Consider the following 72,089-nt stretch of genomic DNA (forward strand, 5'->3'; position numbering starts at 1 on the left):
CATACGGATATTTCTAACCGATAATTCACAGCTTAAGCCAATGCTTATGCTGGTGCTAATGGGGATCTTAATAAAGAAAGAAATGGAAGCTGGCTATGTGATTACTTGGAAGGTGGGGGGCATAAAAATGAAATCTAATTCAATCTCATTTAAATAATATTAAATCACTTCTTGTTTTTCACTCGTCTTCATTCAGCCATTGAATGACAAAAAACTTATTTGTCTCCACACAAATGTATCCATAATTGTTAGATGACTTACCAGGTATTCCAATAAAAAACACATGCAAGGTGTTTATTCAGTTACAAGTGAGACGATGAAATACAATCCATGAAGTTCAGTTTGAGTAACAGATACAAGTTTACAGAGGTCAAAACTCTTGGAAGTTACCGTGGCATATGACAATGTCTTCTTGGATGATATTGAATTGTGTTGCAGCAAAAATTGTCTAAATATAAGAACTAGTCCAACAATGCTGGTTCAAACACTAACAGTCGATATGAACAGGAATATGTTCATGGGCTGTAATCTCTTCTCCAATAATACAAGTTGGCAAACTCAAAGGCAGTAGACTCATTAATGCATTTACTGTAATAATGCAAATGCTTACACCAAGAGCTGAGATTGAACAAGCTGTGGAGTGAGAAAGTTTAGTCCTAAGTGCATCCAGCAGTTGGTGTAAATTCAAAAAACTGGAATAGTCAAAAGGCCCGTACATTATGTCTGTTATATAGGAAACAGGTAAGACATGGAATATAATGGAATATAATATATATATAAAATATAATATGATATATCAAAAACAACAAAAGTACAGAAATTTAGCACTAATATTGAATGACACTTGAATTTACCTGTAGCATGAGAGAAATATTATGCTGCAACACTGCATAATTACACATGGTGGTGCTACAACACAAAGCTACTGCAGTGCCTGTAATATTTACACTAGCTCAGACAGATTACACCATAATAAGTACTGTAAATTAATGGTTATAGTGCCAAAGACATGATTTCAGAAACCTTTCCAGACAAGCTCCTGGTGAAGATAATCCAGATCAGGTGCAGGTGGAGGGTGAAGGAGGTGGTTGAGTGGAGAGTCTTGGTGTGTCTGCAGGGACTGTGTAGAAGGACAGAGAAGCAGTAGAGCAGTCCAGATACACTGATGATACTCTGTCAGATCCAGAGGAACACACCAGGGTCATGGTGGACCTGGCTTTGTGTCTGACAGTGGAGCTGTTCTAAGATGAGTTCAGACTGCAGCACTGAGAGTCATCTCCACTTCTTCTTATTCCCCTGTCAGTCATTGCTGGATGAAGCTCTCCTTTCCACTCTACCTCCCAGTAACATAGTCCAGTCAGAGCCTCTCTTCACACAAGTTGCTGCTGCTGCTTCAAACTCTCTGGATCATGAGAATACAGCTGATCCTCTCTCAACACATACTCCTGGATGTACACTCACTCTCTTGCAAAGATCGTCACCATCTGATGAGAGGAGAAACCACAGAAGTCATAAATCAGTGTTCAGTGAGGAGCACTTCATCAACTGTCAGTCAGTGATGCAGCACATCCAGTATAAAGAGCAGCAGGGACTTAAGTCCTGTTCAGACAAGAAGTGAAACAGCTGTGTGGCATAGCCAGCTTCCTTTCAGCTCTCATGTTAACGTGTTGGAGTGAACACACTGAGCTCCAAGCTCACAGACCTGCAGAGACTTTGGCATCAAGTCTGTTTACTCTGCAGATTTCACTTAAGTACACAGAGGAAATAAACTGCTGAGAGTCATGAACACACCATCACTGCAGAAACAGAGACATTCACTCAGTTCACTGATGGATTTACTGTTGATACATGTGAACTGTTATAAAAGTTTAAAAGCTTCAGAGCCTCTGTGGGATTTGAAGATCTTTCCTACTATGAAATCATCACATAATGATCAGCCAGAGCTCTCATCTAAACACCTGCTGTGATTTGTGGACTTCAGCAGAGGGTCTGGTCTGTATAAAGACCACATGGTTACTAAACTTAATGATGGTTCTGTGAAATCAGAGCCAGTGATTTGCAGGCTCCAGTCAGACTGATCTTAGAGCTTTGACAAAGATGAACTGATCAATTCTTCAGTGTTGAAATCAGAGAATAAACAATTTCAGATCAGATTTGATGGTACAACATTTTGATGAATGAGGACCAATGTCTCTTTACATCTTGCAAAGCTGTCAGCTGTAATCCAGATTTATTTCCTGCATACATAAGCAGAACAACATTAATATTCACATAAACTCAGATCAGATTTAATGGTACAACATTTTGATGAATGAGAACCACTGTCTCTATACACCTTATACAAGCACAGATTATCCAGTGGGCTGATTGGGCCGGTGCCCAGGGGCCTCTGACCTCTAGGGGGCCTCTAAACTTCCACCAACTGTGGCCTCATCCTGGCTTTGCTTTTTCTTTTTTTGAAAATCAAATAAATTGATTGTGTGTGTGTTGAAATACAAATCAATCAATGCAGAGTTACTTTATTTGCAAATAAGAAAAATATTATGATTCGTTTGCTGACTGTGTCAGGTCAGGTCAGGTCAGCTGGTGACCATGGGAATTGACACAAAAGACACTTCAAACATCATGGACAACAAACATTGGAGCATGCTTTTCATAAAATAAAATTCATTGATTTAACTGCATGGCTAAATGACAACAACATAAAGGCGTGTGTCCATAAAGGGTCTTTCTCTGGCAGAAAAGTGATGGCAGGGTGCTGGGGAGCACTGGGATGACATGCTTGTGTAGTAAGAGATTTTTCTCTCACCCCACAAGCGTGTCAAGTTCATCCTAGCATCCAGCGTTCATCCCTAAGGTTACTGTTTCAAAATCAAACAATGCATTTATTATTATCAGCCTACTCACATAATAAGATCTGCCTGTCTGTTTATATCCTGTTTAAGCCTTAAAAGCTGAGTAAATCCATAGACATAGGTAGGCTATTTTATGGTATAGTATTTTATTAACTTAGTATGTTTTTCTGTATTCGTTCTGTAGTCGTTAAACTCTGTGTTGCAGGCTTGTGTGTTGAGTGTATATTACCATTTTACTAACCTATAACTGCATCTTTTAACATTTCATCAAGATCAACATAGTGATTATTGTATTTGACCTATATGTACTGTTTATTGCTGCTCCACATGTCTGCATTTATCAAAAGATGGTTGTGGTCACTATTGCTGGCTGTGTTTTGTTGCTTCATGTTGCTTGTATATGCCATTGAGCTACACTGTATGATAATGCGCTGATATTGTTCCTGCTGACCCAGGAAAGTATTGTTGCAGTCATGTGTTGTAAATCCTGTATGATAGAAGATATCTACTGGTGTTGATATTGTCCTTCAGATTGTGATCATAGGCTGTAGCCTGTCAGTGTAAATCCTGTATAAACTACAGGTGTTTCCAACAGATAGTAGCCTATGTTGAAAAACTATAATTGAAAACCTGGACTGCACATGTGTGGAGCAGTGGGGCGGTCTCCAAGATTTTGTGCCCAGGGGCCTCTGCATTCTTAATCTGTGCCTGATCTTGTAAGGCTGTCAGCTGTAGCCCAGCTTTATTTCTTGCAGACATGAACATGACAACAATAATCTTTTTCACAGCACTTCAAACATATGATCCCAACAAGCATGTGGCTGATCTGATTGGTTGACTGTTCTCTCTTTCTCTGTCTTTCTGTCACCATTCTCTTCTCAGCTTCTTTGAAGAAAGCAGTCACGGTTGGAGCTTCACAAGGAAATACTGGATCTTTGCTTTGATACTAACTGTGTTTAAAACAATACTGCTGAAACCAGCATGGACTGACTTTAGCTCTCTACTGACCTCAGAGTCTCCAGTCTAAAGTGTGGACTCTCCTTAAGGTCAGATAGTAGCTTCATGTCTGAATCCTGCAGGTTGTTTCCACTCAGTTCCAGCTCTCTCTGATGGGAGGGGTTAGACTTCAGAGCTGAGGCCAGAGAAGCACAGCTGACCACTGACAAACTGCAGTGACTCAGTCTGAAAAAAAAAGATGATGTTGATATTAATCCATTCATAATCCAATCAGATGGATCAAACAACAGAAAACAACAAAAAGCAATAACAATAATAGGACAAATGATAGATGATTGCAGAAAAGCAAGTTTATAAAAATGACATTTTAATAGCAATTTAAAAAATGTTGCAAGATGAATTTCAACAGGAAAACTATTCCAGAGTTTTGGGGCCCTGAAGGAAAAAGCACAGTCTTTAGTTTTAAGTCTAGATGGGGGGACTGTTTGCAGACTTTTTTTGTGAGACCTGAGGTTGCGTGGAGGTAAATAGGGGCACAAAACCTCACAAATGTATGCTGGAACTAGACTATATAGTGCTTTAAAATTAATGAGTAAAACCTTAGAATCAATCCTGAATCCTTAATTGAAAGCCACTGCAAAGAGGCTTAAATGAGGGTTTGTGTTCTCTTTTCTTTTAGCCATTTAATAGTCTGGCAGCAGCATTCTGTGTAACTTGAAGACGTGTGCTTTATTGTTCAGACAGGTAAAGACTGAATTACAATTATCCTTGAGAAAATGCATGAATAACTTTCTCCAAGTCAGAGAAAGATAGAAATGATCAGATTTTTGAAATTGATAAAAACAGGACTGAACTATCTTACTGACATGATAATTTAGTTAAATGGGAATGGGAAGATAACTGCTAAATTTCTGGCACTAGGCGTAACAGAGGGGACATGTTAACAAATATATCACTAAAATCTGATGTGTTTATTGATCCAAACAAGATTATTTTGTATTTTTCTTCATTGAGTTGGAGGACATTATTAGACATCCAACATTTGATTTCCATTAGACAGTTCTTTAAGGAAGTCAGACTGCTGAAGGATCCTGGTTTTACAGACTCATAAAGTTGTGTCATCAGCATAACAATGGAAAGAAATCTTATGATTGTGTATTAATCTGCTGAGTGGAAGCATGAAGATACAGAATAGAAAGGGACCTTGGACAGGGCCTTGAGGTACTCTGTAGTTCATAGGGACAGTATATGATGTGAAGTTACCAAGACTAACTGTCAACTGTCTGCTTGAGAAGTAAGAGATGAACTGCTCAAGAGTAATGTCTGCAATTCCTACAATGTCTCTAAGACAGTAAATTAAGATACTATGATCTACTGTATCAAATACAGAACTTAAATCAAGTAAAATCAGGGCTGACCCTTTATCAGCAGCAAAGAGGAGATCATCGGTCACCCTAAGAGCAATGTTGCTTTTTTTCTCGAAAACCAGATTGGAACATGGAACTGGAAAAATATTATGTTGACTCATGTGGGCAGTTAATTGTTTATATGCAATATTTTCTAAGATCTTTGACAGAAGTGGAAGTTTGGAGACTGGTCTATGATTGTTGAGTACATAAGCATCTTAACTGTTTTTAAAAGAGGTTCCACAAGAGTATTATTGAAAAAAAGATGGTACACAGCCAGTGGCTAGTGAGCTGTTGATAATGGAGAGAACAATTGGACAAATATTTGGTAGGACCTCTTTGAAGGAGTCTGGATGGGATAGCATCTAAATGACATAAGGAGCATTTAAACTCTCAGATAGTCTCCAGCAACATCTGGAGAAAGATCAACCCAAAAGAGGGGAATGAGACTGTAGGTTGGTGGGTAACATTTAAGTTACAAATCTGTAGTATAATCTGACTTCTGATATTTTCAATTCTAGCTTTAAAAAATTGTTGAAAAGTTCTCACATGCCTCTGATGAATGTTCAAGGGATTAATTATTTTTTAGAACCATTGACAACATGTTCAATAGTTCTGAAAAATACTCTGGGATTATGGTGGCTTTCAGCGATAATATTGGAAAAAGTTTTTTCATGCTGTTCTGATGGCAGAGTTGTAATTGTCTGCTGTTTCCACTTATGTTCCATTGCCCTTTATTCTCTTTATATTTTGCAAGTTTAATCATTCAACTAGAGTGAATTAAACTGATCTATTAAACTCTCAGTGGAAGTATCTGTTTTTGCACAATTGTTCAAATTCCCAAATAAACATGGCTGAGGTCGAGGAGTTTATTACATGCTGTGTGAGTGACTCCATCATTGTTATTGTGGATCATCACTATGTCAGCCTTCTACAGACATCATCCAAATGTCACCACAACATTCAGACATATTCATGTCAACAAAAATACCATATTCATACTTTAAACACCTGCACTGATCTCTTTGTGTCCATCTGTGTGTGTGTGTGTGTCCTAAAGGATCAAGATCAGTAAACAAAACTATTCACAAACCTAAAAAATATATTTCTCCTTCAGCCAGTAAACTTGATTAATTTAAAACAAATATTAGTTGAGAGAATCTTCTGTATGATGTGACTCCTTAACAAAAAATATAAACATTAATTCAAAAACTCACTTTAAGAATGAGTCATCCTTTATAACTGCCAGCTATATTTTGAACAATAAAAAAATGAAAATATGAAAAAAGAAAAAGTTACTTTATGGATGTATGTTATGTCTGCACATAAATTAAGTTAGATTGTTAAACATTAAGATCAACAATAGTAACAAAAAGTCAGTGAACTGACCTCAGAGTCTCCAGTCTACAGTGTGAACTCTCCAGAAAATCACACAGCAGCATCACTCCTGAATCCTGCAAGTTGTTTTGGTTCATCTTCAGCTCTCTCACATGGGAGGGGTTGGATTTCAGAGCTGATGCCAGAGAAGCACAACTGATCTCTGACAAATAGCAGCAATTCAATCTGAATAAAGAGTAAATGATGTAGATAAAAATTCATTTATAATCCAATCAGTAGTGTTTAGGTTTTAAATGTGTAGTTCAACATTACTGTGTCTCCATCAATGAGTTTTTATTATTGTTATTATTATTTGTTATTGTGGATCATCATAATGTCAGCCTTCTACAGACATCATCCAAATGTCACCACAACATTCAGAGATCTTCAAAACTGATTCATAATAAAATACTAACGTGTGTTCTGAAGGATCAATATCAGTAAACAAACATTATTCATTAAATCGCATTATAATTCATGTAAACCAAAAAATATTTCTCCTTCAGCAAGTAAACAGAAATTAGTTGAGAGGATCTTCTGTATACAGATGTGACCCTTTTCCAACGAGACTTGGTCAAAACCTAGTATATGGTTGGACTGTGGATGAAAAGCTAGAGGGCTTTCAATTTGAAATGACAGATACTCGAAGTGGCAACACATTGCGACCAGGACTAGGACCTTTCTCAATACACCAAGTAAATTGTCAGCTATTCAATCAGTAATGTAGCCATAATACAAACCCAAACTGTTATGTGACTTAATAAAATAAAACAAAGTTTAATATAGACTGATCTGTTCATTTTAATACATTTATATTTTACTGAAATGCGGTGATATCTGTACATATAGAGCCCCATAGGCAGCACTGTTGTTTTGTCCAGTAAAAACATGAAGCTCAACTTTACCTTCAGACAAACTAGTGTGGCAGCTACAATTGCTGTATTTTATCAGTGAGACCAACATTGATATTCTAAAAGTAATTATATCATATATCAAAATGCTACAGAGACATTAGAGCCAGCAGAAATTAACAAAGAGCTGCACAGATCAGTTCATCAGATCATGTCCACCCCAGGATGATGATGGACATTGATTGGTTGATCAACTTAGGAGTCGGGCTGCTAGCAGCTGAGATGACCAGCCAGTTTCACCTGATAGATGGCTCCTCACAAATGTGCTCCTGATATTCCCAAATAGGCATTATTTGGATAAAGTGACCACATATTGGAAATCTAAAAGGTTATTTTCTTGCCTGAAAAAATACTGAAACCTAATAAAGTTACATATTAACAGTCCTACAGCAAAAATTACAACAGCTTTTGGATTGGCTCAAAATCTCCGCCATCACTGCCAATTGGTGCAAAATGCATTCTGGGATACTTGGCTGCCCCAAGCAGCCTTCAGCCAACCAATGGTATGTCTTCCTCACTCAGTCAGTGAGTCAGTGAGTGACTTGGGGACAGACATTCAGGGCTGGCCCCGCTTTTGTGGTCCAGCCAAAAATTGTAAACATTGATTTATTTTAACAACTAACCATTTCTACAGTTTCATTAAGAATCAGACATAGTTTATAACTACAGACTAAACTTTGTACATTAAAAAATATTTAAATATGGAATAACAACTAATTTCATGGAAGTATGTTATGTATGTACTGTGTGAACTGACCCCAGGGTCCCCAGTCTACAATGTGGACTCTCCAGAAAATCACACAGCAGCTTCACTCCCGAATCCTGCAGCTTGTTGTCACTCAGCTGCAGCTCTGTCAGATGGGAGGGGTTGGATGCCAGAGCTGTGACCAGAGAAGCACAGCTGATCTCTGACAAACTGCAGTACCTCAATCTGAATAAAGAATAAATGATGTAGATAAAAAACAATTTATAATCCAATCAGGGGTGTTCAGGTTTGAAATGCTTAGTTCAACATTACTATGTCCTCATCAATGAGCTTTTCATTAAAATGAGAAGAGTAACTTTGTCATTGTGTTATTGTGGATAATCATTGTCATAACCTCTATATGCTATGTCCAATGGAGTAAATTAATCTATTCCATGTTCTTCAGTCCAATAGTGCCACCTAGTGATGCAGAGTGAAAATGCAGTTTTAGTATAGAGTTAAGTTTCACTTTTGCTTTATTAGGGGAGCATGTGGCTGGTGCTGCAGGTTACTCACATTTTCTGTGGTCCATGGTAGAAAATTTTCTTCTGTATGTTGAAGCTACTGAAGGCCATATCCGTAAATTGATATCTTAAAAGTCTTTATTCATCTATTGTGATTATGGAACATAAATATTGTTCTTTTTGTACATTATTAGAATTGCTCTTTTCTCAGTTAGCATGAAGCAAATCTGTTAGCTTAGCTTCCAGTCTGTGGCCTATGTAACCTAAATGAAAAAAATACATGCTGTTTTATGGCGTCTATACGCACTTACTCTGATTCCAATATTTCTGTGAAGATAATTTTGGTTATGAGATGATGTATGTTTTAAACGCCTTTATTCATGGAAATTTTTGTATTGATTTGTGTTTCAGTTTCACAGTGAAGTGAAGTCTCTCAGTAAAACAATGCAACCCCCTCGGTCTAAGACTTTCTGGGCATATTTGATTGTTTGGGTAGCTGATTAAACTGCCTCAACCACAGAGATGCAGGCCACCATAATCATAACATCAGCCTTCTACAGACATCATCCAAATGTCACCACAATGTTCAGACACCTATTCATGTCAACATTGATTTATAAAAAATACTAAATTCATACTTTAAACACCTGTATTGATCTTGCTGTGTTCTCATGTGTTTGTATGTGTTCTGAAGGATCAATATCAATGATCAGACATTATTCATTAAATCACATTAAAGAATATAATAAAGAAATATTTCTCCTTCAGCACTAAACTTGATAAACTTGAAACAGATATTAGTTGAGAGTATCTTTGGTAAACAGATGTGACTCTTTACCAAAAATTATAAACGTTAATTTACTTTAACAACTAACAGTGAACATTCTCTACAGTTCCTTTAAGAAACAGTCTTCTTTTATAACTCCAGACTAAACTTTGCAAAGTAATATATATATATATATATATGGAAAAATTAATAATGACTTACTGGATGTAAGTTATGTATTTACATAAACTAGGTTCATTTGTTAAACATTAAAATAAACAATAGTAACAGACAGTCAGTGAACTGACCCCAGAGTCTCCAGTCTACAGTGTGGATTCTCCAGAAAATCACACAGCAGCTTCACTCCTGAATCCTGAAGCTCGTTGTTGTTCATATACAGCTCTCTCAGATGGAAGGGGTTGGACTTCAGAGCTGATGCCAGAGAAGCACAACTGATCTCTGACAAATTGCAGTAATTCAATCTGAATAAAGAGTTAATGATGTAGATAAAAATCCATTTATATTCCAATCAGTAGTGTTTAGGTTTTAAATGGGTAGTTCAACATCACTATGCCCCAATCAATGAGCTTTTCCCTAAAATGAGTAGAGTAACTTTGCCACTGTGTTATTGCTGATTATCATAATGTCAATCTTTTACAGACATCATCCAAATGTATCCATCCACAACATTAAAACACCTATCCATGTCAACACAGATTCATAAAAATACTTTTGACACTTGCATTGATCTCTCCCTTTCTGTCCCTTTGTGTGTGTGTGTGTTCTGAAGGATCAATATGAATGCTCAGCCAATATTCACTAAACACATTAAAGAATATAGAAATATGTATCTTTCCACAAGTTAACTTGATCAATTTAAAACATATTAGTTGAGAGGATCTTCTGTGTACAGATATGACTCAACCAAAAATTATAAACATTTATTTAACAGTGGACATTTTCTACAATCTTCTTTAAGAATCAGTCATCTTTTCTAACTACAGACTAAACTTTGTACAGTTAAAAAAATTGAATATAGAAAAATAATTAACTTTGTGGATGTGAGTTATGTATGTACATAAATTATGTTCAGTTGTTAAACATTACGATCAACAATAGTAACAGAGTCAGTGGACTGACCTCAGAGTCCTCAGTCTACAGTGTGGACTCTCCAGAAAGTCACACAATTGCTTCACTCCTGAATCCTGCAGCTTGTTATCACTCAGCTGCAGATCTTTCAGATGGGAGGGGTTGGACTTCAGAGCTGAAGCACAGCTGATCTCTGACAAACTGCAGCGCCACAATCTGAATAAAGAATGAATGATGTAGATAAAAATCCATTTATAATCCAATCAGATGTGTTCAGCTTTTAAATGTGTAGTTCAACATTACCATGTCATCATCAACCAGTGTTTACATTCACTGTAGTAACTTGCTTACTGTAAATCCTTGAGTACATGCAGCAGGTCAATAATCACATTTCTGTCCTAAGCCTGACCTTATTCTAGAGGTGTGGCTCACTGATTTGAACTGTATTGGTGAGAAGAGAACAGAGCTTTTCCTCACAACGGGAAAGTGTCTGAATTTAACAAATATTTAAATGTTCATGCTGGAAAACAACTTATTTAGACATCTACAGGCTGCTTTGTGTTAGTTTCAGTTTTATTTGGACTTTAGATGGATTTATTTTAAATACAAGGATGCATCACTTTGTGTAATGTTCTCTGCTTCCATCCAGCTGCTCTGTTACTTTCTCTGTCTGCAGTCTATTGTTCTGCACATGCTCACATGTAAAAAGCTGATATATGAGAGAGAGTTCTGCAGGAGAAATCTACCTGTGGAAACCATGTTTCTCTAATCCTCAACCCCGATTACAGAAACCAGGTTTCCTGTTTGTTGTTGTGTACATAAAACTCCATTTATAATTCAATCAGACGTGTTCAGGTTTTAAATTTGTAGTTCAACATTACTATGTCCTCATCAATAAGCTTTTCCCTAAAATGAGTAGAGTGATTTTGTCATGATGTTGTTGTGGATCATCATAATGTCAGCCTTCAACAGACATCATCCGAATGACATCACAAAATTCAGACACATATTCATGTCAACACTGAGTCAAAATTGATATCTCTGTGTTCCTCTGTGTGTGTGTGAGTTCTGAAGGATCAATACCAATGATCAGACGTTATTCATCAAAACACATTAAAATTAACATAACCCAAAAAATATTTGATCTCCTTCAAGATCTTGAAGGAGATCATATTGATCTTGATCAATTTGAAACAGATATTAGTTGAGATGATCTTCTGTGCACAGATGTGACTCTATCAAAAATTATAAATATTAATTTAATTTAATGACTAAAATTGTCTAGAGTTTCTTTAAGATTCAGTGATCCTTTATAACTTCAGACTAAATTTTGTACTGTAAAAAAAAGAAATACAGAAAACAGAAATATAACTTCATGGATGCAAGCTATGTATGTACATAAATTAGGTTTATTTGTTAAACATTAAGATCATGAAGAAGCTGGTGGCACCCGTGTTAGCAGTGGCTGCATTGGTTCATGATAAAAACACCAATAATGAATTTGTTAGTGTCCAGAGTTGCGCGGAGAGACTGATTTACAACCGTCAAAGTATGTTGTTACTGCATACGGTCAGCGAAACACAAACTCTTGACCCAAACACCATGGATTTACTAAAAGGCTTGCTACGTTCAGCGGGAGAGGCCTGCACAGCACCAGCACCTACCACCAGCGCTACCTGCTTTCGAAGGAAGCAGAGGCAGTGTATGCATAATCAGAAGCAGGGCACCCATGGCGGAGCTAGCGCCAAGGTAAAAGCTAACCTATGCCAAACACCGCTACCATTGATACTGCTGGCCTCCGCTCATTGGAAAATAAACTGGACTATCTCAGGTTGGACCTAACAACAAAACAGGAGGTGAGAGACTGCTGTGCCCTGATTTTCACTGAGACCTGGCTGAATGACTCAGTCACAGAGGATGCCATTACCATGGAGGGGCTAACTACTTTCCATGCAGACAGGAGTGTGGCTCTCAGTGGCAAAACCCGTGGTGGGGGTGTGTGCATTTACATCAATAACAGATGGTGCAGGAACGCGTACAGGATCTATTTACCCTGTTCCCCGGACATTGAGCTTCTGACAGTTAAGTGCCATCCCTTTTATCTTCCAAGGGAGTTCTCTGTCATAGTCATAACTGCTGTTTACATACCTCTGTATGCAGACACAAAGGCAGCTTTGAATATCCTCTACAGCCCCATAAATGATCAGCAAACCACTCACCCTTACACCTGGGACACACTGGATGCGTGAACTTCAGCAGTGCGTGTGCGTCGCTGAACTGCTGCATCTCGCACGCTTGCAGCGTCCACACAAGAAGCGTGTTGAAAGGTGAGGGTCTGGCTGGAGGGAGCCATGTCAGCACTACAGGACTGTTTTGACTGTACTGACTGGTCTGTCTTCAGAGAGGCTACCACAAAAGATCAGATCACAGATGTCAGTGAGTACCCTGAGGCTGTCTCAGGCTACATTCAAAAATGTATGGGCAAATCAGAAATCATGGATGACCACTGAGGTTCAAGCCCAGCTGAAAGCAAGAAATTCAGCTTTTAAATCTGGTGATGCAACTGCCCTTAAGTCTGCGAGAACCAATCTGAATAAGGCCATCAGAATGGCAAAAAGAGCCCACAGACAAAAGATCCAGAGTCACTTTCAAGACCATAGAGACACTAAGAGACTGTGGCAGGGTATCCAATCTGTTACAGATTACAGGTCTGCCCCCCGGGACTGTGATGACAGCACTGACTTCCTAAACCACCTAAACAATTATTTTGGCAGGTTTGAAGCACTTAACGATACACCAGCAATGGAAGCCACTCCACACCACAATGACCAGGTGCTACATCTGGACCCAGCTGATGTCCAATGGACCCTGAGGAAGATCAACCAATGGAAAGCTGCAGGTCCTAACATGATACCATGGTGCGTGCTCAAGGGGTGTGCGGATCAGCTGACTCATGTCCTAACAGACATAATTAACATCTCCCTGAGTCAAGCCACCATACCATCATGCTTCAAACGCTCAGCCCAATCCCAGTTCCCAAAAAACCCAGTTACTAGTCTAAATGACTATCGACCGGGAGCACTCACTCCCATAATAATGAAGTGTTTTGAAAGACTAGTCAAGGATCACATCACATCTGTCCTTTCCCCCTCACTTTACCCACTTCAATTTGCCTACCACCCAAATCGTTCCACTGAGGATGCTATATCCACTGCACTTCATCTGAGCCTGGAACACCTAGGGAAAAAGAACACACATGTATGGATGTTGTTTGTCAATTTTAGCTCGGCATTCAATACCATAATCCCCCAGCATCTGGTGAACAAACTGGGCCCACTTGGGCTAAACAATCCACTGTGCAACTGGATCTTGGACTTTCTCTCAGACAGGCCTCAATTTGTACGAGCAGGTAACAACACTTCATCCACCATCTCACTGAGCACTGGATCTCCGCAGAGATGTGTCCTGAGCCCCTTACTGTTCACCCTGATGACCCAAAGGTGAAACTCTTTGTAGACTGGTACAGGAACAACCTTGTACTGAACGCTGAAAAAACCAAGGAGATGGTGATTGACTTCAGGAGGAAACAGCCCATGCATACTCCAATCGTCATCAATGGAACTGCTGTGGAGACTGTACAGAACACTAAGTTCCTGGGGGTTCATGTGGCCAATAACATGTCCTGGTCCCTGCACACCTCCTCTCTGGTGAAAATGGCTCACCAGTGTCTACATTTCCTGTGGAGGCTGAAGAGGGCTCATCTCAATCCATCCATCTTCACCACCTTCTACAGGGGCACCATTGAGAGTGTTTTGACCAGCAGTATCTATCTCTCTCTGGCATGAGAACTCTAACACCTCAGACAGAAAGACCCTGAGGAGAGTGGTGAGGACAGCAGAAAGGACTATTGGGGTCACACTGCCACCTATGGAGGATCTGGCCCAAAAACGCCTACTGGCTAAAGCAACCAGCATCCTGAGAGACTCCACTCACCCCTGCAACAGACTGTTCTTCCTCTTGCCTTCAGGCAGGAGGTACAGCAGCCTGTGTAGCAGCACTGTCAGGTTTAGTAAAAGCTTCTACTCAGCTGTTATCAGACTGCTCAACAAAATAACACACCGCTGACTGTGCTTTTGTGTTTTTTAGTCTTTTTCTCTCATCCGCAGCCTGGCAGCTACTATGCAAATATGCAATATTATTTATTTATGTATGTGCGATATAATATACAATCATATGTGCAACAACTCTCCCCCTTTTTTCATGTTTACATTCCTTACACCTCACACCTGTGCAATGTCCAGAAATTATTTATTATTCAGTTATGTTTTTTATTTTTTGGGGGTGGGGGGGGGTTAGATATATTTATTTATAGAGCTCTCTTTTTATATACTGTTTTTCTTTTTATTTATCTGTGTTTTTAATGTTTTTAATGGTACAATGCTCGTAATTTTGTTCTGCTTTGCATCACTGATGTTTTGCTGAATGACAATAAAAGGATCTTGAATCTTAAATCTTGAATCAACAATAGTAACAGTTAGTGAACTGACCCCAGAGTCTCCAGTCTACAGTCTGGACTCTCCAGAAAATCACACAGCAGGCTCACTCCTGAATCCTGCAGCTTGTTGCAGTTCAGCTCCAGCTCTCTTAGATGGGAGGGGTTGGACTTCAGAGCTGAGGCCAGAGAAGCACAGCTGATCTCTGACAGACCGCAGTCCCTCAGTCTGAATAAAGATTAAATGATGTAGATAAAAATCAATTTATAATCTAATCAGATGTGTTCAGGTTTTAAATGTGGAGCTTCTCTCTAAAATGAATGACTTTGTCATTGTGTTATTGCTGATCATCATAATGCCAGTCTTCTACAGACATCATGCAAATGTCACCACAACATTCAGACACATATTCATGTCAACATTGATTCATAAAATGCTGCTGAACTCAGCTAAGTCTGTAATTAGTGAGGATCAATATGAAATCTGACGTTAGACTAAAAACCTGTTCATTATTTATTACATGACCTCCTTCTTTCTGTATTTGGTAGTTTAGTAAGTATGTGCACTTAAAACACATGATTGGTGGCAGTAATCATTTTTCCTGTCCACACTTACTGTGAAGAGGTCTCTTCCTTACACAGCTACATTCTGTGGGAAATGAGTTCATAGGTTCAGCTGAAGCTTATATGAGGCTTTGACAGTGGTAGACACCCACTTGATTTGTCTAATTCAAAGTTACAGATTATTTAGTACAAAATTACCACTTTGACTTTGTTGAAGCCACATATTAGTTTAAACTGGAAATCATTTTTACACAAAACAAGATTGTGGATTTTGAATTCCTGAAAAAAAAATTTAATTCTACAGATTTGTGCTCAGGCAAATCCCAAAAATATATGAACCAAACATTTGAAACTTCAGTGAATGATTTGAATTGAATGTATTGAAAAAAAATCAACAAAGCTACTGCCAGTGAACTAACCTCAGAGTCTCCAGTTTACAGTGTGCATTCTTCAGTCCAGCACACAGCGCCATCACTGCTGAAACCTGCAGTCTGTTGAGACTGAGGTCCAGCTCTCTCAGATAGGAGTTGGACTTTAGAGCTGAGGCTACAATTTCACAGTGAGACTCTGAGATTCCACAGTTAGAAAGTCTGTCATGACACACATATTACAACATATGTTATGATGAAAGAGGACAATATATTAACTTAATGGATTTGATGATTAAGTTTAACAGTTTGACATTCCCTATCATGAATAACATTTGCTCTTAACATCAGTTGTTCAGCTAATCTTTTTAAAACATTTTCTGGGACACTTTGTTCCTTTAGTGGAAAGCAACAGCTGAGAGATAACAGGAACAATAAAGAGAGGAAGTGAATGACCTGCAACAAAAGTCTGCCGCTGGAATCAAACCTCAGACTTTGTGGTTATATGTCATGCATCTTTCAGCTGAAATACACAAGGCACAGACGTGGCATGTCACGTAGGCGAGGCAGAGTGGAATTTTCTACCTGCTACACCAACTCCGTCTCCGTCACTGCATGGATGTTGAATTTTGCCAAGTGATAATGCAGTTGGTTACACAGGGTTTGGAAGTGTAGGCTATATTAACTGGTACTGAATTAATTAGATCATTTTAACTACAAGATCATGAATACACATTTGCATTGCATTGCCTCTGGTACAATGAGGTATTCATTCTAACCACTTTTAAACAGTTTGTACTAATTTTTTACAGAGTTCTATGCAGTTTTTCCTGTTGGAGGACAGTGTAGCCACTTGTAGAGAAAAAAAAATAGACTGGCCATGTAAAAATAGAGATGAGTCACGCAACACCCCCATGGGTATGCATGGCTTCTGTGGTCAGTGTAGCAGCTTCAGGTGATTATAATGATGCTCTGATGTGGCCATGCTGTGGCAGATGTGTCATGCCATGTCCGTGCCTGGTCTATTTTGGCTGTTAACCAGTCACTTACCAGAGCACTCCTAGTTTAGCTAATTATATCTTACTGTGCTTGAATTAAACAATGACTCTTATCACTCTCTCTCATACCTGCAGACTTTTAATCTTTGTTTTGCTTTAATCTTGCAGATGAAGGGAGAAAAAATTGAGTTACATTGAGGCTTCCATAATGTGCACATTTGGTAAGTGTGATCTGATTCGATGTCTGTATCCAGTTAGCATGATGCCATCCTGATTAGAAAACCATTTTCACTGTTCACTGTTTTAATTTGACTCCAGGATATTTTTACTTAGATCAATTCAATGAACAGCTACAGTTTAGAAAAATCACCTCTCTTTGCTAGCGACCTGCTGCTGTCAGGTAAACATCTATAATCAGGAAAACTTAGTGACTGTTGACATACACAAATCAAAAAAATGGCTTGTCAATATTAGAACTGTACATAATTAAAAATAATGTAATTAAATATTTATATGTGGATGACAGATGACTACATGATGTTTAGTTGTCAACATTCTCTTCTGACAATCTGAAAAACTGATTCAGATCTCTTTAAACAGTCTGAATTCTACTATTCTGCTCTTTTATATTTATCAGACCTCTGTGCATTTTCTTCTACTACTTTTCTCTACACTAACGAAAAAAAAACACCAGAGAGTTTCTTTCTGTGACGAACAGAATGTAAGAAAGACTTAAAACAAGACCATGTAATTCGACTTCCCTTTTTAAAATAAAAGGAATGAGAATGAGAAATAAAAGGCACCATTGCTTGGTTCAACACACTCAGGTTTTTAATGGTATTTCATTTGTTTCAAAACCCGCACACATAAAAACCAGATGTGTGCATATGATATAAGCACATATAAATAAATTTAAAAAAAATATTGCCCTTTTTCTATTTTCATAAGAAAAATAAATGTTTCACACAAATGGGTTTAAACAGCATTATGGCTTTTTCCACAATGGCTAACACTTTTTTTCAAGTGCAAGTGGTGAAAAATGGAGAATCAGCCACTACATATCATTATTTATGTTTCTTATGCAACTGCCCATCTTTGTCTGTGTCAGTGATCAAACCAAACAGCCAATCAAAGGTCATGGTCAGTATTCTAAGTGAACAATCAAAGGAGTGGACTGTTTATTCCATCCCCATCTCCAAAGTGTTGAAAGTCAACTTGACAAGCGAACGTGTGTTGAGCAGTTGCAAGTGCATAGGGAGGGTCGAGCTCACAGTTGCCACAGCCCCGTGCTCACAGGACCACATTTGTGCATGTGGAGCAGAAATGCTGTCTTGTGAGGATGGTTTTTCCATTCAGGGATACTGTTCTGGGTGCTCATATCACGTGTATGCACCTGTTTTTTATGTGTGTGGGTTTTGAAACTAATTAAGTGCCATTCGTTTTGTCTTGTATGACCAGTAGCTTACGGAGGCTAATGTTGGTTAATGTTAGCAAACTTCAGATATTGTTGTTTAACTGATATTACTGAATCCGTTTGCTGATTAGCTAATCCTTCATGCTCGCTATTAAATGGTTCAGAAGTAATTAAGAAAAAAGTGATTAAAGCAATTTTCTCTGTCTCCAAAAATCGCCTTTGGAAAATGATACACATCTTATTTTAAACTCTTAATCATAGTGGTAAAAAACAGCCTGTCTTATTATATATTATTTGCAGAACCTAGTCATGTAATAACTTAACTGCATTCACTTATGAATGTAAAATACTGATATATGTTGTGATAAAATGCTGCTGTGATTAAACCTCAACCACAACCTCTAAAGTCCTTCATTTCTTTTACCAGGTTTGAGTGATGCCTCCATCACCCAATAGAAGATAAATAGAAGAAAAAATGGTAAAATCCAATAATTAATAAAAATAAATAGAATAACTATGTCCATTAACTTAATCGCTATAAAAACAACCACTTGAAAAATCAACATTATTTGTACTCACAGCATTTGAAACAGCTCAAGAACATCTATGCCTACATAAAACTAACATAGTATTTCAGCTATAAACAAGTAGAGCACTATTTTAGCAATAATAAGAATTTTTATATTTGATTTATATTTGAAGAATTAAACTACTTATCTAAACTGATTTATAATGTTAATCACATCTGGACTTACCGAGCCTTTCTGCAGTTCCTCACAGCTAGGATGAGTCTCTGTCTTCCCTCAAGCGATGCCTTAAATTTCCTCAGGTCCAACTCTTCTAGAACCTTCTCTGACATCTGCAGCATGGAGGCCAGAGCTGAGCAGTGGATCTCAGAGAGTTTCTTTGATTTGCTCTCTGACTTCAGAAACTCTTGGATCTCCTGATGTACTGAGCAGTCGTTCATCTCTGTCAGACAGTGGAAGATGTTGATGCTTCTGTCAGGAGAGATTTTGGTCTTCTTCTTTTTCAGCTTGTTGATGGTTCTCTTGATGATTCCTGGACTGTTCTCTTTCCAACCCAGCAGGCCTCCTAAGAGACTCTGGTTGGACTCCATAGAGAGGCCATGAAGGAAGCGAACAAACAAGTCAAGATGGCCACTTTCACTTCTGAGAGATTTATCCATGGCTCCCATCAGGAAGACATCCAGGGATAAGTCACTGTGTTTTTTTCCCAGGAAGTCCACCAGTACCTCTGTGTTGCTGTTGGTGTAACAATTGTACATATAGACTGCAGCCAGAAACTCCTGAACGCTCAAATGAAGAAAGCTGTAGACTGTTTTTTTGAAAATCACATTCTCTCTTTTGAAGATCTTTGTACAAAATCCTGACAACACCGATGCCTCTGTGAGACCACATTGCTCGAAGTCTTTTTGGCAGAACATGTTTTCTTTCTCCAGTTGCTCAAACGCCAGCCTCCCCAGCTTCAGCAGAACTTCCCTGTCAGCCTCCATCAGCTTCTGTGGAGTCATCTCGTGTCCCTCATCATAGCTGTGCATCTTCCTCTTTGTCTGAACCAGCAAGAAGACAGAGTACAGGTCAGTAACGGTCTTGGGCATCTCTCCTCTCTGGTCTGTGGTCAACATGTCCTCCAGAACTCTAGCAATGATCCAGCAGAAGACTGGGATGTGACACATGATTTGGAGGCTCTTGGATGTCTTGATTTGTGAGATGATTCTACTTGACAGCTCTTTATCACTGAATCTCCTCCTAAAGTATTCGTCCTTCTCAGTGTCAGTGAAGCCTTGTACTTCTGTTACCCTGTCCACATATCTCATAGGGATCTGATTGGCTGCTTCGGGTCGGGAAGTTATCCAGATGAGAGCCAAAGGAAGCAGATTCCCCTCAATGAGGTTTGTCAACAGCACACTGACTGATGACTTCTGTGTGACATCAGACACAACCTTCCTGTTCTTGAAATCCAATGAAAGTCTGCTTTCATCCAGGCCATCAAAGATGAACAAAACTTTACAGTCAGCGAGCTTCTCTGCTGTGACCTTCTGTAATGTTGGATGGAAATCATGGATCAGCATTAGAAGACTGTACTGCTCATCTTTGATCAAGTTCAGCTCCCTGAACGAGAGCAGGATCACCAGACTGATATCTTGGTTTTCCAAGCCCTCTGCCCAGTCCAGAGTGAACTTCTGCACTGAGAAGGTTTTTCCAACGCCAGTGATGCCGTTTGTCAGAACGACTTTGATGATGCATTTCTGTTGGTCAGGTAAGACTTCAAAGATGTCGTGGCATTTGATTGGAGTGTCAGGGAGGGTCTCCATCTTGGAAGCTGTCTCAGACTGCCTCACCTCATGTTGGGTATTAACCTCTTTACTCTTTCCCTCTGTGATGTAGAGCTCAGTGTAGACACTGTTGAGGAAGGTTTCATTTCCTGCTTCATCAGCTCCTTCAGTCACATGTTGACATCTCCTCCTCAGACTGAACTTATATACATCTAAAACCTCCTGCAGATCAATTTCTGCTGAAAGAGATGAAAAATATATTTGAACATCTATTAATGTGTTTACGTACTTGTGCTTACGTAATTGGGTTACTCAGAGAAACCAGGTTAATGGGGAATGTGTTAATATGCAGAGTACTGGTTACTAAAATCTGTGTGTATAAGCAACAAATCAGTGATCAGATTTCTCCTCTACACTGACTTTATTTCTGAAGCATGCCAGATAGATGTACCTAAAATACATCTTTTTGCTTTCATAAATACAACCCCTGAGAATTCTGTAACATTATCTGAAGGCTGCATGACAATCCAAATCCAGAAGTGGATCTTTGATTCATTATTAGAGCAATAAGGTGGTAAACGAAACATCAATATTTAATGGGCAGTCTGGCCTGAATTGAACAGGAGAAAATGGGTTGTTCTGTTTCCCCTTTACCACCACAAGTCTAAAGCTGAACAAATGCTGTGGAAAAGGACAGATTCTTTGAATGTTTATTTACATTCTCTCTGTTTCTGTCTCAGCACATCATGCTATGGACCAGTGTTAAAGAAAGGTATTTAAATATGCTAATTTCTAGATAAGTCACACACTCTATTGCTTTAAAATGTAATTTCTTTCTGAACTTGAATAAAATTACTGTCTAAACTGTGTTTCACAATGCAAACGTACACAGTGTCTGTATAAAGTAAAAATGTGCTGCGGTTATCCATGGACCCAGAGAATTTGAGTGCTTTTTTCTAGTGCCACAATCAGGTGAAAGATTAGACTAATATACAACATATTATGTAATATTATATTTCCCTGAAATTTGCTGAACACATTCATGATCACCAGATCATGAACACCTTTGATTTTCATCTAAAGCCACCCTCAGGACAAACCTTACATGTTTAGCTCCATTGCTGGTAAGACTCTAAGAACAGATAAACTATTAGAGTGTTTGTTCGCCTTGTGGCTGTAATGAACTCTGCAGCCTGTAGGGGACACTAAAAGGAGTCTTATCGTAACCCTCCTATGAAGTCAAAATGGCATTACAATGCATTATGTTCATAAAAGAACACAGAAAGAACATGAAAGAAAACGCATATATGTATCTTTAAAGACCTTTGCCTTGTTTAGAAGTCGTTCTTACCGTAATTACACTACTTTAGGCGCAACGAAATTCAGACAGCAGCAGTACTGCAGTCAGGATTTTGAAGTATCTTGTTAATTCAGAAACATTTATTTTTTTCATGAAAACTTTTCTCAGAATTCTGAGATAATTATCGTGTTAATTCAGAAAAACAGGGCAATTGTTTTTCTCAACTGAATGCATTACGTTTCTGTACATTAAAGAACATGTTTGAACAAAAAAATGTACCCCAAGACTAAAGTTAAAGTGGATTTACGAAGTGTCCATTAAGTTTGTTTTTATTCCATTACTTCACTCACTGCAGTGGAACAAACTGCCTTGTTTTGCACAAACTGTCAGCACAACAACATTTTACATTATCACTCCATGTCTTTGGACATTTGAACACAAGGCGAAAATCCAAACTCAACGCAGAAATTACTGAGATTCAAACTGAAGACCTTCTTGCAGTGAGGCAACACATCATCTTTCCCAAAATTCAAAATAGATAAGTGCAAAGCAGAAGAAAATACAAGCAAATTCTAAAAATGTTGTTATATTTTCCCAGAGTGCAAGATGATGTCTTCAAATGTCACGTTTTGTCTGACCAACAGACCAAAACACCAAAATATTGATCTCACGATGATATATAACAGAGAAAAACAAGAAATGGTTCTCTCCAAAAGTACCAAAATCCACCTACCAGCACCTCTAAAGCTTAGCGATTAACATGTTATGTCATTTCTTTAATGTGGACAAAAACTGTGTAAAAACAACGATCTCCCACTATATGGGGAGTTTTAAGATTTTATGTTAAGATAAGCTAAGCTAACTGGCTGCTGGCTGTAGCTTTATGTTTACTGTACAGACATAAGAGACATATATATCAGAACATCTAATTCTCTGTCAGACAGCAAATAAGCATATATTACAAAATGTCAAACCTTTGCTTTAAAGATTTTGTGCTCACATTGGTTCCTAATACACAGTGCAAATGAATGTTTGAAATCTCCAAGACCAGCTTGACACTGACATTGGGGCTTTGACAAAGATGGACACCTGATACTTTTTAAGGCTGTGTTCAGACCTTCAGACATTAGCTCTTTATTAAAAAACACAGCCTTGTCATTCATGAATGGAGGCAATCTGGCAACACAGTGAGCTCCAGAAACACAACGCAGGCTAGTCCAGCAAAAAAGTTGAACCTAGCTCAACTTTTGCTGCAATGAAACGTGACGTTATCCAGGTAGAGGTTGTGTTGACAAATCACATACAGTACATGCAAACACACATTCCTGGTGGATTCCTTTGTAACGTGAATGCTGTATCTAAATGTGATGAAAGTCAGGGGAAATAAAAAGGACTCACTTTGGGGCTGCAGAGCACCACCAATGTCTGCAGTGATGTGGTTTGATACTTTGAAAAGAAGAAAAACATCAGAAGAGCCCAAATCCAATTTACATTTACTCACTCCATTTATATATTTACCTTTGGCATCTTGGGACGTTGCGATATTTATTTTGCCAATGTTAGAGTTGAAGATGGAAGGAGCGATGACAATGCCTCCACTCTGACTGGAGATGCTGGGAGAGTAACGCTGAACTACAGCTTGACTAGAGGGAACTGAAAGTCCACAAAGTTACAAAAACACAGTAAATGAAAAAATGAGTTACAAAATCAAGACATTTCTGGGGATTTTTAAGTAACTTATTTGTGAACTGAACCATCAGACCTTTTATTTGTAGTATTTTAACTGAACTCTTCCTTTGTACCTTTGCACTCTTAATGATTATGATTCTGAGTCCAATTCCCTGCCAATGGGACATCATCCAGCAAGAAGCTGTGCTGACAAATCACATACATGCAAACACACATTCCTGGTCCGATTCCTTTGTAACGTGAATGTCGTATTTAAATGCTTTACCTCGCTATTGTCACAACAAAATATAAAATAGTTTCTACAATCATAACTTTCTAAGATGTAAATCCTGTCTGAATATTACAAACCACTGTGCAGCATTTTGGCATCTGATAAACCTTCATATGCATGATTGGACAACGCAGCCACCTGTGTTGTTTTAACTCAGGGCTGTTTTCACTCTGCTGGTGCTTGGTCAGAAACAGACTTCAAAGGGATCCACAGACACAATCTCAACTAGTTGTATATTTCACGTCACAATCGCACTTTGAACTAGTCATAGTCCCAACACTCACATCCTTCATGTCTGTCAGGTATAGCACTGTTTTGTCTGTCCTCCATCCTGTAGGAATAAATACAAACACAGTAGTTACCTGGACTGTCTTTTGAAGAAGGTTCAAATAATCAGACTCTATCTCTTCACCAAAGATAAATCTGGTGATTCCACACAACCACCAAGCTGTTAATCATCATCTGGATTTTCCAATCCAGCTATGATTTAATTTACGAATAATCTGGATTTGAGTATGAATGTGCTTTTGTGTCTTTATTATGCAATCAAACAGAATTGGTTTGGTTAATCAAAAAGTAGATTTAAGAGCAAAACTATCAACACTGCAATCAAAAAATGTTTTATTACAAATAAAATAAATTTAATGTGATTAAAATACAAATCAAAAACTTTTGTAAATCCAAAAGCTTTGTTTGCATATCCAAAAGTTTTGCTTGCTGTTTAGCTGAATCTCGTGAGCGGCACCTTCACTGAAATATGTAAGACATCAGGTAGTACAGGTAGTTAACAAGAGAGAGAGTTTTGAAGTCCATGGAGAAGACAGAGAATCAATGCACAGGTATGTTTACACATAATTTCTATCTTACTAATAGCAAGAATGTTATGTTTGAGCTGGTGTATGTAGATTGCTTTTGTTTATTGATCTTTGATGTTGTAAGGGTTTAAAAAATACATATTATTATGTCAGCCTGTAGCTGCTAGCTTAGCTCAATAATCTAGTCACTAACTCATCATGGGGACTGCCCATTGGTCCAAAGGCACGAAACCCCAGTAGTTCAAAACATGTCCCATTGGACCAAAAGCCCATAGTCCGCATGCCTGCCTATTGATTTTCTGTCCTCTCCACTTCTGCTGTGTCTTCTCCATGGATTCTCTTCTTCATGGAAACTCCCTCTCTCATTTACTAACTGTGGATGTTGCCAAGCTGTCACTCTGATTGAGACTGGCTAATAGAGACATGTCTTACATCTTTCAGCGTCTGTCTACGAGATTCATCTCAATGGCAAGCAAAACTTTTGGATTTGAAAACAAAACATTTGGATTTGCATTTTAATCACAAATGTATTTTACTTGCAGTAAAACATTTTTTGATTGCAAACCTATTCTGTTTGGTTGCAAAATAAAGACACAAAAGTACCTCCCTACTTGTGGTGTGTGTGTGTGTGTGTGTGTGTGTGTGTGTGTGTGTGTGTGTGTGTGTGTGTGTGTGTGTGTGTGTGTCAATGTGTGTACCAGGTATTGCTCCATGCATTATAATAATGGAGAAAAACTGTAAGCAGCATAAGATGGAAATAAAAAGTATCTCAAATTGTAGATAAGAACAATACTCATCTTATACCTACTTTTGACTTCACACCATCTATCAGGGTATGTAGTCTGACTGACTTAAGGCCTTCATCCTTTCAAGTGATATTGTACTTTTACAGCATTTTCACAAAAATGTTCAAATACCAAGTAACAAAAACAAGTACACACTATGAATGGTAAAAGGCAGTCAGTTCAGGTGGTGTCATGTTACTCTTCTGGATGTCCTCACACTCTGTATGTATAGGCTGTGATGTTTAAGTATATCAAACTGAGTATAAATATACTGTTGCAATAATGTCCAGTAATCTGATGTTTTTGTTTAGTAGCTATCTATGAAAAGTTACTCTTTTGGTCTAATAAAAACAATAATGAAGACTTGAGGCCTGCAGAAATGTAACTGTTTTGTGTCAGTCATTGACAGAGTAAACTGATTACCAGTAACCAAATTAACCTGATTAACCCTGAAACATCCACATGTAAATTCACATGTGAATTTCGACACGGTGCCCCTACACAAGACTGCTAATGCCAAGCCCATCTTAAGGCCTTCATCGCTGCAGGTGATATTGTACATTTATGGCATTTTCACATACAAATGTTGAAATACCAAATAACAAAAAACAAGTACACACTATGAATATGGGGTCATGTACTTCTGTGCACCAGTCAGGATTGAGCAGCATTTGAATCAACATGTGATGACTAATTCACCTAAAAAAATGTATTGCAGTTAAAGTGTAAAGTAGGAGAAAATGGTGTCTCAAAATTTCCCTCAAGTAGAGGAAAGTAAACATAACTATTAAGTAAATCACCTCCAGTTTAATAAGTACACATGGTTTTCATTCACACACAAAGAAAGAAAGAAGAGTTTCCCCTCAACTCAATGAAACATATAAACCATCTCCTTTGTCATCATGTCACCTTGCAGATAACAGAATCTGAACTGCAATATTTCCAAAAACGATTTGCACTCTTAAGCTATTCTTTCCCTGCTCACACAGACAGACAACCTTAAATTACTGTCTGTACAGAATGATGATAAAAATAAATATCTGCAAAAATTTTGAAAATAGTTTCTCAGACATGAAAGAAATAATCATGTCAGATGTAAACATTTTCAAAAACAGAGTTGAACTTACTCTACGTATTCCTGTCTTATCTTCCGTCCATCAGTGCAGCAGCTCTCTCATGTTGTGACGATGTCTAAAAAAGATATTATTCATCTGTGTGGAAAGAACTGCTTTAGTTAGAACGCCACCTATTATTATTCAACCCTGATTCCTCTACTTCATCGGTCCCTGTTACATTAGGACGACCCGAGGCTAAGCTCTGCCTTATAAGCCCTGTGTGTGTGTGCAGGCTGCTGTTTCCTCATAACTTCACTGATCAAAGATGATCGTGAATGTTTCCTTGTATCAAAGTATGCAGTCTGGCTGGTCTGATGGCACTTCCAGAGAAATCAGAGTTCACTGTAAGTCTACCATGGCTTGACATTTACTGTAAATCCACCATGTACAGTGAAGTAGAAGGCAGGCAATGTTCCAGTCCTGACACTGATGCTGATAGTAAGTTATTTCTCTTTGAGCTCTTTGTCACACCAGAGAAGATCAATAAACTCAGCACATTTAGTCTGTGATTTTCATGATTGTATGAACAGTTTTCAGAACTCAATACCTTTTAGAGCATTTTCTGTTCTGCAAATAAGAAACACAGTTCAGGTGTTTGTGTCAAGCCTTTTGTTTCTAACAATGCATCAAAACAATGGAAAAAACTGTGAGCAGCATAAAATGGAAGGAAAAAGAATCTCAAGTGTAGTCTGACCGGTCTGATGGTAAAAGGCAGTCAGTTCAGATGGTGTCATGTTACTCTTCTGGATGTCCTCACACTCTGTATGTATAGGCTGTGATGTTTAAGTATATCAAACTGAGTATAAATATACTGTTGCAATAATGTCCAATAATCTGATGTTTTTGTTTAGTAGCTATCTATGAAAAGTTACTCTTTTGGTCTAATAAAAACAATAATGAAGACTTGAGGCCTGCAGAAATGTAACTGTTTTGTGTCAGTCATTGACAGAGTAACCTGATTACCAGTAACCAAATTAACCTGATTAACCCTGAAACATCCACATGTAAATTCACATGTGAATTTCGACACGGTGCCCCTACACAAGACTGCTAATGCCAAGCCCATCTTAAGGCCTTCATCGCTGCAGGTGATATTGTACTTTTATGGCATTTTCACATACAAATGTTGAAATACCAAATAACAAAAAACAAGTACACACTATGAATATGGGGTCATGTACTTCTGTGCACCAGTCAGGATTGAGCAGCATTTGAATCAACATGTGATGACTAATTCACCTAAAAAAATGTATTGCAGTTAAAGTGTAAAGTAGGAGAAAATGGTGTCTCAAAATTTCCCTCAAGTAGAGGAAAGTAAACATAACTATTAAGTAAATCACCTCCAGTTTAATAAGTACACATGGTTTTCATTCACACACAAAGAAAGAAAGAAGAGTTTCCCCTCAACTCAATGAAACATATAAACCATCTCCTTTGTCATCATGTCACCTTGCAGATAAAAGAATCTGAACTGCAATATTTCCAAAAATGATTTGCACTCTTAAGCTATTCTTTCCCTGCTCACACAGACAGACAACCTTAAATTACTGTCTGTACAGAATGATGATAAAAATAAATATCTGCAAAAATTTTGAAAATAGTTTCTCAGACATGAAAGAAATAATCATGTCAGATGTAAACATTTTCAAAAACAGAGTTGAACTTACTCTACGTATTCCTGTCTTATCTTCCGTCCATCAGTGCAGCAGCTCTCTCACGTTGTGACAATGTCTAAAAAAGATATTATTCATCTGTGTGGGAAGAACTGCTTCAGTTAGGCTGCTGTTTCCTCATAACTTCACTGATCAAAGATGATCGTGAATGTTTCCTTGTATCAAAGTATGCAGTCTGGCTGGTCTGATGGCACTTCCAGAGAAATCAGAGTTCACTGTAAGTCTACCATGGCTTGACATTTACTGTAAATCCACCATGTACAGTGAAGTAGAAGGCAGGCAATGTTCCAGTCCTAAAACTGATGATGATAGTAAGTTGTTTCTCTTTGAGCTCTTTGTCACACCAGAGAAGATCAATAAACTCAGCACATTTAGTCTGTGATTTTCATGATTGTATGAACAGTTTTCAGAACTCAATACCTTTTAGAGCATTTTCTGTTCTGCAAATAAGAAACAAAGTTTAGGTGTTTGTGTCAAGCCTTTTGTTTCTAACAATGCATCAAAACAATGGAAAAGTGCAGCAGCTCTCTCATGTTGTGACGATGTCTAAAAAAGATATTATTCATCTGTGTGGGAAGAACTGCTTCAGTTAGAACTCCACCTATTATTATTCAACCCTGATTCCTCTACTTCATCAGTCCCTGTTACAGTAGGACGACCCGAGGCTAAGCTCTGCTTTATCAGCCCTGTGTGTGTGCAGGCTGCTGTTTCCTCATAACTTCACTGATCAAAGATGATCGTGAATGTTTCCTTGTATCAAAGTATGCAGTCTGGCTGGTCTGATGGCACTTCCAGAGAAATCAGAGTTCACTGTGAGTCTACCATGGCTTGACATTTACCATAAATCCAACATGTACAGTGGAGTAGGAAGCAGGCAATGCTCAAGTCCTGACTACTGATGCTGATAGTAAGTTATTTCTCTCTTTGTCACACCAGAGAAGATCAATAAACTCAGCACGTTCAGTCTGTGATTTTGATGATTGTATGAACAGTTTTCAGAATTCAACACCTTTTGGAGCATTTTCTGTTTTGTAAATACGAAGCACAGTTCAGGTGTTTGTGTCAAGCCTTTTGTTTCCAACAATGCATCAAAACAATGGAAAAAACTGAGCAGCATAAAATGGAAGGAAAAAGTATCTCAAATTGTACTTAATAACAACACTTGAGTAAATGTACTTCCACTGCTGCTACACTTTCACACAGTCTATCAGAGTATGCAGACTGACTGGTCTGATGGTAAAAGGCAGTCAGTTCCGATGGTGTCATGTGACTCTTCAGGATGCACTTACACTCTGTATGTATAGGTTGTGATGTTTTCGTATATCAAACCAAGTATAAATATACTCCTGCAATGTTTCAGCCGATACCGATAACTGATAATTACCTGCTTTTCATGGCCGATACCGATAAGATAACCAAGAAGTTCACATTTTTGTATTTTAAAAAGTCTATAACCTGTAGTTTATGCACAGCTGAAAGTAAAAAAGATGTAGATTGTACTAAGTATGATCAAGAAAGACAATATTTGAAGGAAGAACTTAGGAAGACTGAGTTCAAGAGCTCAGCATTATAACTTTAATGAACCTACCAAGTGGGTTGAGCAGTAGAGTTTTCTTTGAGTTTATTAGACAGACAGGAGAAATGGCTAGAGTTTTTCCAAACAGAGTGGTACATCCTGTCAGCCGATGTGTTTCCTAGCTGTGCAGCCAAATACAGTAGCTCCTCCACGGACTGTTTCACCCTGACTCTCCTGGTGCTTCCTCCGCAGGCTCCACTTCACTCAGCTGCTTGGGAGACCTGCTGCTTCTTCCCACTTCGACCTGAATAACAAAGCGGGTGTTGGTGCTCTGGTTGGATCCACACAGAAAACCGGGGCTAGCTGGGAGGCTAACTGGCATTGCTTCCCTCTGGCCATGCTGTGGCTAATGCTCTGCTAGCTGTGTTTACAGCTGTGTTGACCACGGAATCAGCAGAAAATCAAGAGATTCTTTTTATTTCATATCTTTCAGCCCTGTAGCTAACAGCTAGCTAAAGCTAGTGAGAGCAGTAACTTTAGTTAGCTATAAACCAACTTAGCTGATGGCTAACTAAACCAAGATCTCTCACGAAGTGTAGTTTTTTGTTTAGTTAGCTTACGGCTATAATGAAGTGTGACAAACACCTGGCTGTGTATTGTCTTTATGGCTCTAAAGTTCAGTTATCACAAAAAATAGCTGGTTTGCAGCCAAGCATTAAGAAATGTTAGCTAACGTGATGCTAACGGTTATTGCAGCTCACTAGCTCGTCATAAATCGTCCGGAATTTATCCAGTTTGTCAGAGTCAAACTTTACTGAACTTCACTGTAATAAAATGGCAGCGTCCCCACACCGGCCTCCTCTCTTCCTCTTCCCAAAAAGCTTGAGGATGATTTATTTGTCATTTCATTTCCCACCACTCTCATCCATCAAACTTTCTAGAAGTTTCCAGACAAACAGAGGAGCCGCTGACTGCGCACATTGTGGCTGCGCAGACAGTGTTGTTCGGTAGCAGAGGAGGTTTCTGAGTGGAGCCTCACAGGGAGACTTTAAGGAAGCTGAATGTTAGAAACATCAACTGCAAACTGCTGAGGATCAATGCAACAGCGCATACAAACTACATTTATAGCATCAGGAAAACTCTTGTTTTTTAAACCCAAACTGCGCAAATTTACAATGATAAAAACTGAATATGGTACTGAGAATTATGTGGCATATAATAAGTCTAAAAAGCAAAGATCTCTGTGCCCAGCTGAGATCTGCTGTTTTACCACTGGCTGTTGGAACCAGATGGTTTGTTAATCTAGAAGAAGAAAAGCGGATTTTTTCAATGTGCTGTCTGAATGATAGAAAATGAGTTGATTTTGTTTTTTACTCTACTCTCTGTTTAGTAAGATAAAAATAGAAATTGATTTTGTAAATATGGATGACGCACAAAGACTGAGTTGGCTGTTCACATATGACACATATAAATAAGCCAGTTACTTGGAGAAAGCCTGGGAGAAGAGGAAAAAAGCCCTTTATACACATAAGCTGTAGATATGAAACAGTTGTTTTCTGTGAAAAGTTCATTTGGGATTTTTTTGTTTTATTTGTTTGTTTTTCTTTTATCACATGCTTCCAGACAGCTTTGTACACATGTTACTGGAAGATGTATGTTTTGTAAAATGGTGGTGTCTTGTAATCCCATGTGGGTCGAGCCAAATGTTTGGCATGACACAGACATAAAAATAAAAACTAAAATAAATCTAGTTTCACACATTAATCAAAACACCTCATTTATCATTATTTACTCATTAGGACATTTTATTTTGCTTTATTTTCTGCTTGGAATAATAAGACAAGAATGAGATTCAAGATTTAACGAGAACCAGAATCAGAACTGGATTCAGAACCGGTCAAATCTTAAAGCTCAACTCTAATGCGGAACTTCTTCTGTGAAATAGACAGAGGTGGAGGAAGTATTGAGATCAATTACTAAGGTAAAAGTACCGACACTACAGTGAAAAAATAGTCCATTAAAAGTTAAAGTCCTGCATTCAAAATGTTACTTCAGTTAAAGTACAGAAAGATCAAAAGTGATTAAAAGTAATTATGCTCCTGTCAGTGTTCTGTTATTATGCTCATGTTTTGTCAAAAATGAAAAGTAACTAGAAATGCATTTCCTGCGGAAAATGCGTGTGAATGCTGAAAACTGTGATAAATCGCAAAGCATTGCTGAAAATACTAAACACTTCTTCAGGATCCCCGTCTGTACAAATAAAATTTGATTACCATGGCATGTTGCATTTAAGAGATTTGGTAGTTAATAAGTAGTATGGTGCTGTTTTATTTATGACCACAAGGTGGGGCTATTGGTGCCATGATTCAGCATGTCATGCAGATTCTCATGGAAAACCTGTGTACCAAGTTTCATTTCATTTCATCAAAGACAACAGAATTACTGAAATAAAGAATTACTGGAATAAAGTTATAAGGTTAGTTTAGCCCCCCCTTTGGGCAGAACTTTATGAAATGTTACACACTTCTGTAAGGTCCCCTTTTGTACAACATTCCCAAATTTGGTCGCAATCCGATTCAGTATTGATGAGTTATTGACCATTAAGTGCATTAGGCCACGCCTTGAAAAGTTTGCTAACCAATTACAGACAAACCGTAAGTGATATTTGAAAACAAATAAATAAGTTGTGTTCAGGATCCTCTAAATATGGTATGTACCAAGTTTGGTGAAGATTGCATGAAGTATGTGCCAACAGAAGCACAACATATGTTTATTAAAAAAACCAAAGTGGCGGAAAAATGTTATAGGTGCAAATGGGCGTGGCCTATATCAGTCTAATCAGCATCATCCAAGGAACATCCTGACCAAATATTTTTTTCATAGGTCTTAGCATTCATGAGTAATTAGCCAAAACATAAAACATTTAATAACTGATCTCATGGTGGCGCTATTGATACCATCTTTTAACATCTTAAGCCTTTTCAGATGGGACACCTGTACCTCAAATATGAATAGTCTAGCATTTTTAGTTTTTGAGATACTAGCTTTCAAACATTCCTCCCATAGACTTTCCATAATAAATTTTAATATTTAAAAAAATTATATAAAATCAATGGATTATGATAGAAAGCTGAAAAGTGATACAAAAACGCACTGTTCTATGTTTGAGTCTCAGCTCATTGTTGATGCAGCAGCACTACCTGCTGTCCAAACCAACAAACTACCAGCTGAAGTCAAATCTTGCCATCTGTTTGTAAACCTCATATCAGACAATCTTCATGTTCACCGCTGTGTGCTGGTTGCTTATGCTGTTTGACCATCTCAATTCATCATCTGCAGCTCACTGAAGGACAAAAAATACACCTCAGGAGGAAATGTGCAACACTTGAATCTTCATCAATCAGAAGGAAACATATTCAATAAAAGGCTTCATTTACACACACAACATGTATGAAATATATCAGCCTGTATAGCAGTTGGACTAAGGAGATTTAAATTACATGAGAAGTACAAGTTAGATGAGCTGCTAATGTCAGGATGTGTGTATTTCTACACTCTGATACAGATTATCAGCATATTATAAAAAGAAAATACAGAAACACAATGATTCAGACTAAGAAGAACGTCTGTAGGATCAGTGATTAAATGAAACCAGTCAGACCTGCACACATACACATAAATACATGATTTGTACTGATACAGAGACTCCAGATGCTCAGTCATTCTTTAAACATCAGCACCACCTACTGTCCCTATGAATACATTACATCCAAAATCAACATTTAATTCACTGACGTTTGAAATATTACCAAGAATAGAAGTGAGAATGTTTTTCTTTTAACCTTTAACAGTAAGTTTCATGAAGTACTGAGACGTTACCAAATAAAAGAACAAATCAGGGATGACCTGATAATTTATCAATCATAAATAGTTTCTGAACAACTCTGAATCAAGAAATATATTATAAATATGTTTATAAGAACAGACATTGAGATACTGAAACATGTAATGTTTGTTCATAGATATCTGATTACTGATGACTTCCTCAATGAATCATTCATGATGAACTCTGAATCAGCTGCTGAGTGACACAAAACTAATAACTACTCATTCATTTCTAATTTCCTCAACAGTAGTTACTGTTTTTGTGTCTCCTCAGGTACAAAACTAACAATTAAAACTAACTACTACTAGGAATCTACAATGAGTTCCTTAATAACAAACCTGAGACAGCAGGATTCTCCAAACAGATTTAACAAAGAAACATGTTTTCAACTCTTCATCCGTGATAAAGGAACAAACTTGTCCTGCAATGGAACTGAAAGTGCAGAAAATATTACAGCAACAACACAAACAAACACAGCAGGTGGTGTTTCCATCTGGATAAATGACCATTCTAAATTCATGTGTGTTTTCCAGCCATAACAAAGATGAACTATTATTATTACAATTATTAATTATGTTATTGTAATAACTATAGCAGTGATAACATATAATTTAAAATGCTTTTCATTAACGAAAACATTTAAGTGCTGTGTAGTGCGCTAGTGCACATGCAGTGGTGCTATTGTACTATTTTTCAGTTACCATGGTGATTTTGTGTGCCCCCTCACAAAAATCAAATGCTCATCCTATTGATTTGCTCTTGCTCCGGGTCTGACTTGAGTTAACGACAACTACACTTTTTACGTTACTGTAAGTGCAATAAAAGCTCCACCCCCCCACCCCCCAAAAGTCAGTCTAGGGAAAACACTGGACCCCAGTCCCACTTTTCACGCTAGTAGCTTCTAATAGTTTACATTACTTTAATGCAACCATGTATGTTTTCTAGCCATTGCAAAGATAAACTTTGACTCTGGTTTAATTCCAACAAATATACTTCAGATAAACATCTGTGTCCGTCTTAACTGTTACTTCTCTCTATTTTGAGTGCAGCACTGTGCCACGTTACATCACTGTGAGGACGCAAAAACCAGGAAAAGAACAAAGGAAACAACGTTTAAAGATGTCGACATTGTGATTTCATATTTTTCCAACACAGTTTAATCAACTAAAGAATTAATCAGAAAAATGATCGGCAGATTGATCAATAATAACAGTAATAATTATTTGCAGCCCTAATATTAACACTCACCCTGTTCTGTCGACTTTAAAATGGAGTCTGAACAGTCTCAATATTTTAACTGCCGGTGTTCCTCCCTGTTTGCTCCTCCCCCCTTCTTCTTTACTGGAAGTCATATGGGTGTGTGTGTTTGTTTCTGTGTGTGTGTGTGTGTGTGTGTGTGTCAGCCACTCAGAACAGAGATAAACATTTGGCTAGTCACCATTTCAAGTCACTCCAAGCTTAAAGTGTGCAGTGAATTTAATTAAAGAACTTTCTAAAAGGTTTTCTGACTGTTCACTCACTGTTAGGAACAAACACAGACTTCCTCATTGTCCTAAAAACAGTTTTTTTCCAGTTAACGTGCATTTTGTGTCAACAGATGAAGTCAAACATAAATCCATGCTTACAGTCCACATGGAGACCAATCTAGACTCTCTGACAGTGTAATAATCCTTATCCCGATCATAATACTGTAACACTCAGGCTGCATAACCAATGTTCCTCTGCCAGCAACAACTACAAGACTTCCTGTCCAATTCCTCACCTCAATATATATAAACAGAAAAGGAAAAAGTATATTTTAGATATATCATTATTTTGGTCTTTATCAGTAATCACGGCTGACTGACATGCTGACGTGCTACGGTAGGCGTATTGTGTCATTTCCGGTTGCCGACTGTGTTTACTGATAGCGCTGTTGCTGCTCTCAACTCAGTTGATTTTGCTATATTTCTCATTACTGTGGATAAATACTCGCTGTATATTTAAACTTTCACTAGTTCTACACAAGCACTCTTAGCTCTTTCTCTCTGAGAGACTTTTCTCGGTAATCGCACAGTTGTTAGTTACTTTAGCTCAGCAGCTAGCATTGGTAGCTAACTTAAGCTAAGCAGTTAGCGATGGCTTCTCTCTCTCCCTCTCGCTCTCTTGCTCTCTCTTGCTCGGTGTGTCTTATGTTTAGCTATTCCTCTGCCTCCTTTAGTGACAATGGTAAGTGTAATAAGTGTAGTTTATTTGCAGTGCTGGGGGCGAGGCTCAGTGAATTAGAAGCACGGCTCTGCACCATGGAAAAACAATTAGTAGCTAATGTAGTTAGCCAGCCCCCAGTATCCGGTAGCTGGGGGCTGGCCCCTACTCCCCCAGTAGTTCCTGAGCAGCCGGGAAACCAGGGTGGCTGGGTGACTGTCCGAAGGAAGCATAGCCCTAAGCAGAAGCCCACAGTTCACCACCAGCCAGTTCGCGTATCAAACAGGTTCTCCCCACTCAGCGACACACCTGCTGAGAAACAAACTCTGATTATTGGCAGCTCCATAGTGAGAGATGTGAAGTTAGCGGCACCAGCAGCCATAGTCAAATGTATTCCTGGGGCTAGAGCGGGGGACATAGAATCACATTTAAAACTGCTGGCTAAGGATAAACGTAAATATGGTACGATTGTTATTCATGTCACGCCAATCGGAGGTCACCAAAATTAATGTTGAGTTGGTGTGTATGTATGTGAAGACAATGTCGGACTCTGTAGTTTTCTCTGGGCCCCTGCCTAATCTGACCAGTGATGACATGTATAGCCACATATCACAATTCAACCGCTGGCTGTCGAGGTGGTGTCCAGCAAATGCTGTGGGCTTCATAGATAATTGGCAGACTTTCTGGGGAAAATCTGGTCTGATTAGGAGAGATGGCATACATCTCACCTTGGATGGAGCTGCTCTCATATCTAGAAATATGGCTGATTTTATTAGTAGACCAAAGCCATGACAACCCAGAGTTGAGACCAGAAGGCAGAGTTGCAGTCTTACATGCCTCTCTGCACTTCCATTAGAGCAGTTACCCACTCAAAAGCACATAGAGACTGTGTCTGTCCCCCGACCATTTAAATCAATTAAATCTAAAATATACAAAAGACGAGTCATTCATAAAAATCTGAAACAAATTAACACCACGTCTGCAACTGTTCAACAAAATAGGAGAATTAAATGCGGACTCTTAAACATTAGATCACTATCATCTAAAGCTGTATTAGTAAATGATCTAATCTCAGATCATCATATTGATTTGATTTTGTCTTACTGAAACCTGGCTGTGTCATGAAGAATATGTCAGCCTTAATGAATCCACTCCCCCCAGTCATATTAACACTCACATTCCTCGAGATACTGGCCGAGAAGGGGAAGTTGCAGCCATTTTCAACTCAAGCCTTATTGTCAACCCTAGACCTAAATTTAGTTATAACTCATTCGAAAGCCTTGTTCCTAATATCTCTCACCCAACCTGGAAAACCCTTTAGTCAATTCTATTTGTTATAGTGTACCATCCTCCTGGTCCATACTCTGAATTCTTATCTGAATCCTCAGAGTTTTTATCAAACTTAGTCCTTAGTACAGATAAAGTAATTATAGTAGGTGACTTTAATATTCATGTGGACGTTGATAATGATAGTCTCAGCACTGCCTTTATCTTATTGCTAGACTCAATTGGCTTCTCTCAGAGTGTAAAAAACCCACTCACTGTCCTAATCACACCCTTCATCTTGTGCTGACTTACAGCATTGAAATTGAACATTTGATAGTTTTTCCACAAAATCCCATTTTATCAGACCATTACTTGATAACTTTTGAATTCCAATTACTGGATTACACACCATTAGACAAAAATGTCTTCACTAGATGCCTATCTGATAGTGCTGTAGCTAAGTTTAAGGAAGCAATTCCATCGGTGCTGAATTCACTTCCATGTCTCAATACTTCAGAGGACTCCTGTGCTAATTTTAGTCCCTCCCAAATTGATAATCTTGTTGATAGTGCTTCAGGCTCATTGCAAATAACACTCGACTCCATCGCCCCCTTAAAACGGAAAATAATAAAAACATAAGAGGTTAGCTCCATGGTTTAACTCCCAAGCCCGCAAATTAAAGCAAATATCATGAAAATTTGAAAGGATTTGGCGTTCCACCAAATTAGAAGAATCTCGTTTAACCTGGCAAGACAGTCTTAAAACATATAGGAACATATGTAATGCCAGAGCCACCTATTACTCATCGTTATTTGAGGAGAATAAAAATAGCCCTAAGTTTCTTTTCAGCACTTTGGCCAAGCCGACATGTATTCCAATGGCTCTCAGAAGTAATGACTTCATGAGCTTCTTTAATGATAAAATTCTAACAATTAGAGACAAAATTCAACAGTGTCTCCCTTCAACAGGCACCGATTTATCCACAAACTCAAGAACCCTAGAAGCAGCCGTGAAACCTGACATACATTTGGACCTTCCTGAACTAACTTCAGCGATTTCTTCATCCAAACCTTCAACCTGTCTCTTAGACCCCATCCCAGTTAGGTTGCTTAAGAATGTCTTACCCTTAATTAGCACTTCTTTACTAGATATGATCAATCTGTCTTTAGTAACAGGTTATGTACCACAGTCCTTTAAAGTAGCTGTAATTAAACCTCTTCTTAAGAAGTCTACTCTCGATTCAGACGTCTTAGCTGTTGGGCCTCAAACCATGAGGTCACACAGAGAGGGCCTACATGTAACCTGTGAGGCCTGACCACGAGGTGCTTGTTTCCCCCGAGACAAAGGAATAGTGCCAAAAATGCTGCTTACAGACAATGGGAGTCCATTGCAAACTCCATTTCCAAGGATGCTTTGCGATTTTCACACCTCAGCAGGGAACAGTCAACATACAGTCTCATTGGTGGAGACGCTCCTGCACAGCTGAGCGTCCTGATGACGCAGCCATGACATCACTGCCCCTTTAAAAACTGAACGTGCCCTGAAGAACACGCCTTTCCCATGTCACTGAGCTAGGGGTAACTCCTGTTCCTCTGTGAGTCAGCTGACTAAAGGGGGTACCCCACGCATGTGTTTTCCCCTCATCGAAGACTCCCCTCGCCGGACGAGACAAGACTTCGCCCATGTTCACCCGAACACATTCCCGGATCCGAGAGAGACCGCTGCTGCAACCAGCATCCTCAAATTCCCTCGAGAAGGAAGAGAAACTTCTTCACAGAGTCAACTCTGCTGTTCCCTCCGCCACGCCGCCGAGAGCCAGCTGCCGTGCTTTTCGCCGACCATGCGAGAATGGCCACCGTCTGCATCTGAGCCCAGGACAAAGCCGGACATAAAGACGGACTACACACAAACCCTGCTCGCTTTCTGAAGCGACCAAGTAAGAGGCATAAGTCTGGGCAGAGGCAGTGTTAATTGTGTGTTCTTATCAGCATCAGTTGCTGTTGTTTAGCATTTAGCTATTAGCTTTTGCTATTGTTTTGTTGGGTTGTTGACGGACCGCCGAGTCCATTTCTCCTGCTTTACTCTTAGGAGTATTTTAAGTTTGCCGCCTGTTTAGTTGTGTTCACCACGCTAGACTGTTTTGTGTTTGTCCGGCTCGGGACTACTGCTGTGTTTGTGCCATCGTGAGTGAGGAAGTAAGTTGCTTTGTCGGTCAGAAACCAGACAACGTGCGTTACAGACTGCCGTCCGTACACACGCTGTCTGTGGACAAAGGAACCGTTTCTCTTCCCCTCACAATCGCTTTCTCTCCTTCTTCCCTCTCTCTTCTGACTAACACATACATGCACGCGCACACACACATACACCAACATCTTTTTGCGCATCTGATGGTCAGATAACGTCGGACAAAGCTTTGCTTTGTCTTTCCTTATCCGCCATCAGACACGTGTGTTTTTCACAGAATTGGGTGAGTGCAAGACGTCGACCACCAGATGGCACCATCTTGCTTCTGTCTAACCAAGACACCGCCATACTTCTGCCATCCGGTTCTCGCGCAACGTGACTTCCTCCCATAGTCACGTCCGCGTCGCAGACCGACGACGTCATCACGTCAGGCCCCGTCGCCATCTTGTTGCACACACATACACGCGCGCACACACACACACACACATGCATTCCCCTGCATGTGTCCAACCCTGTACATAGCTGTTTGTGTTTTGTTTGGTAGGATTAGATTTCAGGATAGTTGTTTATTGAATGAAGCATTTGTTAACTTTGTTAATTTTGCTAAGTTTAATAAACACTGTTATATCTTTAAAGAGAAATTCTTTTGTCATTATTGTGTGTAATATTGTGAAAAGTGGCTGATTGAAGGAGTCAGAGCTCGAATTCACCCTTCTTTGTTCACCCTTGAATGTTGATACCTCTCAGATATTAACATTCTAGGTGAACTCCCATTTATGAGATTACCTTGTTTGGCTATTGGTCCCAGTTTCTGGGTGGTGCCCCGTATTTGTTAATTCATATTAATAATTCTATTAATTGTTATAATTAGTGAATTATCTTCGATAATTGATAATTATTACAAATAATCAACTGTGTTCCGCACAGATCCAACAGTTGGTGCCCGAATTTTTGATTAAGGTTAATTAAGGTTGTTAATAACCAAACGCACTACTGCCCGTCCCAACATAGCCAACTATAGACCCATATCTGACCTTCCCTGTCTCTCTAAAATCCTTGAGAAAGCAGTCGCCAATCAGTTGTGTGACTTTCTAGATAACAATAGTTTATTTGAAGATTTTCAGTCAGGATTTAGAGTGCATCATAGCACAGAGACAGCACTGGTGAAGGTCACAAATGATCTCCTGACTGCATCAGACAAAGAACTTGTCTCTGTACTTGTCTTGTTAGATCTTAGTGCTGCATTTGACACAATTGACCATCAAATCCTTTTGCAGAGACTAGAACATATAATTGGCATTAAAGGAACTGCATTAAGCTGATTTAAGTCCCATTTATCAGATTGAATTCACTTTGTACATGTTAATGAGCAAAAGTTAGACACAAAGTTCCACAAGGTTCTGCTCTCGGTCCAATACTATTCACTTTGTATATGCTTCTTTCAGGTAATATTATTCGGAAACACTCCATAAATTTTCATTGCTATCCAGATGATACCCAAATATATTTATCAATGAAGCCAGATGCTTGTGAAATCATGTTGTTTTTTAACTTATAAAGTGTACAGAGGGTCTTTAGGTGATGATAAACTGAAGTTAAAGTTTAAGTAAAGGTTATACTAGAAGTGGTAGCTTAAACAAATTTGTACAGTACTAAAAGTAACTGTACCAGGAAGTAGTATTGTTAAATATTAGTATGTATTAGCATCAGCAGCCTTTAATTAGTTGTTATTTTTTTATCTTGAGTGTTACAATAGAGTCAGTAGCACTAGTTTTGGCATTAACATCTGTATTTGTTTTAAATTGACTATAGTTTCAGTTAATGGATCAGTGTGTCATCTGTACCTCTGCGGAGGTGAAGTAGAGGCGGTCTGGGTTTGGCCTCCTCCATGTCTTCCTCTACCCCAAGGACGTCCTGGCTCTTCAGCCCAGGATCAAGGCTCTGTTCTGGGGCAGACTGGACTCCCTGCCCCCCTGCCTGCAGCTCCATGTCCAAGAAAGGAGCACAGCTCTTCAGCCCAGGATCAGAGCTGCCAGCTGGAGGAACAACGGGCACTTGTTCCCTCTTTGAATCCACTGGATCTGCCATCTGAGAGTCAAGACATAGGATATTCAGCTTAAAAGTTTTCAGCATCCACTGAATAAAATGTTGACAGAACCTTTTATTTTTAAAATTCATATACTCAGAAGTCATCATGCTTCAGCACCACATGTTCACTGACTCATTGTATAATGAGTTACATCTACCTGATAAAGAGACAGGATTCATTTTGATGCCGACACCTCACAAAGCCAGACCGTGTCTTTTATTTCTCGTATTTAGAACTGTTCTTTACCATTTACTAATCTTTCATTGTCTTATTCAATGAATTCTTTTAAAGTAGACTTTATAACATATTTTTCTTTCTAATCTTTTTAAAAATCTTTTATTATTTCTTTTTTTATTTATTTACATTTTACAAGTGAACTTGTTTTCATTTTTACCTTTATCTTGGTGTGCATGCATCTCCCAATCCATATTTACCATCCTGTGTGTTTGTCAGTCACGTGTAAAGCACCTTGAATTGCATTTGGCTTGTATGAAAGGTGCTATAAATACAAATGGTATAAATAAAGATAGATAGATTAATTGATTGATTAACACTAACACCGCAGTTCCACCAGGGAGCAAAATTCATCACACTGCAATTTAAATTCTGAAACTGGAATTCTTTTAATAGGACCCAAAGCTGCATGAGAAGAAAATCAATCAATGCACAAAATTCTTATTTTAACAAGGTCATGAAAACACCCTTTTTTCATCTCAGAAATATTGCGAAAGTCAAACCTTTTTAAACTCAGAGAGATGCTAAAATGCTCATTCCCACTTTTATTACTAGCCATTTAGACTACTGTAATTCCCTTTTTACTGGATTACCTAAAAAGTCTATAGCTAGTTCAGAATGCTGCAGCCAGAGTCTTAACTAAAACAAAGCAAATGGATCACATCACCCCACTGCTTAAGACACTACACTGGCTACCTGTATCTTTCATAATTGATTTTAAAGTTCTTTTACTTGTTTATAAAGCTTTAAATAACCTTGTTCCTCCCTACTTCCGAGATTTTCTTTCATTTTATGTTCCAGCCAGATCACTGAGATTACACCGCTCTCCTGTTATGTGTTGTCCATAAAAGTACTGGTGAGGCTGCCTTCTGTTTTTACGGCCCTAAACTGTGGAACACACTGCCTCTGATATTAGAATATCAAGCTCTCTCTGTATTTTTAAAAGGAAATTCAAAACCTTTCTTTTTAATCTGCCTTTTAATTTTAACTTGGGGTAATGCTATAGCTTAAGCTATAGCTTTTAGGTTTTAATCATTGGTTTTTATATCATTTCATCCTTGGTGTTTATTTTATTGACTTTATTCTAATTTATTCTATTTCTGAAACATCATTGTTTTATTGTTGTAATTTTAAGTCTTGCAAAACTGTATTTATTGTTGTCAGTTTTGCTTTTTCAAATTTATTTTCTATTTTATTTTATTTTTATGTTTGTCTGTGTTGTTTTAATCCTGCTATGTGAAGCACTTTGGGCTGCATGTTTGTATGACAGGTGCTAAAGTTGAGTTGAGTTGAATCAGTCAGTCAGTCAGAGTACGAGCCACTGCTGCTCCGAAACACTGAAGTAAACCGTGTCAGAGATTTAAGGTGTGTCCAAATCCATAGCCGTTGCTATTTTAACGGCGGAAAATGGTTGATGCGCCTGGCGCATAGTTCTAAGGGGTTGTTCATAGTCTCCTAATTAATCATGGGTGTGTTTTCGGCGTAATATGCAATAAACCAATCAGTGTCATCTCCCATTCCCTTTAAGAGTCACGTACGTTATTGCTATTATGATGGCACATTTGCCAGAGGGGACGCTTCTCTGCAGAGGAAACGGATCTGCTTGTGCGCAAAGTGAAAGCGCACGATCCAGAACGAGCACACTGGCCCCTGTGGCTCCTGAACCCTCCGATGGTCACCCTCAGACCACCAGTTTAAGATCCTGTTGATTAATTTGTTGCGAATGTATTTTCTTCTGGTTTTTGAAAAGGATTATTTTTTAATTACATCTCTGGCCTCTTTAAAATCGTTTTGTTCAGTCATGGAGTAACAGGTCAAATCAGCTGGGTTTTGATTGCTGAAAGTATGGAAACCTGATCAACCAGCTGTTGGAAGGGAGGTCATCTTATAATCAAGTTCGTATTATTATTTATATTCCTACCTAGTACGTAATGCTACTGAGCTTCTGTGACTAAATGCATTAAAAACACTTTGAGGAGAAGGATGAACTAAAAGTCAAGCTAACATAGCTCTGACCACCGACTGCTGGACAGCTCTCAAAAATGATAGCTATGTCACAACTTCTCATAAAAATTAACCTGTTAGTTGTCGGTTAATAGATGTGTCTGTCTGTCAAAAGCAAAATCACCGAAACTGACATCCCTAATTAAAACTTTTAAAAACATTAGAGCAGACAATATTTAAACACAGATTGAATGGTAGTAAGGTCTAGAATTTAGAAAAAAGTCACCATATGGATATTTCTAACTGATAATTCACAGCTTAAGCCAATAAGTCAATGCTTATGCTGGTGCTAATGGGGATCCTAATAAAGAAAGAAATGAAAGCTGGCTATGTGATGACTTGGAGGGTGGGGGGCCTAAAAAGGAAATCTAATTTAATCTTATTTAATTTATTATATCACTTCTTGTCTTTCACTTGTCTTCATTCAGCCACTGAATGACAAAAAACTTATTTGTCTTCACACAAATGAATTCATACAGAATGGCTGAATTGTTCAGATGGCTTACCAGGTATTCAGATGAAAAACACTACTGTGTTAAAAGAAATCCAAGGTGTTGATTTAGTTACAGGTGAGATAATGAGATACAATTCTGGGAGTCCAGTTTGAGTAATAGATACGAGTCTACAGAGGTCAAAACTCTGCACAGTGGTTGTAATATTATGATGAAGGATTTTACAACTCTGGGAAGTTACCATGGCATATGACGATGTCTTCCTGAATGACACCGAATTGTGTTGCAGCAAAAGTTAAGCTGTCTAAATATAAGAACAAACACTAACAGTTGATATGAACAGGAATATGTTCAAGGGCTGTAATCTCTTCTGCAATAATACAAGTTGGCAAACTCAAAGACAGCAGACTCATTAATACATTTACTATAATATTGCAAATGCTTATACCAAGAGCTGAGATTGAACAAGCTGTGGATAGAGAAAGTTTAGTCCTGGGTGCATCCAGCAGCTGGTGTAAATTCAAAACACTGGAATAGTCAAGAGAAGAGAGAGAACTGGAGAACAAACTAGCTTTATTTATGACCACCAGGCATGAAATATATCTCTCTTTACAGTAATTGGACCATACATAATGTCTGTTATATAGGAAACAGGTAAGACATGGAATATAATGGAATATAATATATATATATATAAAATATAGTATGATATATCACAAAAACAATAAAAGAACAGAAATTTAGCACTAATATTGAATGACACTTGAAATTACCTGTAGCATGAGAGAAATATTATGCTGCAACACTGCATAATTACACATTATGGCGCCGCAACACAAAGCTACTGCAGTGCCTGTAATATTTACACTAGCTCAGACAGATTACACCATAATAAGTACTGTAAATAAAAAAATAGTGCCAAAAACATGATTTCAGAAGCCTTTCCAGACAAGCTCCTGCTGAAGATAATCCAGATCAAGTGCAAGTGGAGGGTGAGGGAGGTGGTTGAGTGGAGGAGTCTCTGTATGTCTGCAGAGACTGTGTAGAAGGGCAGAGAAGCAGTAGAGCAGTCCAGATACACTGATGATACTTTGTCAGATCCGGGGGAACACAGGGATGATGGTGGACCTGACTTCGTGTCTGACAGTGGAGCTGTTCTCATCAGTTCAGACTGCAGCACTGAGAGTCATCTCCACTTCTTCTGATTCCTCTGTCAGTCACTGCTGGATGAAGCTCTCCTTTCCACTCTACCTCCCAGTAACATGGTCCAGTCAGAGCCTTTCTCCACACAAGCTGCTGCTGCTGCTTCAAACTCTCTGGATCATGAGGATACAGCTGATCCTCTCTCAACACATACTCCTAGATGTTCACTCACTCTCTTGCAAAGATAATCACCATCTGATATGAGGAGAAACAACAGAAGTCATAAATCAGTGTTAGAAGCAGTAAAAAGTGAGAAGCACTTCATCAGCAGTCAGTCAGTGATGCAGCATATCCAGCATAAAGAGCAGCAGGGTCTTAAGTCCTGTTCAGACCAGAAGTGGAACAGCTGTGCAGCGTAGCCAGCTTCCTCCCAGCTCTCATGTTAACATGTTGGAGTGAACACACTGAGCTCCAAGCTTACAGACCTGCAGAGACTTTTGGCATCAAATCTGTTTACTCTGCAGATTTCACTTAAGTACACGGAGGGAATAAACTGCTGAGAGTCATGAACACATCATCACTGCAAAAACAGAGACATTCACTCATCAGTTTACTGATGGATTTACTTGATACATGTGAACTGTTATAAAAGTTTAAAAGCTCCAGAGTCTCTGTAGGATTTGAAGATCTTTCCTTATATTAAATCATCACATAATGATCAGTAAGAGCTCTCAACTAAACACCTGCTGTGATTTGTGGATTTCAGCAGAGGGTCTGGTCTGTATAAAGACCACATGGTTACTAAACTTAATGATGGTTCTGTGAAATCAGAGCCAGTGATTTGCAGGCTCCAGTCAGACTGATCTTAGAGCTCTGACAAAGATGAACTGATCAATTCTTTAGTGTTGAAATCAGAGAACAAATACTTTCAGATCAGATTTCAAGGTACAACATTTTGATGAATGAGAACTGCTTGTAGAAGCATGGATTATCCACCAGGCTGATTGGGCTGGTGCCTGGGGGCCTCTAACCTCTAGGGGGCCTCCAAACCCCCATCAACTGTGGCCTCATCCTGGCTTTGCCTTTCCTTTTTTTGAAAATCAAATAAATTGAGTGTGTGTGTGTGTTGAAATATGAATCAATCAATGCAGAGTTACTTTATTTGCAAATAAGAAAAATATCATGATTGTTTTGCTGGCTGTGTCTGTATCTTGATGATGACAATGAATCAGGTCAGGTCAGGTGGTGACTGTGGGAATTGAGAGGCAAAGCTGGCCAGCTGGGTGTGAAAGACACTTTAAACATCATGGACATAAAACATTGGAGCATTCTTTTCATAAAATAAAATTCACTGATTTAACTGCATGGCTAAATGACAACAACATAAAGGCGTGTGTCCATATAACGTCTTTCTCTGGCAGAAAAGTGATGGCAGGTTGCTGGAGAGCACCGGGATGACACACTTTTGCAGTGAGAGGTTTTTTTCTCACCGAACAAGTGCGTCAAGTTCATCCCAGCACCCAGCATTCATCCCTAAGGCTACTGTTTCAAAATCAAAGAATACATTTATTAGTCATCCTACTCACATAATAAGGTCTGCCTGTCTGTTTATATTCTGTTTAAGCTTTAAAAGCTGAGTAAATCCATAGACATAGGTAGGCTATTTTATGGTATAGTATTTTATTAACTTAGCATGTTTTTCTGTATTCGTGTCGTCAAACTCTGTGTTGCATGGCTTGTGTGTTAAGTGTATATTACCATTTTACTAACCTATAACTGCATCTTTTAACATTTTATCAAGATCAACATAGTGATTGTTGTACTTGACCTATATGTACTGTTTATTGCTGCTCCACATGTCTGCATGTATCAAAAGATGGTTATGGTCAGTATTGCTGGCTGTGTTTTGTTGCTTCATGTTGCTTGTGTATGCCACTGAGCTACGCACTGTATGCTGATGCATTAATATTGTTGCTGCTGGCCCAGGAAAGTTTTGTTGCAGTCATGTGTTGTAAATCCTGTATGATAGAAGATATCTACTGGTGTTGATATTGTCCTTCAGATTGTGATCATAGGCTGTAGCCTGTCAGTGTAAATCCTATATAAGCTACAGATGTTTCCAACAGATAGTAGCCTACATTGAAAAACTATAACTGAAAACCTGGATTGCGCATGTGTGGAGCGGTGGGGGGGCCTTCAAGATTTTGTGCCCAGGGGCCTCTGCATTCTTAATCCGTGCCTGATCTTGTAAGGCTGTCCGCTGTAATCCAGCTTTATTTCTTGCAGACATGAATATGACAACAATAGTCGTCTTCACAGCACTTCAAACACATGATCCCAACAAGCGTGAGGCTGATCTGATTGGTTGACTGTTCTCTTTTTCTCTGTCTTTCTGTCACCATTCTCCTCTCAGCTCCACTGAAGAAAGCAGCCACTGAGAAGGTTGGAGCTTCGCAAGGAAATACTGGATCTTTGCTTTGATACTAACAGTGTTTAATACAATACTGCAGAAACCAGCATGGGCTGACTCCAACTCTCTACTGACCTCAGAGTCTTCAGTCTAAAGTGTGGACTCTCTTTAAGGTAAGATAGCAGCTTCATGTCTGAAACCTGCAGGTTGTTTCCACTGAGCTCCAGCTCTCTCAGATGTGAGGGGTTGGACTTCAGAGCTGAGGCCAAAGAAGCACAGCTGACCACTGACAAACTGCAGTGACTCAGTCTGAAAAAAAAAAAAGATAAAAAATAAAATTATGTTGATAAAAATTGTTCCATAATCCAATCAGATGGTTCAAACAACAAAAAACAATAACAATAATAGGAAAAATGATAAAGTTAATGCAGAAAAGCAAGTTTATAAATATGACATTTTAAAAGCAATTTCAAGAACACTGCAAGATGAATTTCAACAGGAAAACTGTTCCAGAGTTTTGGAGCCCTGACGGCAAAAGCACAGTCTTCAGTTTTAAGTCTAGATCGGGGGACTGTTTGCAGATTTTTGTTGTGAGATCTGAGATGCATGCAATGAAATAGGGGCACAAAAGCTCAAAAATATATGCTGGAACTAGACTATGTAGTGCTTTAAAAGTAATGAGTAAAACCTTGGAATCAATCCTGAAATTAACAGGAAGCCACTGCAAAGAGGCTTAAATGAGGGGTTATGTGTTCTCTTTTCTTTGAGCCAGTTAACAGTCTGGCTGCAGCATTCTGCATAACTTGGAGATGTGAGCGTGCTTTATTGTTCAGACAGGTAAAGAGTGAATTACAATAATCCTTGGGAAAATGCATGAATAGCTTTCTCCAAGTCAGAGAATGATAGAAATGATCAGATTTTTGAAATTGATAAAAAAAAAAAGGACTGAACTACCTCACTGACATGATAATTGAAAGTTAAATTACTGCTAAATTTCTGGCACTAGGCGTAACAGAGGGGACAGGTTATCAAATGTATCACTAAAATCTGATGTGTTTAATGGCCCAAATAAGATTATTTCATATTTTTCTTCATTGAGTTGGAGGACATTATTAGACATCCAACATTTGATATCCATTAGACAGTTCTTTAAGGAAGTCAGACTGCTGAAGGATCCTGGTTTTACAGACTCATAAAGTTGTGTGTCATCAGCATAACAATGGAAAGAAATCTTATGATTGTGTATTAATCTGCCAAGTGGAAGCATGTAGATACAGAATAGAAAGGGACCTTGGACAGAGCCTTGAGGTACTCTGTTGTTCATAGGGACAGTACATGGTGTGAAGTTACCAAGAGTAACTGTCCACTGTCTGCTTGAGAAGTAAGAGATGAACTACTCAAGAGCAGTGTCTGCAACTCCATCAATGTCTCGCAAATTAAAAAACTATGATCTACTGTATCAAATACAGAACACAGGTCAAGTAAAATCAGGGCAGACCCTTCATCAGTATCAGCAGCAAGGAAGAGATCATTGGTCACCCTAAGAGCAGTGCTTTTTTCCCCCAAAAACTAGATTGGAACTTTTCAAAAATATAATGTTGACTCAGGTGGGCAGTTAATTGTTTATATACAATATTTTCTAAGATCTTTGACAGAAGAGGAAGTTTGGAGATTGGTCTATAATTGTTGAGTACATAAGGATCTTAATTGTTTTTTAAAAGAGATTCCGCAAGAGCATTATTGAAAAGGAGATTATACATAGCCAGTGGCTAGTGAGCTGTTGATAATGGAAAGAACAATTGGACAAATATTTGGGAGGACCTCTTTGAAGGAGTCTGGATGGGATAGCATCTAAATAACATGAGGAGCAGTTAAGCTCTCAGACAGTCTCTCTCAACATCTGGAGAGAGATCAACTCAAAAGAGGGGAATGGAACTGTAGGGTGGTGGGTACCATTTAAGTTACAAATCTGTGGTATAATCTGACGTCTGATTTTTCAATTTTAGTTGTAAAAAATGTTGAAAAGTTCTCACATGCTTCTGATGAATGTTCAGGGAATTCATTATTTTTATAACCATTGACAACATGATCAATAGTTCCGAACAATATTCTGGGATTATGGTGGCTTTCTGCAATAATATTGGTATAAAGTTTTTTCATGCTGTTCTGATGGCAGAGTTGTAATTGTCTGCTGTTTCTGCTTATGTTCAATTGCCCTTCATTCTCTTTATATTTTGCAAGTATAATCATTCAACTAGAGTGAATTAAACTCATCTGTTAAACTCTCAGTGGAAGTATCTGCTGTGTTTTTTCATAGTTGTTCAAATTCCCGAATAAACATGACTGAAGTTGAGATGTTTATGCTGTGTGAATGACTCTGTCATTGTTAGTGTGGATCATCACAATGTCAGCCTTCTACAGACATCATCCAAATGTCAGCACAACATTCAGATATATTCATGTCAACACTGATTCATAAAATATACTATATTCCTACTTTAAACACCTGCATTGATCTCTCTGTGTCCCTCTGAGTGTGTGTGTGTGTGTGCTAAAGGATCAAGATCAGTAAATAAAACTGTACACAAACCTAAAAATTATATTTCTCCTTCAGCCAGTAAACTTGATTAATTTAAGATAAACATTAGTTGAGAGAACCATCTCTCTGTACGATGTGACTCTTTCACAAAAAATTATAAACATTAATTCAAAAACTCACTTTAAGAATCAGTCATCCTTTATAACTACCGGCTATATTTTGAACAATAAAAAAATGTAAATATGAAAAAAGAAAAAGTTACTTTTTGGATGTATGTTATGTCTACACATATATTAAACTCAGTTGTTAAACATTAAGATCAACAATAGTAATACAAAGTCAGTGAACTGACCTCAGAGTCTCAAGTCTACAGTGTGAACTCTCCAGAAAATCACACAGCAGCTTCACCCCTGAATCCTGCAGGTTGTTTTTACTCATCTTCAGCTCTCTCACATGAGAGGGGTTGGAAATCAGAGCTGAGGCCAGACAAGCACAACTGATCTCTGACAAACTGCAGCCCCTCAATCTGAATAAACAATAAATGATGTAGAAAAAATCAATTTATAATCCAATCAGATGTGTTCAGGTCTTAAATGTGTAGGTCAACATTACTATGTCCTCATCAATGAGTGTTTGTCTCTCATTGCATAATTGTGGATCATCATCATGTCAGCCTTCTACAGACATCATCTAAATGTCACCACAACATTCAGACACCTTCATGTCAACACTGATTCATAAAAAAATACTAACATGTGTGTTCTGAAGGATCAATATCAGTAAACAAACATTATTCATTAAATCACATTATAATTCACGTAAACCAAAAAATATTTCTCCTTAAGCAAGTAAAATTTATCAATTTAAAACAAAAATTAGTTGAGAGGATCTTCTGTACACAGATGTGACTCCTTACCAAAAATTATGAACATTAATTTAGTTTAATGGTTGTTAAAAATAAAATGAAAGATTAACAATAGTAACAGTCAGTCAGTGAACTGACCTCAGAGTCTCCAGTTTACAGTGTGGACTCTCCAGAAAACCACAGAGTAGCTTCACTCCTGTATCCTGAAGGTTGTTGGTACTCAGTTCCAGCTCTCTCAGATGGGAGGGGTTGGACTTCAGAGCTGAGGCCAGAGAAGCACAGCTGAGCTCGGACAAACTGCAGCCCCTCAATCTGAATAGGCAATAAATAATGTAGGAAAAAAACATTTATTATTCAATCAGATGTGTTCAGGTTTTAAATGTGTAGTTCAACATTACTATGCCCTAATAAATGAGCTTTTCTCTAAAATGAGAAAAGTGACTTTGGCATTGTGTTATTGTGGATCATCATAATGTCAGCCTTCTACAGACATCATCCATATGTCACCACAACATTCAGATACATATTCATGTAAACACTGATTCATAAAATGCTGCTGAACTAAATCAAGTCTGTAATAAGAGGATCAATGTGAAATCAGACTAAATGTTGGACTAAAGAGCTGTTCATTATTTAATTTATTACATGACCTTCTTCTTCTTGTATTTGGTAGTTTAGTAGTTATGTGTAATTAAAATATGTTAAAGGAAAGGTTCACATTTCTTTCCAAGTGGTCTCTTCCTAACGCAGCTACACTGTAAGAAATTACTTCAGAAATTCAGCTGAAGCTAATATGAGGCTTCGAAAGTCTGAGTTAGACAAATCAAGTTCAAAATGCCCTCTTTGATTTACTATCCCTCCACTGCAACTCAGCAAGGAAACACTGAAGAAACAAAGATACTTACTTGATAGAGTTATTGAAAAGCTCTGAGGCACACAAGAGGGTAATAAATTTAAAAAACCTTTAATACTTCATGGCTACTTAGCCATAGTTAAAAACATGCTTATGCATTTCAGCCATTAAGGCCTTCATCAGGGCAAGTACAAAATGGTCACCATTAGGCTGCTTCCAATATAAGTTGGCAAGTAATCACATGACCAGTATGAACAGGTAGTAGTCACAGTGTAGCTGCTTTAAAGTAATAGGATCCCCAAACTGAAGAGCACAAGAGGGATACCTTTCTACACCCAAGCAGCACTCCATGCATCTGTTTTTTGACTGAATACTTACCTGATATGTTTAACTCAGACTGCTGAGGCATCATATTAGTTTAAACTTTGGACATCCTTTTTAAACAGAACAAGACTATAGATTTTGAATTCCTAGAAAAAAAAGATTCTACAGATTTGTGATCAGGCAAATCCAGAACTTTCTGAACCAAACATCTGAAACTTCAGTGAAGGGTTTGAATTGAATATATACAAAAAAATTACCAGAGCTACAGTCAATGAACTAACCTCAGAGTCTCCAGTCTACAGTTTGGACTCTCCAGTCCAGCAGACAGTAACTTCACCCCAGAGTCCTGCAGCCTATTCAGACTCAGATGCATCTCTCTTAGATGGGAGGGGTTGGACTTCAGAGCTGAGGCCACAACTTCACAGTGAGTCTCTGAGAGTCCACAGTCAGAAAGTCTGTCATGACACAACACATATATTACAACATATGTTATCATGAAAGAGGACGCTGACTTTATATTTACTTCATTTGACATTCCCTGTTTTCATTAAGTTTTGCTCTTCACATCAGTGGTTCAGCTAATCTTATCTCACTGTGTTTGATACTTTTAATATTTGTTTTGCTTTAATCTTGCAGATGAAAGGAGAAAAAATTGAGTTACATAGAGGTTTCCATAATGTGCTTAGTCTGTCAGTGTGATCAGATCCTATGTCTGTCTCCACAAAGTTAGTATGAGGCCACCTTGATTAGAAAACCATTTTTACTGACCAGTATTTTTAATTTGACTCCAGGATATTTTTACTCAGTTCAACTCAGTGAGCAGTTACAGTTGAGAAAGACCATCCCTCTTTGCTAGCTACCTACTGTTGTTAGGTTCACATCCATAAGCAGGAACATATAGTGGATGTTGACAAATGGCTTGACAATATTAGACCTGTACATAATTATATATTAATATAATTAAATATTTAGATGTGTCATAACAAATGACTGCATGACATATGTTGTCAACATTCTTTTCTGAGCATCTGAAACGTGATTCAGCTTACAAGCACAATTAACAAACCAATAAAGTTGAATTATTTTCAACATGATGTCATCAGAAAAATGTTATCGGGGTATCAACATTAAAAATATAACACTGACCTTTAATGTTTATAAGATCTCTTTAAACAGTCTGAATTCTACCATTCTGCCCTTATATGTTCAGACTTTTGTGCATTTCCTGCTAACTACTCCTCTCAACACCAACAAGAGAGAAAACATCTGAGGGTCTCTTTCTGTGACGAACAGAATGTAAGAAAGACTGAAAAACAAGAGAATGTTACATGACGTCCCTCTTTGAAATGAAAAGTTGAATTCTTTAAAATGCACTGCATGGACAGGGCTTCTTAGCGACCGTCTTTGTCTCTTATGACAAGTAGTTTATAGAGGCTAATGTTGGTTAATGTTAGCAAACTGTAGATATTATTGTATAACTGACATTACGGAATAAGTTTGCTGATTTGCTGATCCCCTATGCTCACTATGAAATGGCTCAGAAACCATTAAGAAAAACAAGATACCAATAATTGCATGAAAGCAATTCTTTCTGACTGCAGAAATGTCCTTGGGAAAATGATGAGATGTTATTTCAAACTGTTAACTTAATGGTAAAAATGCATCTGTCTCACTGTATATTTGCAGAACCTCATCTAATAATAACTTCACTACATTCATTGATAACTGTAAAATACTGGTATATGTTGTGATAAATGCTTCTGTGATAAAACCTCAACCATAACCTTTTAAGTCCTTCATTTTTTTTATCAGGTTTAAATGACGCCTTCATCACCCAAAGGAAGACAAACAGAAGAAAAATCTGTAAAATCTAGCAATTATTAGAAGTAAATAGAATAACTATGCTCATTAACTTAACAGATCTGAACATGACCAACTGAAAAATCAACATTATTTGCATTTACAGAATTTGAAACAGCTCAAGAACTTCTGTGACTAAATATAACTGACAATTTCTGCAATAAACAAGCAAAGAACTATTTTAACAATATTATTTTGTTATATTTGAAGAAATTAACTACTAATCTACACTGATTTATCACATCTGGACTTACTGAGCCTTTCTGCAGTTCCTCACAGATGGTATCAGTCTCAGTTGTCCCTCATGTGATGTGTTGTACTTCTTTAGGTCCAACTCATCCAGAACCTCCTCTGACATCTGCAGCATGTAGGCCAGAGCTGAGCAGTGGATCACAGAGAGTTTCTTCTCTGATCTGTTCTCTGACTTCAGGAACTCTTGGATCTCCTGATGTACTGAGCGGTCGTTCATCTCCATCAGACAGTGGAAGATGTTGATGCTTCTGTCGGGAGAGATATCACGAGTGTTCATCTTCTTCAGGTTGTTGATAACTCTCTGGATGATTTCTGGACTGTTCTCTGTCTGACCCAACAGGCCTCCTAAGAGTCTCTGATTGGACTCCAGAGAAAGGCCATGAAGGAAGCGAACAAACACATCCAGGTGGCCATTTTTACTTTTGAGCGATTTCTCCATGGCTCTCCTCAGGAAGTCATCCAGAGACGGGTCACACATATTGTTTTTAAAATTAGAAGAAGTCCTCTTGAGAAAAGACTTTGGTTTTGATTCCCTGTGTTTGTACTCTCTTCCAAGGAAGTCCTTCAGTACCTCTGTGTTGCTGTTGGTGTAACAGTGGTACATGTAGACTGCAGCCAGAAACTCCTGAACGCTCAGATGAACAAAGCAGTAGACTGTTTTCTGGAAGATCACATTCTCTCTTTTGAAGATCTTTGTACAAACTCCTGAGCACACTGAAGCCTCTGTGACATCGAGACCACACTGCTCCAGGTCTTCTTGGTAGAACATGATATTTCCTTTCTGCAGATGTTCAAATGCCAGCCTCCCCAGCTTCAGAAGAACTTCCCTGTCAGCCTCTGTCAGCTCCTGGGGACTCATCTCATGTCCCTCATCATACTTCTGCTTCTTCCTCTTTGTCTGAACCAGCAAGAAGTGTGTGTACATGTCAGTCAGGGTCTTGGGCAGCTCTCCTCTGTGGTCTCTAATCAACATGTGCTCCACAACTGTGGCAGTGATCCAGCAGAAGACTGGGATGTGACACATGATGTGAAGGCTCCTGGATGTCTCAATGTGTGAGATGATCCTGCTGGAAAGCTCTTCATCACTGAATCCCCTCCTGAAGTATTCCTCCTTCTGGGTGTCAGTGAAGCCTCGTACTTCTGTTACCCTGTCAACACATGTAGGAGGGATCTGATTGGCTGCTGCGGATCGGGAAGTTATCCATACGAGAGCTGAGGGAAGCAGATTCCCTTCAATGAGGTTTGTCAACAGCACACTGACTGATGACTTCTGTGTGACATCAGACACAACCTTCCTGTTCTTGAAATCCAATGAAAGTCTGCTTTCATCCAGGCCGTCAAAGATGAACAAAACTTTACAGTCAGCGAGCTTCTCTGCTGTGATCTTCTGTAATGTTGGATGGAAATCATGGATCAGCATGAGGAGACTGTATTGCTCATCTTTGATCAAGTTCAACTCCCTGAATGAAAGCAGAATCACCAGACTAACATCTTGGTTTTCCGAGCCATCTGCCCAGTCCAGAGTGAACTTCTGCACTGAGAAGGTTTTTCCAATGCCAGCGACGCCATTTGTCAGAACAACTCTGATGTGTCTCTGTTCATCAGGAAGGACTTTAAAGATGTTGTGACACTTGATTGGAGTGTCATGGAGGGTCTTCATTTTGGAGGATGTCTCAAGCCTCCACACCTCATGTTGGGTATTAACCTCTTCACTCTGTCCCTCTGTGATGTAGAGCTCAGTGTAGATCCTGTTTAGGGGGGTTTCACTTCCTGCTTCATCAGTTCCTTCAGGCACACATTCACATCTCCTCTTCAGACTGATCTTATGTTCATCTAAAATCTCCTGCAGACAACTTTCTGCTGAAAGAGAAGAAAAAAAAAGTATAATTAATACCTGTTAATTTTCAGTACGATAGAGGAGGTAGATTACTGTCCTGTTTTCAGAGATGATAACATCAGCAGACAGATCTTCAGTCTTACTTTGTACAGTGTTGGTCTGACTGTTTGTCTGCAGTCCAGGTCTTGATCTGGATCTTTCTGTGCACTGGGGGCAGGAGGAGTCTCCTGATGAAGCAGACTGGTCCCAGTATGAGGTGATGCACTGTCTACAGAACCAGTCTCCACAGCTGATGGAGACTGGATCCTTCAGGACATTCTGACATAAAGAACAGCCTGACAGCTGCTCCTCCACAGAAACACCCCTTCTCTTCCTCTCTCTGTGGACATGAACACATTCTTTATGACACATAATATTAGTGGTACAGTCCAGACACAAAGTATTTGGACAGTTACACATTTGTGTTCTTCAGGCTCTGTGCTTCAGCACATTCAGTTTGAAATAAAATGATGGATACTTGAGTTGCACCGATCCAACTTTTTCAGTCCTGATACGGATACCTGGGCTTTGGGTATTGACAACTACTGAGTACTGATCCAATACCAGTGTTTAATTAATAAGCTGTATGCCGCACTGTGTATAAGGCAAAATCAGGCTTGACTAAAATATTGCTTTTCTAACTCTGTAAAACAAAATGTAACAAATAAATAAATAGATATAAAGTTACTGAATTGTCAATTCAAAAATGGTATCCAATACTAGTCCAGCTCACAGTCAACGATACCTGATCCAGTTATTTGAGTCAGTATCGGACCAATATCCGATATCAGTATTGGTACATCTCTAATGGATACTACATTAAAGTACCAAGCCTCAGCTTTAATTCGAGCAGGCTTACATAAATATTGAAAGAACTGTGTGTTTGTTTGTCTTATTTCTGCAGCAGCATTAATTCTCAGTCACTGGATCAGCTTCTGCATCATTTAAGACGACATGTTTTTGAACAGTGTTTGAATCTGCTGACATGAATAGTTGGAAAATGTTTTTCTGCAGCATGCATCATATAGATAGAAAGTACTGGTAAATGTATAAACTTGGTGAATGAATACATGAATATTAAATTGTCATTGGTGACAGCCTATTACAACTATCGAAAATTCATTTAGGACTTTCAATTTGAACTAAGTAATTCATAATACAATGGCAAGGCAATGTAAACAATGCAGGATTTAAAATACTAGGTTCAAAAATTGGCTTTGCATACGTTTCATGAGGAGCTGTAGGTCAACTGGATTCAACACATTTGTTAGACCACAAGGATACACACAATACGTTTTGGTAAGTAAGTCAATGTAAACATGACTTTTAATTGTTAACACAGGGCTGCTTTAAGCTACCATGAGCCATCAAAAGTCAGGGAAAATAATAATAATAATAATACTATAATAATATATATATTATAATAATAATGATTTCCATTATCTCCTCCCATATTTTGTGACTTTGAACAGGAACATGTGAAAATACATTCTGTATTGCATGAGACCTAAACACTCAAGTTTCCTCCATTTTACCTGCACAAAACCTCAGTGTAGTCCTTTAGGAAATAAGGGCAAACAGTTGACTTGTACAATTTGACTTGTAACTAAACCTATAGTAAATATCACCCTGGGTTACTTACTACTACGTGTGATATTTTGACTTGAAAATCAAATAGCAATACCAGCCCTATCTCTGTCTCTGGTTAACATGTATATGAAGATCTGTTCTAGATTACAGATGAATGGAAGGTAGTTCATTATTTCTTTCCACTGTGTTTCCTTCATATCTAAACTACAACCTTAATGAAACTGTCTGACTGAATCATCTTCAGGTCAGTTTACAATAGAAACAGTCTCTTACTTTGTGTTGTAGGGTCCAGGTTCATTATTGAAGTTTAGAGGATGATCGTTGGACCGGTCGCTCTTCATAGACAGATGGCTGGATACTGGAGACTCTCCTCTCTCTCTGTGGAAACAACAATTGTTTTATTCATATCATTATTTCTTGTAAAGAGCAGATGTAACACGAAACATGGCACAAGGTCATGATTTAATAATGAAAACAAATAATTATTTTCAAATCTCCTTCTGCATGTTCTAAATGTTTTATCTACAGCTGCAAACTGGATATATTTAAATGGAGAGACAGCTCAACATGTTTGAGAACACAAAGAAAATGCCAGATGACAAAAAATATTTCTATGTAACAGTTTATTTACTAACAATTAAGCTAAAGGCATTGGTACCTGATGCCAGGCTGTCAGACTAACTTGTGCATGTTTAGAAAGCAAACAAAACAATCTGTCCTCTGCCGCTGATCTTGAAATATTGGTTGAAGCAACTAATACAAATTTCAGAGCAGCAATCAAGCACTCTTTCCACAAAATTAAATCTATAAACGAGGAAATAATGAAGTCAATGCTCAAACAAAAATGACTGAAATAAAAAACTATCATGAAAGAATGGCGTTGTAATGTAGGTTATCAAATGACATTAAAAACTGATTCATCTTCAGGTCAGTTAACAGTAGAAACAGTCTCTTACTTTGTATCTGAGGGTCCAGGTTCACTATTGAAGTATGGAGGTTCATCTTTGGACAAGTAACTCTTCATAGACAGACAGCTGGATATCAGAGACTCTGCTCTGTCCTCCTCTTCCTCCAAATCATTCATCCTCTGGAGTCTGAGAGGTGACCAGTAACACTGGAGACACACACACATACACAGGATAATAATCCCAGTGTTTCTCCTACCATTGCCTTGGAGGGGCGGCTTGCCCCTCCTGTAAGTAACAAAATATGTTTATTTATATTATTTACCTAATTTATTTGCACTTGTTTTATTTCAGCTCAGTGTGAGAGTACTTCATATAATCATCTGTGTCATTCTTAATGTTGACCACATTACTTTACTGTGAGGACATAGAAAACCAGGAAAAGAAAAAAGATAAAACATCAATACTGTGATCTTAAATTGGGTGGGTATTTTTCTGACACAGTTTAATCAACTTAACAATTAATCAGAAAAATAATCGGCATATTGATCAATAATGACAGTGATCATTATCTGCAGCCCTAATATTAACTCACCCTGCCTCAGACTTGCTCTTTTCCTCCTTCTGCTCTGTCGACTTTAAAATGGAATCTGTACAGATTGAATACTTCTACTTTCGGTGCTCCTTGTTTGCCTCTTCGTCCTTCTTTACTAGAAGCTTCTTCTTTACTGGAAGTCACGTGTGTGTGTGTGTGTGTGTGTGTGTGTGTGTGCGTGTGCGTGTGTGTGTGTGTGTGTGTGTGTGTGTGTGTGTGTTTGTGTGAGGAGAGAAATGGAAATGTTGAATGACATAGAACAAGAATAATCACAGGTCAGCAGTCAATAACAAAGATATACTAACAGTGAGTGTGTGTTTTTCCAAACCTGTAACTCCATTATTTGTATTTTCTTTCTCTCCTTAATGCTCTGTTTCTCTCTCTGTAGCTGCTGCAGTCAAAGAAGAGTCAAGATAACTGAACTTTCAGGTTTAAAGTTAGTCAACTTGAGAGGGTGCAACTTTGCCTGAGTTTGCACGTACTTGACTAAACGTGTCATTTCGCCTCTGTTGGCGTCCTTCCATCTTCTACATCTGCCAAAGTCCAAAGTTCTGCTAATCACCATCTAAAATTGCTCTGAACTTTGCAGAATCACTTCACAGCTCAAAGTGTGAGCAGAGAAATTCAAGTTTCAAGTTTCAAGTTTATTTTATATATATAGCACTTTAAAAGCAAACAGGTTTTGCACCAAAGTGTCTCACAAATACAGGCGTATGTATACACATACAAGCATAAAGACATACACGTGCATAACAGATAATTGTAAAAAATAGAGTAAGAGTAAAATAGAAACACTTTTAGGCACAAATGAAAACCCAAAAATCGGACAGAAGCCAAGGAATAAAAGTGAGTCTTCAGATGCATCTTAAAAGCATCAACAGACTCAGCTTGTCTAATGGTCTCTGGCAGGCTATTCCAGAGCCGAGGAGCCGCTACAGAAAAAGATCTGTCCCCAGCTGTTTTTTTCCACGAACGAGGCACAGCCAACATGCCATGGTTGGAAGATCTGAGGGGTCTGGCGGTGCTGTAAGAGGTGAGAAGTTCTGAGATATAAGTTGGGGCAAGACCGTGAAGAGATTTATAGACATTTAGAAGAATTTTGAAGATTATTTTGTAATGAACGGGGAGCCAGTGTTAGGATGCAAGGATAGGGGTGATGTGGTCTCCTTTCTTGGACCTTGTTAATAATTTTCCAAATGACAGAAATTAGATTTTTTCTTGGTTTTCTTCAGAGACGCACAAATCTTCTTTTCCTGATACTGACTCTCAGTACTCAAAGAATCTGCTAGAATCTGCTAGTACTGATCCAATACCACTGCTCTCTTTCCCCCCAAAATTACAACCTGTAAACCTGATTGGGATCATTTTAATGTCAGATAACATGAGGTCAGGTGCTGTGGCAGTAGAAACTGAGTCAGCAGCCACTGTGACTCAATGAATGTTGAAAAACAAGCACGCCACCTCACAGTTTGTGTGACCAGTAATTATTTTAAACTCACTGGATTGTAAAAGATATGATTGTGATTATTCATACAAACTTAATGTGTTTACAGCTCTGTTGACCACCGAATCAGCAGAAAACCGGGAGATTCATCTGTTGAAAATAATTGCTATTTAAATCAAAATTAGATTTAACTAATTTAACTTTAGCTAACGGTAGTGAGAGGAGGAACTGTAGTTAGCTAGTTGTCAGAATCAAACTTTACTAAACTTGACTGTAATAAAATGGCAGCTTCCTCACAGCAGCCTCCTTTCTTCCTCTTGCCAAAAAGCTCAAGGATGTTTTATTTATCATTTCATTTCCCGCCGTTCTTATCCATCAAACCTTCTAGATGCTTTCAGACAAACAGTGGAGCCGCTGGCTGGGCACAGTGTGGCTGCGCAGACAGTGTGGTTCAGTAGCAGAGGAGGTTTCTGAATGGAGCTTCCTAGGCTGACTTTATGAAGGCTGAGTGTTAGAAACATCAACTGCAAACTGCTGAAGATCAATGCAACAACGCATACAAACTACATTTATAGCAGCAGGAAACTTATTTTCTCTCATTCATCAAAACACCTCATTTATCATTGATGACTTATTATGGCAGCCTGAATCTGCTGAAATACATTTTATTTTGCTTTATTTTCTGTCCTGAATAATAAGACAAGAATCAGAGTCAGGGTTTAATAGGAACCAGAATCAGAACTGATTCAGAACTGATCAAATCTTAAAGCTCAACTCTAACATGGAGCTTCTTCTGTAAAATAAACAGGTGGAGGAAGTATTCAGATCAATTACTCAAAAGTATCAATACTAAAGTGAAAAACACTCCATTATGAGTTGAAGTCCTGCATTAAAAATGTTACTCCAGTTAAAGTACAGAGGAATTAAAAGTGATGAAAAGTAAAAGTCCTCATTATGCAGAATGGCTCCTGTCAGTGTTCTGTTATTATGTTATTGATCATAATTATTGATGCAGTATTATGTAGGAGGCGCTTTAACACTGTAGTTATTCATACTTTATTAACTGAACATGTGTTTTGTTTGTAAAATCTAAATCTGAAAAGTAACTATAGGTGTTTAAAAAATGTAGTGGAGTAAAAAGTATAAAGTAGCATTAAAATGTGTGTACTCTGGTAAAGTATAAGTACCTAATAACTGTAGTTAAATACAATACTTGAGTAAATGGACCAGTGGAAATAAAGAAAACAAAGATGATGTTTTGGTGTTTTATTTAAACACTGAATCTAATCCAGCTACTGCAGCATTTTTACAACCTTAAAGCTGCCTAATGGGGGAAAAAAGGTGGAAACTGGATAAAAGGAGGTTATTAAAATGTCAAAGCTTCCTGTTTCACAGCTGATATTTATGTTGATTTATTTGAATTGTGTCCATTGTCACAGGTTTGAGCCAGCTTGTCTCTAATGAGACAAAAACAGTGTTATATGGTTGAGTCTCAGCTCATTGTTGATGCAGCAGCACCACCTGCTGTCCAAACCACAAACTACCAGCTGAAGTCAAATCTCCTCAACTATGTGTAGTGGTAAAATGTTTTTGTTTTCATGATTTGGGTGAACTGATGAGTCACTCTATTTTATTATTTTATTATTATAGTTTTTAAATCTATTTTATTATATTATATTTTCATAATTTTATTTCTCATGTGCATTACTCTCAAATAGTTTTACTGTTTACTGTTTACATTTGCTGTGTCTTATTGGCTTGTTAGTCATCTGTGAAGCACTTTGAATTGCACTAACCTGTATGAAAGGTCCTATACAAATAAAGTTTGATCGATTGACTCCTCTTGTCCCTCAGATGCTGCTGTATGTAAAGAAAATCTAGTGAAGACTCAGTATTTCTCACCAAGGAGGAGGTTGTTCTCAGTTCGGACACAGTTTGTTAATGGAGTGTCCAATCTTATTCTAAACCAGCTGCTGGATTGACTTTTGCAACGAGGCATTATCATCAAGAGGATGAAATGGCATCAGCCAGAACAAAATCCAAGGCTGACAAAGCTTGAGCTGTGATTGACATGATGGGAAACAAACAAACAGAAATCAGTTAATTCCTGATTACTGACTTGTGCAAGTTCGATTGACACTTTTCCAAAATCCTGGACTTGAGCTTAAGTTGGAATAACTCTGTAAAGTCATTGCAATCCAGGATTAGTCTTGAGGATAGAAACAAACACTGACTTAAATCATGACTGGAGTGTGTTAAAGAGGCATGTTCGCAGTCTACAATAAATGATGAGTGTTCTCACAGAAGTGCAGCAATGTTTAAATCATACATTCACTCATGCAAGATGCGAGATGGTGATCAGCTTATTCATCTGTCTGAGACTGTGACCAGGGTTTAATACTGGTATTTCCTGGAAATTTCCACCAAAATCTGCTGAAACAAAGACACCTTTTCTAAACATCATTAATGCTACCATGCAAGTGTCTTAGATACAGTTTGAGCTTAAAATGCTGTTTTCATAGTGTTACAACTGGATCAACCTTTCAGGTGCAAGTTTTTTCCAGCTACTGTACTGTTCATGTTTGAAAGCCAGCTTCGGGTCTACATGTGAGGCAAAATATTGTTTAGAGTGAGCGCAAACAAAGTTGCATGCAAAATGTGAGAAATAAAACTATGCAGGCACTTCAGCAAGTGGTTTAGTCAGACCTGTCCCCAAATCAGAGAGCAGAGCAGTATTCAACAGGTGAAGCATCAAGAGAAAGATAATCACTGTTCCTCAGAACACTACAATATTATGTCAGCACCATAAAGATAGTCACACATTCCTCTAACCACTTGGAAATATTAAAACAGGCAATGTTAAGACAAAATGCTGAGAAACATTTTGTGTGGTGCCTTGTGTTTTTTCACCTCAAATTGTTCTTTTCTGATGAATTGTTCTTCCATATAATGAATATGACAGAATTATTGATATAATGAACATTTTATGAATAATCTGCTGTTTTTAAAAAAATAATATTTTGTTCATGGCAAGAAATCTCTGGAATATAGTGACATGTATACGCCAGAAAAAACTTCAACCCTGATTATGACTCAAAAGCAAGAGTGGAGTAAATTCTGCAGGCTCCACCAATCCAGAGCGCTGCTTTTTGACAATGAGCTGCTCACCATTTATGCAGATTTCTCAAGAGGTGGTGGAGCCCAAAGAGCTGAAAGGAGATTTTATATTGATTGATATACTGGAGATTTTATATTTATATCGATTTTATATTGATCCGGTGGACACAAACACTACTCCAGTGGGATGATCATGTTGAGATTTGCATTGAAATCTCTAAGTTTCTGTTTGCACATCTGCCAACATAAATGCTAATACTGACAGATCTATAATGAGCCTGTATCAGCTGACTGCTCTAATGTGCTTGAAACAAATTCAAATGATTGACAAACATATAAATAATGACCATTTCATCTCAACAGAAAACTTCTTTCTTTAAACTAACAAACTGCCAAAGTTTGACTGGATCAGTGTTTTCGAAATGATAAGAATTATGAAATTATGAATAGACTGAAAAACCTTTGTGTGGAGCGAATCAGCTGGGCTGGGGAACACTTTGTCTTCATTTGAATTTTTGATTTGATTTTGTTAAGTCTGTTTTTTTCCTTAAAAATTTCTCAATGAATATTTTTTTTAAAGATCTGGTATGTTTTACTCTGTAATATAAATAATTAACGATTTTTTTTAAAAAACTATCTTACAGCTCTTTTTTACTCAAAGAAAATCAAGATATATGTTAAACAGATGGTAAAACTGAGGGAATCAGGGTTGGTGGAATTTTAAAACCCCACCAATCACCCAAATTGCCCCAGGTTGAACTTGACACTTTTTACACAGGTTTTTGAGATGACAAGTCTGTAGGTGAAAATGGGTTGATATCTGGAACGTGTTGTTGTCAAACCTTCCACCACTGACCAGAAAACTTGAAAACTATTATTTTTCAACTCAGTCTTAAAATGAAACTGTTGAAAGGAGACTTGGAGGTTTTCTGCTCAGCAGCTGGATGCTATTGGTGGTTTTGTTATGAGGAGAACTGTTAATAATGTACATGGAGCAGGAGGAAGAACATATTTTCCTTCAGTTGTTCTCAGTATCAATGGTTTCTTAATATATTGAGATCTTTTGGATTCAAACCTGGCTACCGTTTTCTAGACTAGAAAACAGTATATTTGACCCTAAATGTAATGTAACTTTTAAGTTTTTGCTCTTCATCGTGATGATGGTTTTACTCAGTTGCGGTTTGTCACCCCCATCCAAATATCTATAGAAGAAAGTCTACTTAAATATGTTAAACATAAATTAATTAGATAATGTGAAATAGTTATTCAATAAAAATTGTTCACTCATACAACACACCTGGTAGTCTGTCAGCAGACAGATCGCACAGCAGAATTTTTCTTGCTGAGCCATTCTTGTGTCTCAGAGATGCTAAATGGAGAGTTTCACTTCCTCATAACAGATAAAAGCTGAGCTCTGATTCAAACATTAAGTCAGACTTCTCTGTTTTGGCTCACCTGCTGATCTGCAGTGAATGAGGTGATCAGCTCCTCCACTTCACATCATATTATTTAAAGCCATCTGTGAACTGGCAGAACTATGAAAGAGACATAAACCAGGAAGCAGAAAGAGGAGAGGTGGCTTATCAGGTTTAACTTCATTCCAGACAGAGGAGCAGCTTCAACTCTGGCAACTCTTTTGTGTTAAATGAACAGAAGTACAAAAAAATCAGTGGATGGATGCAGTGCAGTCTTTACTGCACTTTAAATGTTTTGAGTAACTTTGCCACTGACGGTTCTAGTTACAAAGGTTTGAACCCAGAAGCAGACTGATTAGTTTAGGTTTAATTATTTAATTCTTTTCTCCTTTTCTACTTGCTTCTTTCATACAGGAGATGATGGATATGATGTAGGTCTGCTAACTAAGCATTCAACCCACGTTTGACCCATTTATATGAGACAACTGTCACAAGTGAACTATTGGTCATCACTGTTAGAACATCATAGAATTACACAGAATCATGTTTTATAAATTAAGAAAACTGGAATTTGTGTAACACTGTCAGAAAGGTGTTGATCAAACTCTATAGTCACTGTACATTTTAAAAATGTGAAAATCAGTTTAGAACAAGAAAGAGGTGTGCTCAGAAAAAGAAAACAAAATAACTTCAGTATATTTGTTTTCCTCCCCCCAAAAATCAAGCAATCTACTCATTGTGGGAAAAAGTAGCAATGAAAAGGGGCCCTGAGATACTGAAGAATGTTTTTATTGGGAAAAATTGTTGTGTAGTTGAAAAATGCACATTTAAATCAAACTTCTATATAATTCAAAACTATTCTTGGCTAGTCTGCTGACTATCCAGCAAAAATGTCATGTCTCAAAATATTCTGAATATTTAAACAGAAATTTGTCACAGTGTTTTTTTTCATGTATTCCTTGTGTTCATGTGTTCTTGTTTCATGTATTCCTGCTTAACTTGCATAAAGCAAGTGCAAAACAAACATTAACGTATAAATTGTCTCTTTTATACCAAAATTAAATGAACCGAAAATGACGTGGAAATTGAAGGTGGTCTTATTGGAGGCCTTAACTGTGATGGTGAATCCTGTAAAATATGTATCTGTGTTATGTCAAAATAAAAATAAATAAATAAATAAATAATAAAAATAGTTGTTGACACTTAAAATGTATTTTAGTACTAAATTGCATCATCTCAATTACTCTGCTGTTACAGAAGGAAAAGAAATGTTTCTATCACCAAGAAATGTTATGATCACAAAGTCTTGACATAATAAATATAAATACAAATCCAGATCAAATTAGTTAAGGTGTAGTGGTTTAATTGGTGGTAGTAATTGGTTCTGATGTGTTTTTCTATATGAAGAAGCAGTGAAAAGATCCCAGCATTAAACTGGTTCAGGAATCAAACCAGGCTGCAGTTCTCTCCATCACCACCAGATATCACCAAACAGCATTAATACTAGAGCAGCTCATCACATCTGCTCCATTTCTGCTGCCTACTTCACTTTAGTTCGTACTTAAACACACTGACTGTGTTGTGCTCAGATCTAAAAATAATGAACACCTGCCTTCAGGTGACTGTCCGAAGTATCAGAACTACAGGAGCTCACAGAATAAAAACCTCAACAGCTGAAGGTTGAAGTTAAGGGGGACATACAGTGGCGCTTGAATGGTTATGAACCCTTTAGAATTTTCACTAATTGTGCATAAATGTGACCTAAAAGGTGATCTGATTTTCACAAGTCCTAAAACTAGATAAAGGAAACCAGATTAAACAAATGAGAAAAAAAACCCATCGAACTAATTAATTTATTTATTGAGGAAAATTTTACAATCTTACATATTTGTTTGAGGCAAAAGTATGTGAACCCTTGCTTTCAGTAACTGGTGTGACCCACTTTTGCAGCAATAACTTCAACCAAACATTTCCGGTAATTGTTTATCAGCCCTGCACATCAGCTTGGAGGGTCATTAGCCTGTTCCTCTTTACAGAACAGTCTCAACTCAGGGATGTTGGTGGGCTTCCTTGCATGAACTGCTGACTTCAGGTCCCTCCACAGTATTTCTATGAGATTAGTGGCAAGACTTTGATTCAGCAAATCTAAAACAATAACTTATGCAGCTAACATGTCATCAGAACAGCTCTGCACTGTGACAGAAAAAAAAAGAGGGAATGATTTGACGTGAGGATAGAAAAACGTCTCTCTAAAGCAAAGTGCTCCATGAAGGGATGTCACAGTCACAGAGATATTAGTCTACAGGTGATGTTACACTGTCAGCTGCAACACAACATGATGCTGGACAGAGAGCTGCAGAGAGACACACAGGCAGCAGTCTGACTGAGAAAAGTTTACAACAACTACTGAAATTTAGACGTTACTGCACCAAAATAAAAACCTTTCAGTAAATTTGCAGCCATGATGTGATGAAAATTAAGTTTAATTTACTGTTATCTTTTGTTAATTTCGTTATCATATTTAAATATTCAGATTAGGGCATTATAATTCTGAGTCCAACAAGTGCCTCTCCCCAGTGAAGAAAGGCAGAGATGATTTATTTATGATACGTACAACAAGTCTGGACCACTCCTACATTTTTTTCATACCTCAGAGAAAATACTGAGTCTACAAGAAAACTGATGAATGTCACAAATGTTCTTCAATCACTTGTATGAGCATTTTAAGAATCTGTTTGTAAGAGTGCTTCTTGCATGAGGCCTAATATTCTCCTGATGGACTCATGAACATTAACTGTTGCCACTGCAAGAGAGGCCTTTGGTTTCCTAGACGTTATCCAGGAGAATCACTAGTGACCTCCTGGACTGTTACACGCCTGCTCTTGATGTGATCTCTGTTGATTGAACACTCCTGGGGAGGGTAACAATGGTATTGAATGTCCTCCATTTGTACACAAATCTCTCCAGCCTGGTGAATAACAGCAACTCTTCCTATAATGTCTTCAGAAATCTCCTTTGTTTGAGCCATGACACACTTCCATAAACCTGTGTTGTGAAGCTCAGACTTGATAGTAAAGACCCAGATTTCTCTTCTCTAAATAAGGCAGGGACCTCCCGGCTCACCCCTGATCATCATCCCATTGACTGAAACACCCGACTCTAATTTCCCCTTCAAATGAATTGATAATCCTCAATGCTCATGTTTTCCACACACAATTATGTAACATTGGATCCTTTTCCTCAATAAATAAAGGAGAAAGTGTAAGGTTTTTGTCTCGTTTGTTTAACTGATGTCTCTTTATCTGGTTGACATGGAAATCTGATCACGTTTTAGGTCATATTTATGCAAAAATAGAGCAAATTCTAAATTCAAGCAGCACTGTAACAGTAATGTTCATATGAGGGGAAAAAAAAGACAAAAAACATTGACAGCTTTTGATTCACACACCTTTCCTTAATATAATCTTTATTGCTTTTTCTTATTGGGTTGAATACAGAACAGGTTTACATCTCTTGACTTTGTGAAACACTGTCATGTTTTACTAACAGCAGGGGGATGAGAGGACAGACGAGGGGATGGAAGGATGGAGACACAACAACAGAAAGTAAACGTTTTCCATTGATTGTGTGTTAATGCTTTCTGATTGAGGTCCAGCATCTGTGTGTATGTGTTTGTGTTAGTGGAGTCTGTGTTTAAAGCTCCTCTATGACGTTCCCTTTGACCTCTGACCAGGACAGAAAGTTCCACATGAATGTTAAACCAAAGCAGAAAACAAAAAAAAAAGGCTTTTTAAACCAAATGTCCGAGTGAGAGGGGAGAACAGAACAAAAATGTCAACAATAATTGGGTTATAAAACACCAAAATTCAACATCTTTCATCTTTTCTGTTAGGTAATGATGAGTTCACAGTCAAGTGCTAAATGTAGTGATTGACAGTTCTGAATCATTTTTTTTTTTTAAAAAAAGACAAAATAATCAGGACTTGGAAAAAACAAATTGCAACTCAGGAAATAAGAACATGAAGTATTTCGAATAATGGATTTGTGAAAGACCCTGAGAGCGAGATTCATGTATGTTTGTATATGTGTGTGTGTGTGTGTATGTATGTATATATATATATATATATGCATACACACACACTCACATATATGTATGTTTGTGTATAGCGCAAGAAGAGATGGAGAAAGGATAAATCATCCATAATTGAACAAATTAGATTAACATGCAAAAAAAAAAACCTAGCCTAAAACTCACCCTTTAACTGAACAAAATGGATTTTCACAGTTTTATACGCATTTATATGTCATGAAGAAAAAAAATTACACAACAAAAATCATTTCTCAGCCAAACTAAAAATAAACAACAACAGATCCAATAGACCCACACAGTCTGTTCTCAACTCATATACAGGAGATCTACATAAAGCTTTTGGATTCAGAGGGATTCTTATTGCTAGTCCGATTCGCACCCCGGCCCACTGCACCCTACGGCAAGCCGGTTAGTCCACAACACAAACCATCAGTTCCTCAAAACAGTTCTGCAGCATAAATGTGATATTTTTAATACATGGCTTCTTCTCAAGTCATTGTAGAAACTAACTCACACTGACACACACACACACACACACACACAAACACACACACACCTGGGCTCCAAATAAATACATTAAAAACAGTCCATGTGCATTCGAATGGAAGTCCAGTATTCATATGGCCGTGCACACACACACACACACATACACACACACACACATACACACACACACACACAAACGGTCAGGCATACATGAACGCATATTCCCGAGGGAGAGGGGTGTATAGATCTAGAGCTAACAAAACATAAAACAGTTCAGAGAGAGAAAGAGAGAGAATCCCTTTACTGATATGAAAATCAAAAGAATGTCAAAACTCAGAAGTAACCAGTAAAAGCTGTTACACTGACTGAGATTCTAGTAATTATGACTGCATGTCATGAAAAGAACTTCAGCAGATTCTCTGCGGAGGCTGAGACCCACTTTTGACTGGTCATAGCAGGGGAAAGCACAGGTGTCACTAATAATATTAATCAGGCTCTGTTCTGTCCAAGTGTCCCTGTAAACCATGTCAGCGTATGAGCCAGCATGTGCTATAACCAGGACCCTGGAACTGAAACAGCTAAACTGCAACATGCCAAAATGTCTGCTGTGAAATAGAACTATTGATATCAATCGGTATCACTCAGATTTACTTGGTGCCAAAGACCAGCCAATGGCAGATCAGTAGTAGCCTGCTTTCACCAGCAGATGTCAGTGTTCACGTGGGTTTTTGTTTTGGGTTTTGTTGATTTAAATCTGAATTTCCTTTGTCTTTGTGGACTTCGGGAGGACAGGAATGTAAAGGCCCAGTCACACCAGCATTTAAAATGGTGACATTTCACAGCAAGACCAGTAAATTTCAATGGAATTGTCGCGATCAGTGGTCTCATCACTGGGCAAAAAAAAAAATCTGTGTAGAGTTTTTGCGTCAGGTTCAACCTTGACCAATGGATAACCATCTAGATGGTGCTGACCTTTGAGGAACACTGAATCCAAAATGGAGGAAGCTATTGAAGCTAGTTAGCTGTTGTAAAACGCTCCTCTGTCAGAACATAAACTTCTCCTCAAAAGAGACATGGACTCAATGATGATGGTTGATTGTACAAGAAGGTCTCAAGTGATCAATGTGAACTTATTTTATCATAAGCGCCCAAGCTACAAGGTTGCTAACTGACTGTTGTAACTTGGAGAGCTAATGTATTAGCCCATTAGCTTACCAGCTACAATGGAGGATGAACTTTGCTGTGCTGCTTTCTGGTGTGACTGGGCCTTAATATAAGAAAGTAGTAGAGGTACAACAACTGCTAAAAGACTCAAATATACACTGAGGGTTTTAGCGACTGGAGGAGTCATTTTTAAATGGTAAATTAAATTTTCCTTCCACATCACTGCTCACAAATTGGAACTACTCTGAGTAGCTGGGAGAGAATTTTGAGATTGACATTTTTTGTTTGATTAAGACCAAAATCTTTTCTTGCCCCTGTGCAAATCTCCAACCGTGAAACCCCCACAAAGCTTTTTCATTACATAGATAATTCTGTAATAAGATGTCTATATTACATCTTTAGTTTCTCTGTAACTTTCACTGGCTTATTTTACAAGAAGGCGTTAGCCGTCAGTAATGAGGGAGCAGGGAAATGTTGAAGCAAGAAAAGAGACAATAGATGGTTCCATTTGGACACAATAAAGTTGCTCCATATTAAAGAAATTGATTTGACTCTGAAATAATAGCTGGGAAGTTGGGAAATTAGTTTCAGCTTTACTTCAGACACACTCCTGGACTCAAAACTTTACACCTCAGGAGTTCTGAGCCTTTGTTATATTCATACTGTAAACTCTGATATCAATTTCCTTGCTTTCTCCAGACCTTAAATGTCTTTTGATTTGATATTAGGACTGCAACTGCTGTTCATAATTTGCAGTGTGATAGATGTTCAGTAACAATATCAGGTGTTGTTGGGGACTACAAGGTTGAGCGTGATGTACAAACGTTAAGACAAACTGGGGGAATCTCTCACTCTCTTTCTCTCTTGATTGTGTCGCGATATACCACTGTAGTAGTACTAGTAGTAGAAGTAGTAGTAGTTTTGGAAGTTGTTAGTGCCAGTTCACAGCAGCGTCCAGTCAGTCAGCCAGTCAGTCCAGTTGCGGTTGATCATTAT

At 38.2% G+C, this 72,089-nt stretch overlaps 3 protein-coding genes across 6 annotated transcripts in view; all 3 read right to left on the minus strand.

Moving 5' to 3' along the window:
* Positions 1-322: 322 nt before the first annotated feature.
* Positions 323-24,292, minus strand: LOC122972983 (NACHT, LRR and PYD domains-containing protein 12-like). The gene is made up of 12 exons (XM_044340428.1): positions 24,247-24,292; positions 23,521-23,655; positions 19,162-20,941; positions 18,958-18,980; positions 16,046-16,193; positions 15,118-15,291; positions 10,622-10,786; positions 9,790-9,963; positions 8,264-8,437; positions 6,608-6,781; positions 3,864-4,037; positions 323-1,484 (listed from the first exon to the last, which is right to left on the minus strand). Exons 1-12 carry the CDS (start codon positions 24,290-24,292, stop codon positions 1,478-1,480), a joined length of 3,174 nt encoding a protein of 1,057 aa, XP_044196363.1. The 3' UTR covers positions 323-1,477.
* A 14,689-nt stretch (positions 24,293-38,981) lies between these two features.
* LOC122972984 (protein NLRC3-like) lies at positions 38,982-59,901 on the minus strand. The gene is made up of 10 exons (XM_044340430.1): positions 59,860-59,901; positions 58,834-58,991; positions 56,392-56,627; positions 54,414-56,271; positions 52,581-52,754; positions 51,261-51,434; positions 50,610-50,783; positions 44,407-44,428; positions 41,231-41,474; positions 38,982-39,067 (listed from the first exon to the last, which is right to left on the minus strand). Exons 1-10 carry the CDS (start codon positions 59,899-59,901, stop codon positions 38,982-38,984), a joined length of 3,168 nt encoding a protein of 1,055 aa, XP_044196365.1.
* An 8,886-nt stretch (positions 59,902-68,787) lies between these two features.
* Positions 68,788-72,089, minus strand: part of rreb1a (ras responsive element binding protein 1a) — a 71,391-nt gene continuing 68,089 nt past the window's right edge. For all 4 annotated transcript variants that reach the window (XM_044339135.1, XM_044339134.1, XM_044339137.1 and 1 more), the window contains one exon: positions 68,788-72,089. This exon is cut by the window's right edge and continues 3,606 nt beyond it. The gene's annotated coding sequence lies outside the window, so the exon portion shown is untranslated.

This window comes from Thunnus albacares, chromosome 21 (genome assembly GCF_914725855.1).
Source record: "Thunnus albacares chromosome 21, fThuAlb1.1, whole genome shotgun sequence".
In the NCBI taxonomy this organism is placed as follows: Eukaryota; Metazoa; Chordata; class Actinopteri; order Scombriformes; family Scombridae; genus Thunnus; species Thunnus albacares.

Bases quoted from the DNA above. Each gene is read 5' to 3' on its own strand.
- LOC122972983 (XM_044340428.1), bottom strand. From the start codon at position 24,292: ATGGAGGACAGACAAAACAGTGCTATACCTGACAGACATGAAGGAT. The intron at 23,656-24,246 runs GTGAGTGTTGGG...GTGGACTTTCAG, and splicing joins ACCTGACAGACATGAAGGAT to TTCCCTCTAGTCAAGCTGTA. The intron at 16,194-18,957 runs GTGGTTGTTTTT...GTGGAATCTCAG, and splicing joins AAATAATGTTGATTTTTCAA to AGTCTCACTGTGAAATTGTA.
- LOC122972984 (XM_044340430.1), bottom strand. From the start codon at position 59,901: ATGGAAGGACGCCAACAGAGGCGAAATGACACGTTTAGTCAA. The intron at 41,475-44,406 runs GTAACTTCCCAG...CTTGACTCTCAG, and splicing joins AGACATCGTCATATGCCATG to ATGGCAGATCCAGTGGATTC. The intron at 39,068-41,230 runs GTACAGATGACA...TCCTGGGCTCAG, and splicing joins TCTACTTCACCTCCGCAGAG to ATGCAGACGGTGGCCATTCT.